This window comes from Myxocyprinus asiaticus, chromosome 32 (assembly GCF_019703515.2).
Source record: "Myxocyprinus asiaticus isolate MX2 ecotype Aquarium Trade chromosome 32, UBuf_Myxa_2, whole genome shotgun sequence".
In the NCBI taxonomy this organism is placed as follows: domain Eukaryota; kingdom Metazoa; phylum Chordata; class Actinopteri; order Cypriniformes; family Catostomidae; genus Myxocyprinus; species Myxocyprinus asiaticus.
In genome coordinates this window covers 19,266,405-19,331,478 of record NC_059375.1, presented here as the reverse complement: position 1 = coordinate 19,331,478, position 65,074 = coordinate 19,266,405, and the positions used below count along the sequence as shown (strand labels likewise).

Here is a 65,074-nt window from a genome sequence, read left to right as displayed (position 1 = left end):
AATAATCATGAAAGGTTGTTTAGATAAAATGCATATTTTTATTATTATTATTATTATTATTATTATTATATATATATTTTTAAAGGTTAGGTGAGGGATTATAGTGATATATGGGGGTAATAGTTATGGCAAAATTTTTCAACTCAGTAAAATGATTTTTTGAGTTACAAATTAAGATAATTCTTAAAATAACAAATGTACAAAATAATTAACCAGTTCCTGTTAATGTCAATGACATTTTTGACATTTTAACTCAAGTTTTCTATAAAGAAATAATCTCCATTGTGATTAGATCAGTCAGTATGAGCACACTTTGAATTTTTTTTCATGGCAAATCCATTCCGTCACTTGAGAATAATATTGTGTTTTATAGGAGCCTTTATCCCCTGCAGCAGGTGAGCTTTTTACCCCAAATACTACCCTTTAACTTATTGGACAGTTATTAAAAAAAAAAAAAAAATTACAAAACTTTGATTTAATCACCTTGAATAAAACTAAAATTTACATTCAAGTATTTTTTGTTTGAAAACTTTGACAATTTCAGTGATTCTCAAGGAGAAAAAAAAAATTGCAACATTTGAAAGGTTATTAAATGTTAAATCAAATGACCTGAAACTCAACCTTTAAACAAACATGTGTTTGGGAAAGTAGCCCTACTGTGGTAGTTTTGTTGCTGTTTAGTGTTTTGGGAGAAAATAAAATCCAAAGTGCCTTTAGACCCCTTTTATACTGTGAAATGTAGCATGGCATATGCTTGGATATTGAACAATATGACATACATGACGTACTGTACAGCATGTAAAGGAAAATGTCACCATCATCACTCCATAACAAATTGGCATGTGACAAATACAAATCTTACAAGGAAAACGAAACCTAAGCATGTTAATGGATAAGCACAGCCCCTTTTCTAATAGCTGTTATCACAAAACCGAAACTTATCCCTCTGTGGTTTGGTTTCATTTTTGAGACAACAAATCTTCATGTTGCGCAAAACGTCTCCATCTGTCACACTTTAACATCTGCTCAAATATCTCTCAACACATCCTGGACTCTTAAAATGAGGTAAGAGTTTCCCAGAAAAGCCTGTTCTTTTACAACCAATATGCTTATGTGGCTACTGTTTAGGCTATAAAAAACCGAACCTGTCTAAAATCGGTGTATAAAATGTCATATTTACATTTTTTAACTAAACTAGCCTATTTACACATACAAATTTGTAATATGTAATATAAGTGATTTGCAAGTTCTCAAATGTGTAGGTGTAATTTGCATATCAAATTTAGATTCACAAACCAATATCTGCAGAATAGCTGCACAATAAAAATAAACACTTTAATTCTAGTGTTGTACTGGTAATGCTATGTAAAAATAATTTTGCATTCTACACATACTGTGTATACTGTGTATGTGTGATACAAAACAATTAGTATCTCTTTTCCCTATGTCTCTAGTAACGAAAACATGGAAGCTAAGCTTGGGCAGCTGGAATGTCTTTTTACATGGGGGGTAGAGAAATTAGACATACGAGATCTGAACAGCTTACCAGACAAACTCTTTGATAGGATCCAATTTTGCCCACAAAAGTACCATGCCACATATTTCAACATTCTGGCTTTTATCAGCCACTTGAAAGGCGAAACAGAGAGTGCACTGGACTACCTGCAAAAAGCAGAGTCAGCATTGAGGGAAGACAAGAGAAAGAAAACAGACTTCCTGGTGACATTCTCCAGCTTTGCTTGGATACACTATCACTTACGGAAGCTTGATGGTGTGGAAGATTACTTGGAAAAAGTGAAAAGTATATGCAAGGACATACCAGGTTCATCCGATTACTCCTGCAGCTTGCCTGTAGTACATGGTGAGAAAGCATGGAGCTTTCTGAGGCTTGGGGTGTCATTTTACGAGCAAGCAAAAGAGAGTTTCTCCAAGGCTCTTGAGGCAGAACCGGACAACATGTCATTTAATGTGGGCTACGCAATAGTGCTATACAGGCTAGAGGGAATGAATAAAGACAGGAAAGTCAGAGCAGAAGAAAGTGGAACAGTTGCACAGCTTAGAAAGGCTCTTAGTTTGGAACCCACAAACACTGAGATAATGGTGCTTTTGGCTCTGAAACTCCAGAATTCAAGGCGACAGGAAGCCCAAAACCTTATAAAGGAGGCTCTCAGACTGTCTCCTGATGTGCCGCAAGTCACCAGATATGTGGCAAAATTCTTCAGAGCAGAGGGCTCCATTAAAGAATCACTCTCTGTCCTAGAGAGGGCAGTAGAGATGTCTCCAAACTCCTCTTTTCTGCATCATCAAATTGGTCTGTGCCATAAACAGTTGCTCATTCAAATGTTTGAGGAAAGGAGGCCTGGGAGACGCATTCCTGCTGCTCAAAAAGCTGCTAAGGCAGCTGAGTGTATCAAGCACTTCTCAAAGGCTGTAGAGCTGAAACCTACCAATATTTATGCCCAAGTGAATTTAGCAGAGGCCTATGGAGAGAACCGGCAATTTGGAGAGGCAGAGAAGATCTTCACCACCCTGATAAATGACAAATCTCTCAGTGAGTCTGATAAGCAGCACTGCCACACATGCTATGGTTTGTTCTTGTTTTACAAGAAAAAGGATGAAGACAAAGCAGTCTTTCAGTTCAAGGTAGCATACAAGATTCATGTAGACAGCTACGACAGGAAACAAGCTGGCAAGAAGCTCAAACAGATTGCAGAGCGGAACCTCAACACCAAGCATAAAGTTATAGAAGCATCGGAAATTCTGGCCTTTGTGTCTTCTGAAGACAAGCAGGACACACAAGCAAGGGATGATCTCCGTAGAGCCCAGCAGCACTCCTCAGATACTGATGAGCTATCAGAAACCTTTGCTAAGGGACTGAGGCTAAAAAACTAACCAAACTCTTACTTGCACATATGTTTGGCAAAAGACTTGCTATTATTAATGTTCACTTACTCATAATAAACATGACTTTGTTTAGGCATGCCTACTGTAGAGACAGGCTCTTTATCTTCATTTTAGTGAAATGCATTTTTGTTTTCTACTTATAATCATGGTGGCTCATATTGTTTACTTGAACAAACTGCTTTAAAAAACCTCCTGAATTGGGTAATTCCTGGGATTCTATAATATTTCAGTCCCCCAGACTTTATAAAGTGGTGGTTTACTAAAATTAAATGTTGAAAGCTTTTCATAAGATGTTGATATGTCCATTATAATGAATTAAACAAATTATTGCATTAAAACAATCTTTATAATAAAAGAATGTCTTCTTTCTATCTTAAACCTATCATTTTGTCATGTCCCTGAGAAGCATCACTGAATTTGTGCCTAGAAAAAAATACAAATAATAAAAATGTCCATACTGTCTACAATTTTTGTAATTTATGTAAAGATTTATTTGTGTTCCTTTGCTGAGAAAGATATTTTGCCAAAAAATTATTTTTTATTATTATTATAAAAACCAGGCCATAACGTTTTTGTCCATCAGTCTGATCTCAACCCTGTCACACCAACCGTTCTTTAAGCTCATAAAAATTTTGGTTCTGCCCATATGTGACATCATTCAGCTTTCTTCAAAAGTGTGGTGCAGAAATAGGTAAGAAGTATCATAATCTGTATTCATATTTTGAAGTGTATTACAACAAGATGGGTATTGTCAAGCTCAACATCTCAACCCCATCACATGAAATTAAGATATTAAATCAGTACTTTTTAAAATGATATTTTAATCCATAAATAAATAAATATATATATATATATATATATATATATATATATATATATATATATATATATAAAATGTATTAATATCATGCATACTTAGTGGACTTCCGTCCTACACCACACGAGGAAGTGTCCATTTTGAGAAGAAAAACACAACTCCGCCACAGTCACATTTCTTCACTGTCAACCTGTGATAGGGTTGAGATATTCACTACATTTATGAATATTGTGACAAAAATATGGAATAGTCAACGTATTATATATTACAAATTCTATATAATTACTTTAATGAAACATGGTGTTAATAATATGAGGACTCAAGAAGCCTAGTGGAGTTGTGACAGGGTTGAGACCAGTGGCGTATCCAGGACATTTTTACTGGGGTGGCCAAGATGTGGCACAGACCTAGTGTAGGGTGGCGATACCGGGAGAACCTTTATGAGTGGCACATGATCAAAATGTGTAAATATCGCATTGCTTTGCTTCAACATCTACACATGTAGAATAAATGAATTCTTAAACTCATGTTAGCATTCACTGAATTGTTTGTATTCAATATCAGACTGTTGTTTTGACATTTGACAGTTTTCTATTCCTGTTCTATTTCAACCTATTACAGTTTCTGGGAATCTCTGGTTATTTTAACATAACATCCATTTTTAAATCAGTAATTGTTTAGGAAAAGTCAGTCACATTTTTAAGAGCTATTCTCATTGTAGAGAATTAATCTGCATATAACATCAGGTATAGTGTATAATCATATAAAGATACAAGTACAGGTGATAACTGATTGAGGCGCAATTCAATCAATCATTCATTCATTTATTAGCTATAACTGCACTGTCCAGCAGAAATATTGTTAAATTGGGTACAAATCAGTGTGTGAAATTGGCTACGAGGACTTATAGGTGTCTGTCTGGAAACCCCAAAATTGCAGATTGAGCTCTGAATACAGTAAAAAACAAAACTCTATTTACAGTGTCTACTCAGGTTTATTTTCCACATGTTCTGATAGCTTCAATTACTTTGAATATTACCAAATAAAATAGTTAGTCAAATCATTTGCGGCATTTAAGTGCAATTTGCCCTGCCTCTGCATATTTAAAATGTCAAATAAGGTATAAAAACTTTGAAGATTTTATTGGTCTGACTGACCAATAATACACATAAAGAGCTCATAAATAACTAATGTAAAGATTTAAAGTACAGTCACAGCACAAACCCTTCCATTTCACACACAGGTTAGCCATATATATAACTTTAGCTATTGAACATATACATCTGTAAAACGCTTTACACACCTCCGTCATTAAATCAGAAAACATGGCATTTCATATTTCATGTCAATATAAAGATAACATGCTAAATGTGGTGTAGGGTCTAGCTTACTCTTTAACCTAGCTACTGTAACAATGAAAAAATATTTTCACATTCACATGGAAATTCAGGATAAATTAAACGTTAGATTAGATGAACATACCTCTCAAATAATAGCTTTCTTTTTGACCACAAATCGACGTCATCAACTCATTGGAAGTTGGAGGTAGATGCTAGCTCATGTCAGCTTCGTGCTTCTGACCGACCATTATACTCCAGACCTGGCGCCCGCTGCCCGCGACCTGCGGCACCTGCCTGGCCACCCACGGCCTGCCCCTCCCCCCACTGATCAAAGATCAGCTTACACAGCTCCAGTCCCACCACTACTATAATGGTCAGAAATATAAAACTGACCCTGGGTCAGTGTGGCTCTAAATCAACAAATGACCTGAGATGTCATCTTTGATTGACAGGTGTTTCTATTGGTTCTTCGTTCTTGTGTTGATGAACATGATGAACTACCAATCAGTTCTGGGGTGGCCACAGGGTGGCCAATGAGATTTCAGGGGTGGCCCAGGCCACCACAGGCCACCCCCTAAAATCGCCACTGGTTGAGACAAGAATGATAATATTTGATAGTTAAAATGGGAACACAAATAAAAATCAATATATTGTTTGCTTAGCACAGCCTGACATGTTAAGGACTAGCACAAAAAGGTTGGGGTTTTAGTTAAATATTTGAATTTAATACATTTTTAACAAAAAAATAATGAGGCCACAGACACACAATTTGACCTTTTGTCGCTTAATCACATTAAAAATAAGTCATTAAATTGATATGAGGGACATATGAGCAGTAGGTAGATGTTTATTTTATAACAAGTATTGTGTAGAATCATATTCAAACCACTTCCATTATGTCTGTGATGGGGTTGAGGAAAAAAGGTGTCCAAATCAGAAAAAAAATAGGAAATAATAAAAGGGCTTTCATGGCATAGGTGGGAAGATATGATTTGTTGGAGGTTTAATATGTGCCTCATGTTGTGGAGTATTCAGACAGCTGGTCAAATGTACTGTAGTTGAAATATTACCGATTCCCAGGAACGACCCAATTATGTTTGTTTAAATAAAATATAAATAATATGATTTTCTCTTATACTTTCATATCATCAATCTTATATTGTCATTGACTTAAATGTGAAGTGTCATTACTGCTCCACTAGCATCACCAAATTGAATTGCAAAAATAATCCCTGCATTTCAAACAGCAAAAATTATGCTTTGGCACATGATTGTCATGCTGTAAGATTACTTCAAAAAGAATTTCCAATAATAAAAAAATGACTTAAAAATTGAGTCCATTATCCACTCCCCCCATCTTCCATTGGTCAAGCAAACAGACCGTCCCACTTAAAACTCATGCTATTGTTTGAGCCAATGCTGCTATGTAGGGCTGATCTGGATTCTTAGGCAAATATGTGCCATATGTTTACACTTTTTGTGAAAATGGAACTAAAAATGACTTACTAATACTAATAAGTTGGAGTATTTTAAGTATTTCAGCATAGAAAAAAGGACACACTTCACTTTTAAATGACATAAATTAATATACTGATCAATCACTTAAATGTCAGAAATGAAAAATTCCTTGTTACCTAAGGAAAATCAGCTGATGCAAAAGAGGCATACCTACCTTAATTTAACTTGCAAACATTACACACCAGCTTAGGTTACACCACCCCCCCCCCCCCCCCCCCTCTCTCTCTCTCGGCCAGGGTTTAGTTTCAGTTTTCATTCTAAGTTTGACCCTCCCATCTCTGGGACAGGACAATAAAACAGTGTCTGGACCATCCTCTGCATCATACAGCTTCTGAAACTGTACAGACAACCAAGATGAGGTAAGATGCATTTACTATTTATAATGATTTTAATGTTAGCAAAACCATCAACTAGTCAGACATTTCCAACATAAATATTCTGTTATCTAAAGATATGGTGATTATCATATTTAAAAAAACATAAGGATAAATAACTGAATGTAAAGAAGAGCTCACTGTCATGAAAGAGTTAACCATTATAAACAAGAGTAAATGCAGTATTGCATTACATTATTTATTTTATCTCTTTTATTCCATCCTGTTGGTTACATTCAGTGTTGGATTAATGCTAGTTTTCATTTATGAAAAAACTGTGCTGATTATAAGTAATTCAATTCATTTATCTCAACCTGTTTTTTTTTTTTGTTGTTGTTGTTGTTGTTGTTTTTTTTTTACCAGTGTGAATCAGGACAGTTCTTTAAGAGAAAATCTTCTCCAGCTGGAATGCCACTTTACCTGGGCTTTGATAAAAGATGATTTAGATCTAACTGATGTTCTCAATAGGCTGGAAGAACAGATTAAGTTAGATCTGGGAAAGAATGAGGGACTTGCACGAACTTACAGTGCTTTGGCATATGTAAAATTCCTTTTGGGGTTTCATGAAGAGGCACTTTGCAACCTAATGAAATCTGTGAAGCTCAACATGGAATGCCATGGGGAGGAATTCCACAAGACTCTCATTGTCACCTATGGAAACCTTGCCTGGTTAAACTACCACATGAAGAACTATACAGAGTGTGAAAGTTACCTGAAGAAACTTCACAAGATAAATGAACTGATTCCATCTGAATCTCCATCTGTTCCAGAGGTGCTTGGTGAGAAGGGATGGACCTTTCTTAAATTTTCTTGCAAGTACTACGACAGAGCCAAAGAATGTTTCAGGAAGGCCTTAGAACTGGAACCAGAAGAAGGTGAGTGGAACACTGGTTATGCCATCGCTCTGTATCGCACTGAATACGAAATCTTCAATTTAGAGGATTCCCTCACAATCAAGCAACTAAGACGGGCCATTGATAAAAATCCAGATGATGATGTTCTTAAGGTTCTCCTAGGGATACGACTGGTTGTTTTCAAGAAGTACGATGAGGCTGAAAGCTTGGTAAAGATGGCTTTAGAAAGATCTCCAGAACACCCGCATGTCATGCGATATGTGGGGAAATTCTTCAGGAATAAAGGATGTGTTGATAGGTCTATTACTCTGTTGAAGAGAGCACTTGAAAATGTACCAAATTCATGTTTCATACATCATCAGTTAGCTCTCAGCTATAAGCTTAAGAAAATTCAACTGCTGCAGGAAGGAAGCCACCATGCCAAGATGTCTAAGGTTCAACAGATTCGTGATCAATGTATCTACCATTTGGAAAAGGCTACCAGCCTAAACTCCTCATTCATTTCTGCAATGAGTGATCTGGCACTGCAGTATGGAGAACGGCGCGACATGTCACGGGCTGAGGAGCTATTTGAGATCACATTTAAAACAGCCAAAGAGAAAAATGACAATCTCCATGTGATCAACTTTTACTATGCTGAATTCCAGCTGCATTGCCTCAGATGTGAGGCTTTGGCTATCAAGCACTACATGGAATGTCTGAAGATGAGCCCAAAATCAGTTGAAGGGAAGAAAAGTGCCTACAATTTGAAAAAGATTACTGAGAAACATATCCATAGAAACACAGTGGATGGAAACACTCATGGTATACTAGGTTTCCTTCACAGAGAAAAAGGAGAGAAACGTCAAGCCATTGAGTGCTATGAGAAAGCTCTGAGTTATGCAGACAATGATGAGTACCTCAGTAACCTTTGTGCTCTCAGGCTGTCTTTGCAGTAAAATCACAACATTAGGCCTTTTATGTTTATTGATGTATCAGCATTGTAATATACTGTATGTTACTGATTGTGCTTCACCTACTTGCAAAGACTGCATCTATTCTACATGGCTGTAAAATGCACATTGTGTTAGATAGAAGATTGATAATATAAAATTGTATTGCCTGTATACAATATATGCCTGTTTTAAGATTAACCTATCATAGACATAACATCTTGTTGAATAAAGCTAAAAAATATTCCTCAATATAAAAATCAGAGAGTATAATAATTTCCCCGTTGTGTCTGGAAGTTACTATGGTATAATAATAATAATAATAATAATAATAAATCTGTTACTCAAGCTTTTATCTATATGCAGGGGCGCAACTACACATTTGTTGAGGGGTATGCAACATCAGTGTTGGAGTTAGTTAATAACTGATTCAGGTGTTGTTTAATAATTTCTGAGGTAATTTACTTATTTGTCTTGCTGTCAAATAGCAAATTAGAGCAGCAACATTAGTTATGGTTAGTAAGAGAGGAGCCCATATAGGTTGGACATGGTGGAGGGTCAGTTAACAACTGTTTTAACAAGCATTTATCTCTAAATGTGAAGCAATTGTACACCTATTCCCAATGGCAACTTTTTGCATAACCGTGACAGAAAAGACAATTGAAAATGAACTGATATTTATATTACCTGGCCATCTATAGCTCCTGGCAACTGTAAAGTTTAATCCTTTCTTCAAGATTTTAAGTTATAAAGGGAAAATTAGTCCACTAATCCCTATTTATTCACTTGGGCATTGTTTTCTTCATTTTAATGCACTGTTTTTCATTTTCCATCTTCCTTTTTTTGTTCTGCACCACAGAACGCATTCCCCCTTTGACCATTTTTGGCATGTTACTTTCAGAGCAACGGTAGCTATGAAGGTACCTCTTGATAAAATTTTCAAAAGAAAAATATATAACTGCACACTCTCTTCCAAGTTTATTTTATTACCAACGTTTTGGCACAAGCCTTTATTAAGGTACAATTTCCTCACAATGGAGAGCAGTATAAACAGAGTCAGTCATTACACACAGGTGAAAGCAGTGACATCACAATGGATGTTTAGTAATTAGCTAACAAGCCTGTCTCAACCAATTAAGACAATTTAGATATCAGGCTGATTTATATGTCACAAGAAACATTACTTAAGCACATTTAAAAACATGAGATACAATTAAATCCTAAAAAGCCACCACATCATTTCATAAGAGAGCCCTATACACAAACACAAAATATATATGTGTGTAACAGTAGCCAGCTGGAAGGTAGCTGTGCAGTGTGTAAACCTCACTCCCCCGGCCTCAAGAGGTGCACTAGCGACTAATGTTAGATGTTGTAGCCTTTAGCCTCCTTGTTAGCGCACCTGCCTCCCACACCTGAGATGCCAGTTCAAATCCCATTCGGAACATGTCAAGCAGGACCGGTTGCAGTGGTGCCATGACCCAGATGGGAGTGAGGTTTAGGGGGGTGAGTGTAACAGTAGCCAGCTCTTAGGTAGCTGTGCAGTGTATAAACCTCACTCCCCTGGCCTCAAGAGGCGCACTAGTGACTAATGCTAGATGCTGTAGCCTTTAGCCTCCTTGTTAGCGCACCTGCTTCCCACACCAGTGATAGAGGTTCAAATCCTGATCGGAGCAGGTTGAGCAGGACCGGTTGCAGTGGTGCCGTGACCCAAATGGGAGTGAGGCTCAGGGGGGTGAGTGTAACGGTAGCCAGCTGGTAGGTAGCTGTGCAGTGTGTAAACCTCACTCCCCTGGCCTCAATAGGCGCTCTAACGACTGACACTAAACACTGTAGCTTTTAGCCTCCTTATTAGCGCACTTGCCTCCCACACCGGAGACACCGGTTCAAATCCCGTTTGGAGCAGGTCAAGTAGGACCAGTTACATATAAATATATATACGTATACACTCAGAGATATATACAAACACACAACCATCTATTGTTTTATAGAACACCCAACCTTCAGTTCAAGATGTGTACAAAATAGATTTAATTTCCTCATTTATAAAAAACAACTCAATTCAAAATCAACATTTAAACCATGTGGCACCAAAGTTTTTAATCTGTGTATCCAAAAGGCTTCTTGTTTCAACAAGAGTTGATTCAGATCCCCACCTCTTCTTGTTAGTGACACCTTCTTAATACCTATATAACGTAATGATGCAACTGGATGATTATGTTCTATAAAATGTACTGCTAATGGGTAATTTATATTTTTACATCTTATACTACTAAGATGTTCTGCAATTCATGTTTTTAATTCCCTGCTTGTTTTTCCCACATGATTTACCACAATGACATGTTATTAAGTAAATCACAGCTTTTGTTTTGCAGCTTATTGTACCTTTTATCGGAATAGATTTTCAGATGTAACGATATGTGTAGTTACATTGGTTACATGCACCACAGCGACGGTTGCCTTCTGGGATAGGTGTCAAACATGCTTTGTAATTTCACAGGTGGAGAAGGGATCATGTCAGACTTAAGCAGTCTCTTAAATTACATCCTCTTTTGAACACTGTAAAGTCTCTTATCCGATTGTAAAATATTTCTTGATTTGCTCAGAACATTTAGTATATTTTGTGGTTAACACAACCAAGAACTTTTTTGGGCATTTCTCTTTTTTCTTGAATAGGTCTAAACGGGATTGTTTTTCAATTTTTTTCTTCTGCAGGTTGTAATTGTTTGGCATTATAGCCTCTGCAATAAAAACGTTTCTTCATATCATTCAAATAATATAATTCAAATTCCTATTAAAATCTACTACATATTCTTTTTATCTGACAAAATTGACTATATGGAAGACTATACTTTAAAGGTAACGGATGGTAAGAATCAGCTCTCAGTAACGTGTTACGGGCTATAGGTTTCCTAAAAAGGTCTGTATGAAGCCAATTTCCATAAATCCAGAAAACTGATTTGTTTCTGATCAACATCCATGGTAAAATTCAAATATTCAGAGCATTTATTTAAGTATTGGTGGAAAGAATCAAGTTGTTCAACACTTCCCTTAAAAAGACAGAAGCAATCATCCAAATATCTCTTCCAAATGAACATATTAGCACTAAAGTTATGCTGTGAACAGATGAACTTTTCTTTAAAAAGACCCATATATAAGTTTGCAGAAGAGGGTGTAAATGCACTCCCCATGGCCACACCCCTTGGATAAAGAAATCATTCTGAAAAATAAAATAATTGTGAGACAGTACAATTTCAGTTAAGGTGTAAATACACTCACAAATCGTTAAAAATCAAATATTTTATTAAATGCTGTGTTTGCCAAAGGTTTGATTGGGTAGGCAAGACTCACGTTTGGGTGGGCTCAGCCCACCCCTGCCCATGCCTACATCCGGCCGCGCTTGTAGGGTATTATTATAGGAGATTTACAATGTATGATTTTGGCGCCCCTATGCGTTGCATATGCTGCATACCCCGTTTTTGTGCCCCATGCCTATATGCACACACACAGACGACGTCTTTTGGGAAGGCGGATAGTTTACAAATAAATAAATAAATTTAATAAATAAATAAATAATCCCTGTAATGTTCATGATTGGTAACTTTCGGTACTTTCGGTTTCGATTCTGCTGCGTAGCATAACGATAGTTCCTTTTACGCTCCACCTCAAAAAACAACAACAACGTCGCACTGTTTCTTTGCCACGCTGAAAATGAGGTATTTTGTCATATTTATTGTTGCTGTATATATATTATCTGCTCTTTTTTTTTTTTTTTCAATGCTTGCGTTTTAGGCAAGGCAGACAGTCACCATAAGCTTTAATGCGTCACATGACAACCACAAACAATATTGTTGGATAAATTACTTTATACATTTTAATCTTGAGAGTGTATTGAGAGTGACTGTAATATGGGGTAAGTTGTAATACCACCAGAGTAACCAATTAGAAAGGAGACACGGGTGAAATCACGACTGTGATTGATTACATTTAATGGCCGAAACACATTCAGTCAACGCAGCGAATGGAACAGAACAGCACTGTTGAACAGCATATTCTAGAACACTTAACATGTGACCAAAGTGAAAAGTCTGACTCTGTCTGATAATGATTAAATATATTGATTAAATATACAGTATCTTCTCATTCAATGCAGCTATACAGAGGAGAAACCTCTCAAGACTGAACTGGACCAGCTAGAATGTCATTTCACATGGGATTTGAAAAAAGCAGACACAGATATCACTGATCATTTGAATAAATTGGAGCACAACCGTGACTTAAATCTGGGGGACAAGGCAGGGACCGCACGCACACACAACTCTTTGGCATATGTCAGGTATCTTTTGGGTTCTCATGAAGAAGCACTAACAAACCTGCAGAGATCTGTTGAGCTCACTAAAGAATATTACGGGGACAACTGCGACAAGAAACTCATTGTCACATATGGAAATTTTGCCTGGCTACACTATCACATGAAGCAGTATGCTGAATGCAAAAGTTACCTGGAAAAATTGAGGGAGATCAAAGAAAAAAGTCCACCTGACTCCAGTTCTATCCCTCATCATGAGTTGCTTGGTGAGAAGGCCTGGGCCCTTTTCAAGTTTTCACGCAAGTATTATGCAAGAGCAAAGGAGTGTTTCAGGAAAGCATTAGAGCTGGAGCCTGAGGAGGGTGAGTGGAATGCTGGTTATGCCATTGTACTGTACCGAACAGAAACTAAGTGCAAGAGTCCAAAGGATTCATCAGCAATTCAACAACTCAGACGAGCAATAGAAACAAACCCAGATAACGATGAGCTCAAGCTTCTTTTAGCTCTGAAATATGCTGAGTTTAAGCTGTTTGATGAGGCTGAGGACTTGGTGGAGAAGGCTCTCGAGATGTCTCCTGATAGTCCATGTGTAATCAGGTATGTTGGGAAATACATGCGAAACCACGGGTCTTTAGATAGGTCCATCGGCCTGTTGAAAAGAGCATTAGAGATTGCACCGAATTCAGCATTCATACACCATCAGTTAGGTCTCTGCTACAAATTAAAAAAAGAAGGATTAGCCTCGTATCATGAGAGTCAAAGATTTTGTCGTTTAAGCATCTCCCATCTTGAGAAGGCTATCACTCTGAAGAGTGGCTTCATTATTGCAATGGCACAACTGGGTCTTCTCTATGGTGAGGACAGACAAATCAAACGGGCTGATGAAGTGTTTCAAACAGCCTTTTCCATTTCTGATGAGAAAAATGATGGACTACAATTAGTTCATTTGTATTATGGGGAGTTCCAGCTGTACAGAAAAAATTGTCTGCCATTGGCCATTGAACACTACAAGAAATGCTTGAAAATGGCACCTGATACACAACGTGGAAAGAAAAGTGCTAAGAATCTGAGAAAGATTGCTAGCAGGTTTGTATCGAATGCAGAAGCTTTAGACATACTAGAATTTATTGAGCAGGTAAAAGGTGGGAGACATTCTACTGCAAAGGACTGCGAGCATGTTCTGGAATCCACACATAATGAGGAATAGTGCAAAATGTGTATTTTTTTCAGATGCACAAGAAGTACTTTATTGAACATATATTGCAGTTGCTATTGTGTTTGTGATTTGATTGTCTAAGTGTAGTTTAGGTGGAGGGCAAATGGAGCTCACTACAACACTTTTTCCTTTATATGGCAACATTGTAGATTTGAGCAAAATAAATCAGCACTGCCCTCTTCTGACTGAAAAAAATACTTCAATAGAGATTTCATTGAACCTATTTCATAGTACATATCCTTTAATTTAGCATACTGACATTTTTGTCTCCATCAAAAGTCATGATGCAACTTTTTCAATTAAACAATATTGCAAACTTACAGTCAATATTTTGTTGCAAATTTGTAATAGGGATATACAGCATGGACACAATAACGTGTATGAGAGTAGGTGTAAGTCAGTGTGTGTGTGTGTGTGTGTGTGTGTGTGTGGTCATAGGTGTATTATGGACTGGGCCAATTGGGCCAGTGCCCAGGGGCCCTTGACTAATATACTTATATACGCTTGAATATGTGGGCCCCACAGCTTATAAAAGGACCCCTCAATAGGGCCCTGAGACTATGAGGGCCCCTAGCCCTCTTATAGGACCCTTTTGCCTTCTTGTTTGTAATACAATTTTTGATTCACTCTTTAACCCTATAATGACGCACGTATCATATCTGAAAGTAGAAGACCTTGTAATATAATTTCAAAAATGGCTACCTATATATTGTGATGCACTCGTCTTTTTGATGTGAAATCTTTGCTGATTTTGATAAGATAAAATTAACAATAACGTTTATATTGTTACTGATATTTCAAAATGAGTATTTATTTAATCAAAGCAACGTGTGCTTGCTCACATTTTCATTATTTTATAGAAAAAAAACATTTTAAGTAGGTTTAAAAAAAAAAATCATTTCTGACTACTATTTCATATTTCAAATGGGCTTTATAGGGTTGAGCTTTTTGCTTTGTTTGAAAAGTGCTGTCGAACAAAAACATTTATTACAAAACATAACTGGGCTTAGGTGGTTGGGGAAAAGTAGAAATTGATTCTTTTATTTTGTGTGATATAAATGTCTGATTAAACTAGATATGTAAAGTTTGTTGATACACTGTACTATAATGCTGGTTTGACAAAACCTTGTATGAAAGTTTAAAATAATTTTAAATGCTTCAGGTTCAAATGCTGAAATGTTTACAGGTGTTACAGTAAGAGAAAGAAAGAAAGAAGAGAGCATCTTACCTCAGATTAAAGGGCTTGTGTGTACAATTTGACAACTGAAGTTTGAAATCACGAACATTCAAAAACCAGCTTTTAGCTTATTTGAACATTCTTCAATGTAATGTAGTCTAGGGGATTTGGGCTTAAATGATGACTTCACAGGGCTTTTTTGATAGGAGAATAATAATGGTAGCCAAGCTGTAGGGTCGTTCCAAAAGGAATTTACAATAAAATGACCACTATTTTTGAGCCCCACACCTCTTAGCCCTTCAAAGCTCTCACAATAGAGGATAAAGTCTTTGAAGGAAATAGGGTGTAGGGATGATCACTTCTGAATGGAACCCACCATAATTCAGATGAGTTAGAAAAGATATGGCAGCGTGAGCCAGAACTGCCTAAACTCTTTGCCAATGCATAGATGCTGTAGGTGCCTATTTGTTAAATTCTTCAATATTTAAAGTGTTTGATGAAGTTAAAATATTATTGCTCCTTTAAATATATGCACATGTACAAATTTAATACACATTTTGTCACATTCTTGTTTTTTGTATGCATAATTTGTAGTATTTAAAAGTATTTACATTGAGTTTGCATTATGTATAAAAAACTTTAAAATAGTACTCTTTTTAAGAACAGTTCAGCGACTGTTTTGGTTGAGCGGTTTCTTTACCACATCCGTACTGTGTGTTTGAATAAATCTGATTGTAAATGAAAGAACGGGTATTTAAAGGGAATTAAATCAATGAAAATTTATTTTGCGTGGATCTCAACTAGATAATTGGACCGGTGGGACCCTAAAAGAAAATTGGCCCTGGCTAGTCATAATCTGCCCCTGTGTTTGGTGTGTACAGTATGTGTAGTGATAGGAAGTTTGCCTAGTCTGCACATTAAACCTTTCTACAGTTCTTCAAACAACTCATAAACTAATACAATCTGTTGTATTTTTACAGAGCATGGTGTACCTCTTTTACAAAATACAGTTTTGATGAGAAAAAAAAAAAGAGATCGGTGATGATTATATTCTTATTTTGATGTAAAAAAAATTATAAAAACCATTAAGATATATTTTCCTTAATAACTGATTTAGTAATTAATGTATCATACAATGTTAAAAAAACGTGTATGAGAGTAGGTGTAAGTCAGTGTGTGTGTGTGTTAAAAAAGCAGACACAAAGATCACTGATTATTTGAATAGACTTGAGCACAACGTGACTTAAATCTGGGGGACAAGGCAGGGACCGCACGCACACACAACTCTTTGGCATATGTCAGGTATCTTTTGGGTTCTCATGAAGAAGCACTAACTAACATGCAGAGATCTGTGGAGCTCACTAAAGAATATTACAGGGACAACTGTGACAAGAAACTCATTGTCACATATGGAAATTTTGCCTGGCTACACTATCACATGAATTAGTATGCTGAATGCAAAAGTTACCTGGAAAAATTGAGGGAGATCAAAGAAAAAAGTCCACCTGACTCCAATTCTATCCCTCATCATGAGGTGTTTGGTGAGAAGGCCTGGGCCCTGTTAAAGTTTTCACGCAAGTATTATGGCAGAACAAAGGAGTGTTTCAGGAAAGCATTAGAGCTGGAGTCTGAGGAGGGTGAGTGGAGTGCTGGTTATGCCATTGTACTGTACCGAACAGAAATTGAGTGCGCTAGTCAAGAGGATTCATCAGCAATTCAACATCTGAGACGAGCAATAGAAACAAACCCAGATAACGACGAGCTCAAGCTTCTTTTAGCTATTAAACTTGATGTGTTTGAGCTGTTTGATGAGGCTGAGGACTTGGTGGAGAAGGCTCTCGAGATGTCTCTTGATAGTCCACGTGTAATCAGGTATGTTGGGAAATACATGCATAACTACTGATCTTTAGATTGGTCCATTGGCCTGTTGAAAAGAGCATTGGAAATTGCACCGAATTCAGCTTTCATACATCATCAGTTAGGTCTCTGCTACAGTTTGAAATAAGAACAATTCAAGGATCAGCCTGAGCGTCAGAGATTTCATAATTTAAGCATCTCCTTTCTTGAGTGGAGGAGAAAAAAAAAAAAGAGTGGCTTCGCAATGCAATGGCACACCTGGGACTTCTCTATGCTGAGAATGGATAAATTGATAAGGCTTCTAAAGTGTTTCAAACAGCCTTGTCCACTAGTAATGAGACAACTAAGGATCTACAAGCACTTTACTTGTATTATGGGGAGTTCCAGCAGTGTGGAAAAAAATTTACGACACTGGCCATCCAATACTACAAGAAATGTTTAAGTTTGAAATCTGATACACTAGATGGACAGAAAAGCATTGAGAGGCTGAAGAAGATTGCTGACCGGTGTTTATCGAATAACACAAACAATGCAGAAGCTTTAGGGATACTAGGATTTATTGAGCAGGTAACGGGTGGGAGACATTCAACTGCAGAGGACTGTGAGCATGTTCTAGAATCTTTACACTTAGAGGAATAGTATAATGTATATTATTGGAAATACACTTACTAAACACTTTATTAGGAAATTCCTTGTTGATGAGAGAGGTCAAAGGAGAATGGCTAGAGTGGTTCAAACTGACAGAAAGGCTACGGTAACTCAGGTAACCGCTCTGTACAATTGTAGTGAGCAGAATAGCATCTCAGAATGCACAACACGTCGAACCTTGAGGCAGATGGGCTACAACAGCAGAAGGCAACATCGGGTACTTCTGTCAGCCAAGAACAGAAAGCTGACACTGCAGTAAGCACAGGCTCACCAACTGGCCCTTCACCACACTGGACAGTTGAAGACTGAAAAAACATAGCCTGGTCTGATGAATCTCGATTTCTGCTGAGGCACACAGATGTAGGAACAGAATTTGGTGCCAACAGCACGAATTCATGGAACCAACCTTGGTTGTGTCAACAGTCCAGGCTGGTGGCAGCTGTGTAATGTGTGGGGAGTGTTTTCTTGGCAAACACTGGGCCAGTTAATACCAATCAATCATCGTTTGAATGCCACAGTCTATTTGAGTATTGTTGTTGACCATGTGCATCCCTTCAACGCCACAATTTATCCATCTTCTAATGGCTACTTCCAGCATGATAATGCATCGTGTCACAAAGCAAAAGTCATCTAAAACTGGTTTCATGAACATGACAAAGAGTTCAATGTTCTTTAGTAGCCTTCCCAGTCACCGAATCTGAATCCATTAGAACACCTTTGGGATGTGGTAGAACGGGAGCATGGATGTGCAGCTGACAAATCTGCAGAAATTGCATGATGCAAACATGTCAACATGGACCAGAATCTCAAAAGATTGTTTCCAACATCTTGTGGAATCCATGCCATGAAGAATTGAGGCTGTTTTGAGAGCAAAGGGAGCCCCTACCCCGTATTAATACCGTGTTCCTAATAAAGTTATCAGTGAGTGTATTGCATTTGTTATTGTAGTTGTGGTTTGAATTTCGAAGCTTATACTAAGGGCAAATTGAACTTAATGTAGTAGCCTAATTGTTCCATCATATGGCAACTTGGGCTTAGAATTCTGTGAATCAACACTGATCTCTTCTGACTTGAAAAATATACTTTTCTCAATATTTCAGTGAACATATTACAGTATATACCCTGAAATGTCCTGAAATTCTTTTCCCAATGAGAGGATAACTAAATGGGTTTTCTTACAGTGAATGTAAGCACTATGTAATGTTCTGACTGAATCTACGTTGCAGCCATATCACCCTGTAGCTCAAGACAGGTTGCCTATTGAAGCTAAGCAGGGTTGAACCTGGTCAGTACCTGGAAGGGAGACCCCCTCCTGGGGAAAACTAAGGTTGCTGCTGGAAGAGGTATTAGGGAGGCCAGCAGGGGGTGCTCACCCTGTGGTCTGTGTGGGTCCTAATGCCCCAGTGTAGTGATGGAAACACTATACTGTAAAAAAGTCACTGTCCTTTGGATGAGATGTAAAACTGAGGTTCTGACTCTCTGTGGTCATTAAAAATGCCAGGGCACTTCTTGTAAAAAGTAGGGGGTGTAACCCTGGTGACCTGGCTAAATTCCCTCCTTCCCCCATCCCATGGCCTCCTAATAATCCCCATCCACTAATTGGCTCTATATCTCTACTCTCTCCTCTCCACCAGTAGCTGGTGTGTGGTGAGTGTTCTGGTGCACTATGGCTGGTGTTGCATCATCCAGGTGGATACTGAAAACTGGTGGTGGTTGAGGAGAGTTCACTGTGTAAAGTGCTTTGAGTGTAGTGTCAGAAAAGCGCTATATAAGTGTAATGTTCATTCATACATCTTTGCTATAAAATGCACAATAAAACAACATTCACACACTGCTTGAGAATCTTTAATGATAGACACTGTGAACCTCATCTGAACCTCACCTCAATTTCATATGTTTGATATTAGTCCTTTCTAAGGGAGGGTATCATTTTTGGTTACAGTTCATCATCATCATCATCATGATTTAACTCTCATAATATGTAAAAAATAAAATAAATATATAAATAAAACTAAATAAAAATAAAAATATGGTGGGGGTACATCCTTTATGGTGTTGGGGTCAAATTGACCCTAATTGGTTTCAGTGCAATTAACCAAAATTCACACTATGAAAAACCTTTATTGTGTCCTGTCAGAGACTAAAAATGATATGAGAATATGAGAAAACTATGTTTAACCCTCACTATGTTTAAATTAAGTACAGCACTTTACGCTAAAGACAAATTGACACACAGTTTAAATACAGTCAAAAACAGCATTGAACCAAGTTAAAACAGTAAACCTTTAAATGTATGAATTGTTACAGATTACAAAAAAGAAAAAGAAATATGAGAACATATGATATATAGACTGTTTTTATAGAGGAAAAAAATAACTGCAGAACTCAAAATACAGGCTCATTTATTTACCATCAATTAAAAGGCTTGTATACAAAAAAGGTAAACATCATTGTTGTATACAAATTTTATACAGACTTTCCACTACAATTCAGTGTGTTTACAATTTGCATGCATATTCATGACCCTGTAAGAGGTGTCAAATATCAATGAGAACAAAATAGGTTAACCAGTATTTCAGACAACTATGCAAATGAGAGCAAATTTTTACCATATGTGTCTGATAAAGTCTGTTGCATTACAGACAAAAAGTGTGTAAAAGCTCCTTTTTACCTTCACAAGGTAGTGAGAAACCAACATAACAACATTTATCAAAAAAATGTCTGTGTAGCTGCCTTTGAGCATGAAATCAAATTGACCCGCAAACGTCATAATCATAATATAAATCATGCACACACATTCCACAACACATCAGTGTGTCCACACTTTGCAAGCATGTTCATGACCCTAAAGGAGGAAAACTCACAAAATTTCTAGGAGAACAACATACAGTAGGTTAACCAGTATTTTAGACAACTCAAAAATGTAAATGGGCCAAACTGACCCATAACATAATATTTTAATCAGCTTATTATAATCATGCATCTGGTCAAATGGTCACAGAAACTAAAAAGCTTAGCTATTACTAACTGTAAAATAAATAATATGGTTTGGTATTAAGCTATGCATTCAAACAGGAATATGAAAACGGCCTGATGTAAAGGTAAATCTTAAAATCACTCCTAGCTCTTCTAATAAATTAACTTGATAAAATGGATTAAATTTGTTTAAAAGTTTCCCACAGATTAGTGACAAAAACAAACAAACAATAAATAAACAAATCTTCCTCTTGTCCCTGAACGTTGGGACCAAAAGTTGAGAAAGTTGTTTAAAATTTGTTGTTTACCATGTCTAAAATTCACCTGTTGAGATAGATATTGGCTTTTACATGAATCCTTAAGTAACATTTGATTGATATTTGAGCTGGAAAATTGCCTAAATTGTCATTTGAAATGGTACTTCTTTTCTAGATGGATGAACTCCTTGTTATGTTTTACCAGCGCTTTTCCTGTCGGTTGAGTTTTCTCTATGTAAAAAGTGCTTTATGAATAGTTACCTCATGTCCCTTCACAGTGTCTTTGCATGCACAACGTGATGGTTAGCAGGGTTTCTGAATTTCTGTGATCATGACATGAGTTGAAAGATTGACTAAATTTATAAAGAAAAATTTGGTCAGTGATTCACAAGTTTGGTCAGTGATTCACCTGACACCTTTTCATCATTTCAGTCTGTGAACTAACATAGATTTGTATGTCTGGGTTGTTGTGATAGATTTGGCAGACAAAGTGAGAAAGACTTACCCAAACCATAGCGACAAACATAAACCTCAAACAAACCGCAATATTTTGAAAGTGGCACAGAGCCATAGTTTTTTCCCCACTCTAACCTACAAATGCCTTACTTGTCTCATTAAACTGGGATAAGAGAAAATATCACATCAAACGAGTTACACAATGGACGTTTAAGAAGGGTAAACAGAGAAGGGTTACAGCAAGACAAATGTGCACAAGAGTGGGATAAACAAACAGCATAGTCCCTCCATTCCAAAAGTTAACATATTGCATACAGTATATTCCTGTTTCTCTTCAGACACATATACAGAAGAAATACAGAAAGGGTTAGTCAGCATGCTCAGAAATACAGTCAACCTCCTTTGTCTGTTTTTCAGCTTTATGAACTCTCCAAATCATTTGTCTGGGTAAAATAACCTGACTTGTCTTGGAAACTGCTTGTGCATTTCAACTTTGTTGAAACTGACAGTTGATGATTTTCAGCTGTAAGATATCATCCATAGGTCATCAAATACTACAAGAAAAGACGGCACCTGATACACAAGATGGAAAGAAAAGCACTATGAATTTATGGAAGATTGCTGACAGCCATGCACTTATATAATAGCTAAGAAAATAGTAGAATTTATTCAGCAGGCAACAAGTTGGAAACATTCCACTGCGGATGACTAAACGGACGCATTTTGGAACCTAAAAGCAATGAGAAATAGTATAAATGTGTATATTTAAAATATACATTTTAAATATGTGCCTATAATATTAAAAGTATTTTTAAATAATTAAAAGATAAATTCACCATTTTAAGGTACTATTTAATGCTAGAGAAAATTTTCGAAGAGAATTTATAAGAATTCTATTACAATACAATTCTTTGTAGAATTCTATGAATCAGCCCTCTTTTGACCTGAAAATTACTTCAACAGAGATTTCAGCAAGGTCTAAATAATGGATTTCTTGACAGTTGAAGTTTTTAAACAATGAATACCCAATACCAGGATTTTTGAGGCAGGACAGCGGGTCATTTACCAGGTTACAGATGTTTTCCAAGTAAGCCTTTATGCTGTTGGTCAAAATAAACAGTATTGTTTCAGTTCAGGTGTATTTGCAAAGTAAAAGTGTCACGACCCAAGTTTGGGACCAACATAAGTAAAAAGTAAAAAAAACCAAAAAAACGTTGCAACGGCCAGGTTAAAAAGGTGAGGTTTTATTTACAGCAAAAATAAAGAAAACAACAGTAAATATATACTTACTAAACTTATACAAGGACAGATGAGCAGACAAACTTCAACTATCAGTTAGTTAGCAAAACCTCCTAACTCCCGTTAAAAAAGAAAAACACAGAACTCTTTCAGGTCAGCTTTACCTATTCTGTCTTTTGTAAACTGTTTTCTGGGGCAGCAACTGCCATTAAGTATAGCCAGCATCTCTTAAATTTGCACTCAGTAACTTTTGTCTTTGTTTCATCTTTGACTTACACTGACACCTAGTGGCTTGGATGCAGCATCATTTAAAATCAATAGTTTTCAGTTTCAGATGCCACTGTAGAAATGTAGCATTCACAGTCAGCCATGATTACTTTAATCAATGAGTGAAAGTGTCAAATAACAGGACGGTTACTGAGATTAAGTGAGCAGTTTTCGGCCGGTCATGTGATTCTAACATGGCAGCCCCCATGTGCGGACCCTCTCCATGTAGACTAAAACAGCTTTTATAAGTTTACTGATGAGAATGGAGTCTTTATTTTAATGTGAGTGGTCATGATTCCTACATATATTGCAAAATTGCAATTCATGTTTTAGGAGTTAATCTTTTTTAATGAGGAAAAAATTACTGAATGCACCTTTAAATAGGCAGGACTTCAGGTGTATTAGAGTCTAGTGTAGTTAGAGTCTTCGCCCCATCAAATTGGCAGCCTCACACAGGAGAAGCAAAAGAGCAGTGGCATTAACAAAAAGCTTTCATCATTACATCACTGAATGAAAAGTGAAAGTTCTGCGCTGGTTGTACTGAGCTTGTGAGTAAAAAGAAAGATGTCTGAGATGAGGTGAGTGTGGTTTCTAAATTTAAATCCTAAGATTTGCCTCATTTAGTTATTTAAAAATAAATGACAGACAAGGGGTTACTAAGGCTGGAAATGGTTGAAATCAGGTTGGGGTGACTTGAGGAAGGCAAATACACTGCCTGGCCAAAACATTTTTCATACTCTAATATTTTGTTGGACTGGCTTTAGCTTTGATTACAGCATGCATTCATCGTGGCATTGTTTCGACAACCTTATGCAATGTCACAACATTTATTTCCATCCAGAGTTGCATTCATTTTTGGCCGAGATCTTGTATTGATGACGGGAGAGTCGAACCACTCTGTAAAGTCTTCTCCAGCACATCCCGAAGACTTTCAATGGGGTTAAGGTCAGGACTCTGTGGTGGACAATTCTTGGGTGAAAATGATTAGTTTCAAAGCAGCTTTACAGAAAATCATGCTTTAACAGAAAATGAAACTGTAATATCTATAAAGTCTTAAGAGTGATCATTGTGTAGTTTGATAAAATACGATTGTGAATTGTTTTTAAAAATAAGTAATTAAATAATATTTGTATTAAGAACCCCTGTGAACAAGCCGAATGCGACTGTGGCAAGGTACAAAAAACTCCTTATATGTATATACCAATTCAGTTTCTGTTTTATTTGACAATAAAATTTAAATGAATCACAACTCATTTGTCAAGGATAACACAAAGTTAAAAAAACTCATTTCCATTATGGTCCTTGTTGATATTATGCAACATTGATGACATTGATAGTCAATGGCCTTTACATAGTCTACTATATCTACATGTATAAAAAAAAAATTACAAATGCAATACAATACCACATAATGTAACTATACATGTACACAATTTTTAAGAAAACTTTCAACTTCAAACTTCAACTTTCTCTCTACAACTAATATTTGTTATAATAAACTCGAGTTAGCGATTTTGATTTTTTATTTTTATCCTTTAATTTAAGATTAAGATTCATTTATGATAGAAGCGATAATATAATATAGATAGTGTCAGAATAAACATCAAACGCATGTCATCGTTGTCAATTGAGGTTTGGCCAATAACGGATAAGCTATGTCATCATCAGTCTGATTTGGGTTAGACTTTGAGTAGACTTTGCTTAAAAAACAACAACAACAAAAACCAAAAAACAACAACAACAGAAGAGTGCCTTTGTAACCAGGGATTGAGGTGCTTCTTGGTCATGATGGCGTCCTTAAGAAAGTACTGTGAGAAAGAGACATTTCAAATGGCCTTTCATTCTTGGCTTTGCTTAGTGTTTGCTTTAGTAAAAGCTTATTGAAGCTTTTCCACTCTGGTGCATTTTTGGGATGCCGCCTTCTATTTTTTTACACTCAAATTTAAAAGCTCACCATTTACACATACTGTGGACTAATTGCCAGAAATGTAAATATTATTGTATATGTTTACAATCTTCTGATGAATTGTAAGCATGTAATTTTGGTTTTGTTCACACAATCTCCCTCCAAAAAATCTTATTTTATTCCACATTTTATTTTCCTCTATCACCTTCCATAACAAAATGCAGATCTGAAATATATGTACATTCAGTCTAATTTCACTGTCATATAGCCAGATAATGATGTCCTCAGAGTACTTCTGGGACTGAAACTATTGTTATGTTCCAAGACAATGATGAAAGAGTCTGAGAAATTGGTGGAGGAGGCTTTGAATGGGTCTCCAGAACATCCACATGTCATGAGATATGTTGGTATATTCTTCAGGGATCAAGGGTCTATAGACAGGTCGGTTGCACTGCTGAAGAAAGCACTTGAAAGCTCACCCAATTCATGCTTTACACACCATCAGTTAGCATTGTGCTTCAAGAACAAGAAAATGAATTTACAGAGAGAAAGACGTGACACTGAGGTTGTAGATGAGGCTCGTGATAAAAGCATCTACCATTTGGAAAAAGCAACCTCCATAAAAGCTTCCTTTATTATTGCAATGAGTGAGCTGGCACTTCAATATGCAGAGAGAGGTGATCTGTACATGGCAGAGGGACTTTTTGAAACAACATTTAAGACGGCTACAGAGACAAATGACCATCTGCATGTAGTCCATTTCCACTATGCTCAGTTCCAGCAGTATAGTATCAGGCGTGAGGATTTAGCAATCCAGCACTACAAGGAGTGTTTGGCAATAGGTCCTCATACTGGTGAGGGGACTAGAAGTGCTCAAAAACTGATGAAGATTGCCCAAAAACATATAAAGGATGACCCAAATGATTGGAAGGCCAATGAGATAGTGGGATTAATTTACCAAGTAAAGGGTGAGATGTGGCAGGACAACGAGTGTCATGCAAAAGCTTCAAGCAATGAAGAGGATGATGAATACCTCAAAAATCTTGATGAGCTTATGTCTTTTCAGTAAATAGTAACCTCCTACAGGGATTCAAAATTATTTAGTGAGAATAAAATATATGTAACCAGGGACAATAGTTATTATTTCTTAAATGTTACTTGTTTTCCACCTTTTACTCATATGTTTGAGTTTTTTAATTGTTAAATTTACAGAATATCGTGTTGTTGAGTTTTTTCCCTATGGGTTTTGGCTGTTGTTGTCTGGTCTATCAAGACAGTGTCTTTCAAAAGATTGCATTCAAATCTTTGGAAAGTGAATGTGAAAATGCTGACAAATTGTGTAGTAAAGTAGTATGTAGTCAGCATTTATATACATGTGACCTGCTGGTTCATTGGAATACCATTTTAATGCAAGAGTAATGTATAGGGAATGCATTGTAGGGATGTTAGATTTTTAAGTGCAATTATGGCTGGTGTTAGCATGAGCTGTTTTGCTTTTACTATATTGTCAGTGAGATTAGATGATTTCCTTGTATTTCTTTGACAAATAAAACAATCTGAGGGAAGAAAAACTGCGGAAATCATGTACAGGGAAATATTTTTGTGTGCTTCGTGTGCTTACAAAATAAGCACTTGTGGTATAAGTTTGAACAATAACTAATCTCACTTAAACTTGCAAATAAAAATATTACAATCCATCTAATTGAGCAGTGGCAGTCCTGACTCACAAGGTACCCTAGGCGAGACCAGACATAAGCAGCTATGGTAATTGTATTAAAGCTATTAAAGAAAGAAAATGTTTTAATAATGTAACTATCAAATGATAGGCCTATTATTTCTACTGTAAACTATGCTGAATTTATCTGGTACAAAATCTTTAACAAATAGGGAGGCAACATTAAAATGAACAATTAAATTTATACTAAATTAAACAGAATTTAATGCATACTAAATACAACTAATACAAATATTTAGTCGAAAGCATAGTGTTAAAGCGCAGCAATAACCTAAATATTTTCCTTCAAAAAAGAAGACGCAGTGACTTCAACACATGGGCTCAAGTGAATTGGTGGATCAGTTATTTGAACTGGTTCACTTACATGAACAGAACAAACCAATTCACTTGCATATTTTGGACTTCCCAAGAGAGCAAACAGATTAAAGATTTTTTGATTTATAGTGAATAAGAACTTAAATTTTGGTCTTTCATCATATCGCTTCAGAATACAAGAATTAACAACATGATCACACGGGAAGTCTGCATGTTGCTTCCAAATGTTCTTGTACCCTGGCATCGGCCACATCATGATGAGTTACTGACAAGGGGCATCTCCCGTCAGACAGTTTCGCATCAGTTAAAACATGTTTACCTTCACTTGTGGCATGACCGGAAGTGCGCTGCATTAGCAGCATGGGAAACATGGGCTCTTGTCCTGTGTTGAAACCAGAAAGCAAGAGGGCATGCAAAATGATTGATGAGTATGATTCGGAGGATGCATTTTCAAAACAACTCTTTTTTTGCACCCATTTCTGGGCATTTCTCCTGAAACCAGAGCTCCCACATGCCCATACGTTCAAAAACAGTTTTGCTTCGGCCACTGGGGGCAGTGCTTTGAATTTCAGCAAGCATAGACCAACCGCCAGGGTTGGGAGGGTTACTTTTGAAATGTATTCCACTACAGATTACAGAATACATGCTGTAAAACGTAATTTGTAATGTATTTCGTTAGATTACTCAAGGTCAGTAACGTATTATAAATACTTTGGATTACTTCTTCAGCACTGGTAGATTTTTTTACTTGTTTTGACTATAAAGCATCTATCTAATTTATCTTGTTTTAAGGATTTTTAGATATTTTTACAGGAAAACAATACAAAAATTATTATCAAGTATATTATTTTTGCCCTAATATCAAAGTTCTTACTAGAAAAAAAGAAATGATGATCCAACGTGAATTTTCTTGATAAAAATAATATGATTGTGTCTGGTAACGTGCTTGTAAAATGGCTAGAAATAGCATTTTAGCTCAACGTAAAGCTGACAATTTACACAAGGTTTATTTCTATTTCTTCTGCTCCAAACTTACTTCAGACTTACTTCTCTGTCTGCTCGTATGAATGTAACACATCATAAGAAAGTGTTTCACCGCTGTTCAAATGCACTTTGGATCGCATCATTTATATGGATAAATGTTTTCCAACTGTATAGATTAAATATTAAATGAAACAAATGACAATAAAATGCAAAGTAATCTCTTCAGTAATCAAAATACTTTTTGAATGTAACTGTATTCTAATTACCAATGATTTAAATTGTAACTGAAGTGTAATACAGTTAATTTTATTTTGTATTTTAAATACGTATTCCTGTTACATGTATTTCGTTACTCCCCAACCCTGCCAACTGCACATGTTTACTGGAGCATGGTGCTCACCACATGTCAGTGGACATGTACCGCAAGTTTAGCTAAAGAAAAGTCAACCGTTTCCGAATACACTGTGAGATCATTCTGGGATTAAACCACTCAAGTTGTATGGATTACTTGTATGCTGCCTGTATGTCCTTTTTGGAGCTTGAAAGTTTAACTTACATTATATGGACAAAATCATAGCAAATTATCTTTGTTTGTGTTTTGCTGAAGGAAAAAAGTCATATGAATTTGAGACGGCATGAGGGTGAGTAAATGATGAGAGAATTATAATATTTGGGTGAACTATCCCTTTAAGTCTGAAGTTAAAATCTGACAAATTCAAACTAGGATTCTGAAATCCATGGTCATTTAACCGATAAAATTGGATTCTATAGTTAGTATGTTTCTTTAATAGAGCCCCACAAAATTGCTGACAAGATTTAAAAACATATACCTACGCATGAGAAAGGAGCCTAAATGCATTGGCAACAGTGGCGTAACTTGGCTCTTATGCCCCCCAGTGCAAAAAACCTGTCGGGCCCACTCCTTGGGGAGCCTGGGTCATTTATCATCACCCGTCAGGCCTGCAGTCATTTTTATGCTTCCTTTTGGTCGACTGTTGCGGGCCCCTTCTCACCCTGGGCCCTAATGCGGCTGCCCACCCTGTCGTCCCTGTAGTTATGCCCCTGATTGGCAAGTATCTCAGTGATGTATGAAGCCTATAACTGCATTAATTAAAAAATAAATAATAGGCTAATAATGCCATTCTAAGTCTCTACCATGTAGTGTATAGTAGTTCTTATGCCATTTAAATTAAATTGATTTAAATAATGAAACAAGTTCACACATCATCACAGAGGCATCATTTTGTAATACTGTAGACTAGAAAAATGATTTTAAGTCCTAAAACAACAAAGCTCTCTATACAGGTGTATGTACTTTAATATAATGCATGTGTAAACAGAAAATGAGGCAATATGTTTCTTTGGTGTAGTTGTAGTGAGCATGCTGTCCTTTCTGGAACATTTAAAGGTTTCAATTGGACATTACCAACATTTATAAGAACTAATAAAACAGACAAAGTTTGAACTAATAAAATCTCTCTTTTTTTGCTTTCACAATGGTTTTTAATTGGTACTGGTACTACTCATGGACATAAGATGCTTTTACATATATATGGTCATATTGTTTTTGAGCAATTTCATACAACAACCCATTTGCAGGGCAGGGGTGGATTTGCTTCCCTTTCATCACTGAATACCAACCCAGGCTGCTCAGAGGTCTAGGGATCAACACTGCCCTCTTCTGACTTAAAACATAACCTACTCCAACTGGAGCTTGAGCTAAAATGACCTAAATTCTGTAATTCTGTGGTCCACAGGAAAACAGACACATTTACAAAAGGAAAACACACTCCTTGCTGATACATGAGGTATGAGAAACGTGGAGAAAATTCTTAAAATTTAAATCTTGATGCATTGTGCACCAGCTTGTAGCCTCTCCTTTTTAATGCTTGCCATTCTAGATAAGAATGAAATGCTTTTAACAGCGAGACAGTAAAAAGGCACATTTTTACACACAAATTTTTTTTGTTGTTGCAGTTAATTAAACAATATTGCTAACAATATATGTTGCTAACATTTTTTACAACTGATTAAAAAAATAGACATATGAAACAATACAAATGACTATCCCAACACTATGAAGTGGCTGGGATAATTATCATCAAGTCTTTATTTTTTTGGAGTATAATAGTCCACTTGTTTGCCTTCACATGGCTCCAGTTTTGGGTCTTTGTTCAGGCTGTTCTTGTGTTTTCTCTGGCAATGGCGAATGATAGCGACTGAGAACAGCAGGAGAGAGCTGGAGATCATGGCAAAGCTGCTCAGTAAGAATGTCGCTGTGTAAGTCCCTGTGGTGTCTACCAACCAACCTAAGAAACAAAATCACAGAGTTGATAACATTTTGTCATTCAGACGTAGTTTCTGCAGTGTAGAATACCAGTTTTTCAGGGTGGTGAAATTGGATCAGTTTGATTGGTTAATTTGTCTCTGTATATTAATTGTTCATATCTCTTTCCTGTGAAACCACACAATGGTCTTCTTCTATAATGCACATGCCATATAAAAGTGATAACTGTGGTTAATGTTTTTTATTAAAAGGATATTCTGGGCTATTTTCAACCCAATGTCTATGTACTGTGGCATGCTGTGAATAACAATACAGACAATATTTTTGACTTGTCTCTCATTGTGTGTAAATAAACAGCATTGCACTTGTAATGAAAGCTATATATATATATATATTTATACAGTTGATTAAAAAAATAAATATATAAGTCACAGAATTTTGTGGTTCTCACCTCCAATGGGTGGGCTGACCAGATAGGGAACAGCATGAAGGAAGTACACAATCCCGAGAGCTGAAGAAAGGTAAGTTGTCCCTACAACATCTGATGTCACCACAGGAATAAGGGCAACATATGCTCCATCAAAGTACCCGTAGAGCACAGAAAAGGGGACCAGCAAGACAAATGTGTGTAAAAGTGGGATAAACAGACAACATAGTCCCTCCATTCCCACTGCAAACATGTAGCATATATTCCTATACTTCTTCAGACATCTAGAAGAGATACAGAAAGGGTTAGTCAGCATAATAAGAAACACTATCAATATTCTTTGTCTGTTTTCTTAAAACCTGAGCAGTTTTAGCCATTTGACCTCTCAAAATCGTTAATCTTTGGACAAAAAACCATTACAAGTACAACATTTTTTCCAATTCTAATTCTAAACTGACAGCTGTTTATAACAATATCTGCGCTTACATGATGAAATCCTTTTCTTAATCACTACATTTTTACCAGTAAAAATATATATAAACATTCTTAGACCAAAATGCATTTAAAAGCAACGAAATGACAATACGTTAACCCTTGTTTTCAGAGAAATTTCAAAACAATTAGTGATATTCGTGCTTAAAAACAAGAAAAACCAATTTGCTATTTACCTATTTTGTTAGATTTCTCTGAAAACAAGACCTATAGGAATATTCCGGGTTCAATACAAGCTAAGCTCAATCGACAGCATTTGTGGCATAATGTTTATCACAAAAAAAATAAATAAATAAATAAAATAAAAAACATGTTAACTCATCCCACTGTAAGTAGTTTACCGTTACAATAAGGCACTTACAATGGAAGTGAATGGTGCCAAGATTTGGAGGGTTTAATGGCAGAAATGTAAAGCTTATAATTTTAAAGCTTATCATTGCTCTGTTTAAACTGTTTAGGGCTTAGGGTGTTACGTCGTCAGGGCAATGAAGTTGTAAAATTGGACGTAACTTTACACAGAAAAGGTTAATAAGCAATTTTATCACACTAAAATCATGTTAAAATGCTTATTGTTTAGGTCTTGTGGCTATACTTTTGAAACAGTGAGTATTTTAAGGTGTATGGACTGGCCCCATAAACTTCCATTGTCAAACTTAATTTAGTGTTAATCAACAATGCCACAAATGCTGTCAATTGAGCTTAACTTTTATTGAACCCGGAATATTGCTTTTAATATCTTATTTCATTGACTTCACAAGTAAATGTATCTTGTTTTAAGGATGTTTATAGATGTTTTTACGGCAAAACGTGACAAAAATTAGAAGACAAAAAAAAAAAAGCAGTGTAGAAAGTAATGGATAATTATCCATAAAGAAAGTAAGCAAAGAACACGTGGTTCCATCAAGAAATGACCTACTCCTGTTTTTGACTGTAATGTAACACTCTCAGTGCACAAAACAACATACCTCCTGTCAGTAAGCCAGCCAAATGTAATGTTCCCAATGATGTCAATGACTCCTAATATGGACATTAGGAAGGCAGCATGGTGATGACTGACACCAACATCCAGTGCGTACGGTACTAGATACACAAATGGCAGGCTGCAGCCACTAGCCAAGAGCAAGAAGGAGCAAGCCAGCACCAGGAAATCAGGCATAAGCAGGAAGCGGTATTCCTGCATGGACTGAAGGCAGCGTTGTTTAGTATCCACTTTTAATTTATCACTTGCAGTCTTCCCCGTATGGATACCGCTCACCACTGGCAGTTTAACTTCATACCCACACTCTGAGTCCACTGGAAGAGGGCAGGCCTCCTCTTCCTTTAGAATGATGGGCCGTAACAGAGCTCCACATACACACAGGTTAGACACGAAACCACCCAGAATGAGGAGGGCCCCCCGCCATGAGTAGTGCTCGATTAGCAGCTGCACTACCGGGGCCAGGATGAAGGTCCCAATGCCACTGCCAGACATGGCAATGCCATAGGCCAAAGCCTTTCTCTCACAGAAATACACCCCAACCATGGTGATAGCTGGAGTATAACAAAGAGCGAAGCCAATCCCTGAAAAAAGAGGTATACTTATTCTGAGTGCTAATTTTAAATACAGCTGTAAACATAACATCTGTTAAACGTACTGACTGACCTAAAAATGTGGAAACATCTAAATTAACTGGTTCAAGTCAAAAATATAATTTAATATGACTGAATTGTAGCAATAGCTCCTTAAAGGGATAGTTCATCCCAAAATGAAAATTCTTTTTTCTCAACCTCATGTTGTTCCAAACCAATTTGACTTCTTTTCTCCATGGAACACAAAAGGTTAGCCAGAATGTTAGTCTCAGTCTCACTTAATTGCATCTTTTTTCCATACAATGTATGTGAACGGTGATTGAAGGCTCTGATACACTTAGAGCTAGAAAGAAGGTTAAAAAGCTGAGCACCCATATAATGTTTGCGAACATTTAGACACTGACCATGCCGCTGGCAGAGGTGTTTAGAGGAGTATTTAAATATAAGATGCACACTGTCCAGACTCCATCCATATAAAAGCAATGTGACATTAAAATGTGTTGTCTATGGCCCCATTTACACCATGCATTCTTGGAATCTTGTCACCCGAACAATGAATAATATCCTATGAATTATTCCATTGGAATACACTTGGAATATCTCATCTCTATCCTCAAATACTCCCCGTTTGTTCATTTGGCTTCACTCGCGCTTTTCAGACGAGAAGTATATTTAGCAATTACAAAGCACCGAACACGAGATGAATATCATAAAATTTGCTTCGGTGACCCAAAATGTTTATCTGGCGGCGGCTAAAAAAATTTCAATGAAGGAAAAACCCTGACTGTCAAAGTGATGGAAAACATTTGAATTATTCATCAATGTTTTTAAAATTCACTAAAAGATGAAGAATTTTCAGTTACCACAACTACTGATGTAATATGTAAGCATATAGTGTTTTCCACTTTGCGCAGGTAACTTTGATCAGATCTCTATTCGATCACAGTGGAGACGTATTTCACCACAAGTTGTAAATGCAATCCAGCTAAAGAATATCAAAGTTTTAACCACTTGATGATGATTTAAAGTAATATACATATGCTGTAGATAATATGTAATTTGTTATGTTTACATTCTGCATTCATGGTGCTAAATTCTAACGCTAACATGCTATACGTGGTCATAATATGCACCGTAACCATCTGTTATTGTATTTTATGTTGAATTTTGTGATGTAAGATCATCTGAAGAAGGTGTTGGTGTCAAAGAATGTGGAGTATCGGGTCACACCCACCACTGAGGTGGACCGAAGACAGTAACAGCAATTTTAAGAGCCATTACAAAGTTTTTCTGAAAGTTTGTGCTTGCAAGCTGTTTTGAACCACCACAACTAATACAAAAACACCTTTTTTGGCCAGATTTGGCAAATATCTAAATCAAAATATCTTTGTTTGTATTCTGCAGAAGTAACAAAGTCATAAGTGTGAGTAAATGATGAGAGAATTATCATTTTTGGGTGAACTAATCTTTAAGAATATTGGCAGATTGAGACTGTCAGTCCCTAACATTCTTCCTAATAATAACATTCTGCCAACTCTCCTTTTATGTTCCACAAAAGAAAGAAAGTCATGCAGTCCATGAGGCAAAGTAAATTATGGTAGAAACTGCAGGCCGGCATTGCTTGCATACACCAAGTGGAGTAAATGGGTCTCTAGGTAAGTGTTTTACTCTTAGAAGTCTTACCAGTTAACACTCCCAGGGAAAGGTAAAGATATTCCAGACTGGTGGCGAAGGAGCTGAGAACTAGTCCAATGGAGGCCAGGAATCCTCCTAGTATTACAGCTATGCGACATGACAACCGATTCCCGATCAGGCTTCCAAGTGGAGCTGCAAAATAACATGTACATAAACATGCATGTTGAGCAAGGCATACGGAACAGTACGCTACAAAAAGAATATTAACAAGATCAGAGCTTAATAGCAGTCTAAAAGTCAATTTAAAGTAATTAGTACATCTTTGATGGACAAGTCTGCTAATAACAGTTTCTTACGTCTTTTGTTTACTAGTCAGCAGGTACAGCCTAAAGATGGCCTTTCCTTAGCAATGTCATTCTTAACATTGCGTTTACTGTCAACAGCAGACAGCACTGGGTGTAATGAAAGCAAACAGGCCTGTTTTGGATCAGGCTTGTGACACTGGCATGTCCTCTCAAGATGTTCGCTGTGTGTTGCTGACTTCAAGAGAAAGTTTTGAGCCTCCCACAGGCTACACGTCTTCCTAGTGTCTTATGCAACATTATTGTCTCAGATGGAAAAAAAAACTCTGCCTCTGCTCATGTAAAACATGTGTGACCAGTGTAGAAATCAGCTAGTAGAGATAAATTTAGTGTCAAAAAGAATCAGCGTCTTTTTTTTAAGTAAGAGCCAGTAAAGCAACAGTAGGTCAAACTTTCTGATGCTGAAATTGGTCTGTGCTTACTAAAATTCGAATCACTGCCCCCAGTGGCTGAAGCTGGAAGCCTTGTTAAAAGTATGGACATGTCTGACCTCCAGTTTCCAGGTGAAATGTCCACAGAGTTGTATTTTTTTTTGTAAATAATGTAATGCAGTCAACAGGAATGCATATTTTATTAATTACTTACATTATTTATTAATTACTTACTCCCTAACCCAAACCACAACCCTAAACCAAACCAACAGAGGAGTAAAAATATCATTTTAGAGCAAAAATGCTACCTCCCACCATTGTTTATGTGAAAGTGATTACTTCCTGGATTCCATCTGAATAGAACCCGTGTCTCAGAAATTGCTTGTGCAACACACTATCTATCAGTAGTGCTAGAGAGAAAGCCAAGGTGATCACATTTTAATCGATACAGTAACGTCTATTGGGGGATTGTGCTTGTCAGTTGTTCGACAGAATGTGGTAGATTTCAGGATACAGGTATATTCGGAAGTAACATGTCGATTTTGTGATCATGTTGTATCACACTGTCTGAAGTCATAAAAGATGGGTTTGTTTAACTGTGAGTTCATTTACATGCAGAATTTTAAACGTGTTTTCCGGTTATTATTCTTAATGTTGGATCATGTAAATGCATTAAACAGTGCTATTTTATCGGGGAAAGCTCATAAATGGTTTAAGCTAGATTTTTACATATTACCCCGAATTCGCTGAGCATGTTAATGCCTTTACCAGCACTCTGGCAGGATATTCGATGTGCGCATGTCTGTTTATAATTTGATGTCAAAACCAGAGGAAAACCCCACAATTTCAAAATCTTGTTAACATGCAGTGATTTTTGATAGTTCTCAGTGTTTTGTTGTACATGTAAATGCACTCTTTATGAGAATGCAGTATGATCATTACCTACCACAAAGCATGGTTGTGCAGTCCACTAACGAATGAATCCATGCCGTCCCAGAGTAATCTCTTGCAAAGTTCATTTGAAATTCAATGAAAAATATGGAGATGCATCTGGAAAAGAGCAGAGACATCACAATTCTGATTATACCAAAGATACAGAACACAAACATAGTACACACATTGCATGGCTTTTAAGGAACATACTTTGATCATTCAGAATAACAACATGCTTTAAAGTCCAATGCTGAGGTTGCAGATTTCAAGAGGCACTATGGACCGAGTGCCATTCACAGGCGGTAATAATGAATAGCTGTGCAGATCGTGACTGTTTGGATATGTAAGGCTGGGACAGGGCTAATGAGGCACAAGACTGTGCAGTGCCTGCTCTGCACCTGAACAAACACAACTAGATCACCAGGCAGGTCAGCCGGGTCAGAGCACTCAGTGTGGGCAACCAGCAACTCTCACGTCTTCCGTCACTGGTCAAAGACAGACGTGTCTGGCGGTCAGCGATCAAAGAAGGAGATGTCCTTCAGTCAACCGTTCCACAATCAGTGTGAAAACACTGAATATTCTGCTCATGATAGTTTGTCAAGACTTCAAAGGGAACAATCTCACTCTAGGTCTGGAATAACAACATGCAAATACAGGGTGATAAGAACTTTTGAAGGGGATACAGGGTTAGTTTACCCAAAAAGGAAAATTCTCTTAATTCTGTCATTATTTACTCAACCTCATGTTGTTCCAAAGAGTTTTGAAGAGTGTTGAAGCAGCTCTTTTTTCATACAATGAAAGTGAATGGTGCCTTAGGCAGTCAACAGTGATTACAAGGAAAATCAACATGCTGCTTCCCTGAATCGACCTCATACTACTGAATTACTGACAATTACTGACAAGAGCCATCCCCAATCAGACATTTTTGCAATAATTCAAATATGTTCACCTTTTCCTGTGGTGATCCAGGAAGTAGTCACATTCACACAAACAATGGTAATTCAGTGGAGTTCAAAGCATTGCTTGATGCTGGCGTTGACGCCCTGATGCGAATCGTGAACGTGGCTTCACGATTGCTGTAGCAAAGCGGATAGCTACACTCTACCAGCAGATTAATATTGTGGAGGATGAGAGTTTACGAGATTTTATACCCACTGCATGAAATTGCAAACTATGCGGAGACTAGTTGTTTCAATTAGTCAACCTCTCATTTAGACTTTAGGAAATGTTTAATGTTACTTGAATTGGTGCTATTTTAGTGCATTTCTATTTTTATATGGTGAAAGGCTTTGTTTGGAAAATGCTACAAATTGTTTTGTTTTCTTTCCTAAGATGGAAATAAATACATTTTGACAGGAAAATAAGTATATTTATTGTCAAATTTCAGCACTTTCAAAATCTGTGATTTAATCACGATTAACTATAAAAGAATTATGCGGTTAATCGCAATTAAAAATTTTAATCAACTGACAGCACTATTAAAAACACACTTTTGATGCTACCCTATGGACACCTAGGGTAGTGGTTTCGAATTTCAGTAAGCAGAGACCGATTTCAGCATCAGAACTTTCGCCCTCCTGTTGCCAAGTGTGATCAGACTTCGGTCAGTCCTTAAAATTCTGCCTAAAGGCGTGGTCACATTTAACTTTGCACGGCATAATTCCGTGAGCGAAGAAGGCGTGGGCAGATATTGAGTGTTTGAAACCAGAAAAAAGGAACTGCCAAACACTCTTTTTAATGCTACAATTTCTACTCTGGGAGAGTTGAGTTAAAAAGAAACACACCGTTAAATTTGTTTTTTTTCCCATTGTGAATATTCAATATAGCAGTGTATGAAGCACCGCCCACACAGAGGCCACTGCCAAACCAAGCAACTTCCTATTGGTCAATGCGGCGAATTCTCATGTCAAAGTTCACCAAACTTGAACTCCATGTGAAATCCGTGAGGGGAATTTTTTGCCACTGGAAGTCCATTGTGCGGAATTAACTTTCGCACAGATTACCATTGAGAATTTGCCCGTGAAATTTTGTTTTGCGAAGGTAAATGTGACCGCGCCTTCAGGCCACGTCCACACTAAAACATTTTCATTTGAAAGCATATTCATTTTACTTCATTTAAACCCCTCATCCACACTAGAATGCCATTTTCCTCCACTAAAAATGGAGTGTTTCAGTTTTCCATTACTGCATACTAGAGGCCTGACGCAACAGAGTGCGGTGCGAGACAAGTTTTGATTGCTGAGTGCAGGTGGGAAGACACTGATGTGTGCGCAGGAAGGCGGGAGAAAGAAATTAATAGCAGGACTCCCGCAAAATATAAATATCTAAACATAAAATAAAAATTACTCAGTTATTTTATATTTTTAAGGTACAGAATATCATTCGTGTTATTCATCTATTGTGCAAGAGCAACAAAAATAAACAATTTACAGGTGCAGGGTTGGTGGCTCATTCATACAAATTATTCCTCATGCTCCATTGTTGTGGAAAGCACCCCTCTGAGGCAAAATGTCTGAGCAAGAAGGCCCCTTAGTGCTACTTATGTAAACGCTTTATTAAAGAAAGGTACAAACAAAACTTTTAAACCAACCACAGGTAAATCAGATATTTGGCAATGTGTTAACAAAACGTGTTTCTCTCTCTCTTTCCATTTATTTACGCGTGGGAATTAGATAAAAAAAAGCCAATGACACCGGAGCGGGCAGGAGTGGGACAGATTCTTACGGGAGCAGGACTGAAAAAAGCGCATAGACCTCTACCTGTGGGCTTTTGCGGGCGGGAGCGGGACAAAACTTGAAAGTTGTGGATGGGAGTGAACAAAATGTGACACATTTTTTGAGGGAGAGGGACAAAATGTGACATAGTCTCGAGGGAGCGGGTCTGAAAAATCCATCCCGCGCAGACATCTACTGCATATTTTGAGAAATAATGACATTAGGAAAAGGAAAATGGATTAGTATCGACGTGTCCTCACATTTCCTTTGGAGTTCCACAGAAGAAAGAAAGTCATAGGGGTATGGAACAACCTGAGGATGTATAAATGATGACAGAATTTTCATTTTTTGGATTGTATCCCTATCATGCTGTTGATTCAGCTTAACTTGTTTGAACCTGGAATATTCCTTTAAGGAGAGAAAAGAGAATATCCACAAGATAAAGAAGAGTTTAAAAAGGCACATTTTCTGAAGACCACTGGCTGCCCTTTAAGCTCTAAAAGAGGTTTCATCATCTGCTACTCTTCAGGTTGATTATTACCACTTATCTCTACAAGACTTAAGAAATGGTTGAAAGAGTCCTTGTTTCAGAGGTGAGAGGTCACATGACAGAGCTGTTGTGTTCAGCAGCAGCAGCTTCGCAGACCTGTTCAGCAGGTTCTCACGTTTTGCACCTTGCTTGACAGGGAATGTACCCATAAATCCATATCTAAATCTCATGATGACATACAGTTGATGTCAGAAGCTTACATACACCTTAGCCAAATACATTTAAACACAGTTTTTCACAATTCCTGGCATTTAATCATAGAAAACATTCCCTGTCTTAAGTCAGTTAGGATCACTACTTTATTTTATAGTAGAGAGCATGATTTATTTCAGATTTTATTTTTTCATCACATTCCCAGTGGGTCAGAAGTTTACAAACACTTTGTTAGTATTTAGTAGCATTGCCTTAAAATTGTTTGTACTTGGGTCAGAACATTTTGAGTAGCCTTCCACAAGCTTCTCACAATAAGCTGCTGGAATTTTGGCCCATTCCTCCAGACAGAACTCGTGTAACTGAGTCAGGTTTGTAGGCCTCCTTGCTCGCACACGCTTTTTCAGTTCTGCCCACAAATTTTCTATCGATTGAGGTCAGGGCTTTGTGATGGCCACTCCAATACCTTGACTTTGTTTTACAGTATGATGGCTGCGTGGTCCCATGGTGTTTATACTTGCATACTATTTTTTGTACAGATGAACGTGGTACCTTCAGGCGTTTGGAAATTGCTCCCAAGGATGAACCAGACTTGTGGAGGTCCACATTTTTTTTCTGAGGTCTTGGCTGATTTCTTTGATTTTCCCATGATGTCAAGCAAAGAGGCACTGAGTTTGAAGGTAGGCCTTAAAATACATCCACAGGTATACCTCCAATTCAGTACACCTCCTATCAGAAGCTAATTGTCTAAAGGCTTGACATCATTTTCTGGAATTTTCCAAGTTGCTTAAAGGCACAGTTAAATTAGTGAATTTAAACTTCTGACCCACTGGAATTGTGATTATAGTCAATTAAATGTGAAACAACCTGTCTGTAAACAATTGTTGGAAAAATGACTTGTGTCATGCACAAAGTACATGTCCTAAACGACTTGCCAAAACTATTGCTAATATTGAATCTGTGGAGTGATTAAAAAATGTGTTTTACTGATTTCAACCTAAGTGTATGTAAACTTCTGACTTCAACTGTAATTATAGTGCTTAAATTTGTATGAAAAGCCAGTCAGTTTGGCACATTCACCACCTCGGGGAGGGTGAGAATATTGCTTTATGGTGATAAAGCCAAAGCAGTGTAACAGGAAGACCTTACATATGACAAAATATTAAATACATAGAAAAATATTTTAATCTATAATAGTTATAAATAGAAATATGTAGTAGTAACAAACGTCACCTGCAATTTGTACCTTAAGGAGCTATTTCTATCTGATCTAACCCTTAAAATTGGTTGATCCAGTGTTGTTAATTAATATTTTTTAACTTGAATCAAACCAGTACATGTAGATGTCACCACATGAAGCACATTTTTAGGTTAATATTTTGTTTTCAGTTCAGTCAAACCAGTAAATACTTTATTCTTTTTGTTTAAAGAAAACTCTTTCTATAGGTAGTAATTACTGGCAAATAGTTGTAAAACAACACAGTGTTATCTGTGTCCATGATGGCTTTATGTGTGAGGGTCTATAAGTTGTTTACCAGTCTGTCAAATGTAACCTGATCTGAAAGGCTGTCGCAGAAACACCAGATAGCTCTTGTCACTTTGTGAACCAATGACTCATTCTAAGTAATTCTGTTTGTGGAATGAACTAAACATAGCATTCAGTTGTACCTCATGCTCTGTACTTATCTTTAACAGTTTGTACTATTTATCAGGTTAAACCCATATGAGGAATGAATCCTAACACTTTAAGGATAGCATGTATAAGTAATTGCCAAATAATAGAACAAAATATTATTCAGCTATTGATTAGTGACCTGTCAACAACCTAACAGAGGTTGGTAGAGTAGCCAAAAACTGTAAAAGTACAATTACTTCAAAAAAAAATTTAATTACTCAAGTAGAAGTAAAAGTACTAACATAAATAATTACTTGAGTAAGAGTAAGAAAGTATCCAATTAAAAGAGTACTCAAGTAGTGAGTAACTCGTTACTTTCACAAATGACATAATGGACTTTAACTCCCCTGTATTCCATTACATAATACACATTGAACACGTACTACAGAATTATTATTATTATTGTAATTCATAGAAATTCTGTCATCATTCACCATCATGCTGCTCCAAATCGGTATGATTTTCTTTCTTCCATGCAACACAATAAGGAGATATTATACAGAATGTTAGCCTGAGTCACCATTTACTTTCAGGGAATGAGTTTTTTTCTCCGTATTTTGAAAGTGAATGGTAACTGAGACTGTCAGTCCCTATCATTCTGTCTAACATCTTTTGTGTTCCACAGAATACAGAAGGTCACACGGGTTTGGAACAACATGATGGTAGGGAAATGATGACAGAATATTAAATTATGGCTGAGCTATCACTTATAGTTACACAAGAATAGTTCACCCAAAAATAAAAATTCTCTCATCACTTGCTCGCATTTAAGAATGTGCCAGTGATCTGTTTCTCATCCACACCTATGACATCGCTTTTGAAGATATTGATTTAACCACTGAAGTCTTATGGATTACTTTTATGCTGACTTATGTGATTTTTTTTTAGCTTTAAAATGTTGGCACCCATTCACTTGCATTATATGGACCAAAAGAGCTGAGAAATTCTTCTAAAAAATCTTCATTTGTATTCAGCAGATGAAAGAAAATCATACACATCTGGGATGGAATGAGAGTGAGTAAATGATGAGAATTTTCATTTTTGGGTGAACTATCCCTTTAAGGGCTCTTGTCAGATCTGGATGAATTTGTCAATAAGAAGAGAGGTTTGGAAACCATTCTAGTAATTATTACAGTGAAAATGTGAGCACGAGTGGGAGAGAGAGAGACGCCAGTTTACTGCTTCATTCACTCCTGCAATGTTTTTGCATGCTGAATGTATTAAATTACTTTTTGACAAATCATTACTTGATTAAAATAACATAATAACATATAGAGAGGCAAAACATACAGATACATTTTAAAATATACTCTTTATTTATATTTAAACAGAATTTTGCCATTAAGCTGAATAATTCTTTATTTACTAAATAATTCACTGAGGTTATATTATTTTAACTCAGGAGACTGCACACAACAGAAATTATAATTCTGTGGATGATTTAAATATGTGGTTATAACATGTACGTTATGATAACTTTGGTGCTGTTAATGGTCGGAAGAGAAACGCTACCCAGCTTGTATTGGAGTTTAAAGATACTGAAGTATAACAAATAAATATAATAATGTATATTTGATAAAAATGTGTTTACTCTTTATATTAACATATATATAAAAAATGACAAACAGAATGAAGATTTAATGTATTAATATATTATTTAATAAGAATAACAAGTAAGGCCCAAGTATTTTTAAAAGTTCATATGTGACGTTGTTTCTGTGACAGCCCCAGAGCTCCAACACTCGGTGTATACGTCAGCGTCCGAATTAACTCACTCATTTCGTTCACTCACTGCTGAGATATAGTGCACTAACTGCCATTTACTATATAGGAAATAGTGAAAGAGTGAACAGTTTCGGATACAGCCACTCTCTTTGCCATTCGATCACCTCACACCCACACATCTCTCATGTGCGCCTCGTGCCCCTTGCTGTGCACGTGCAGAAATGCTGTCTGTTTACGCTCCAGTTGTCAATCACGTGAATGGCAGAGCACAAGGCATGTACACTTAACTTGGATGTTTTCATAGATTTATACAGTTAATCAGCCCGTAGCTGCCATAGTTGCCAGTAAATGCGTAAATACTGCTCATGACATGCGGGACTCGGAACAAAGCGCACTGATATATCGCTGCACTGATTTAAAAATGTACACTTAAAAACGGATGTCTTAAGAGCCAAGTTACATTATCACCCTAATTTGACCATCACGTTACACAGAAAAGTCCATGTTAGCATTAGAGCCAGAACTTACCTCGACGTGCTGCCTTAAATTGAAGCTGAGATTTTTATCTTGAAATATCCACTTGTTTTGGTGTTAAATGAAGGCATTGCATGACAAAACTATTCTTTTTTCACTGTGCGGAGCGAAGAAAGTGTTTTTGTCACTTTGATAGAAGAGCATGATGCTGCAGCAGTGATGGACTCGGCTTGAGTGACAGTCTGTGACAGTGCACGCAGCTGTGTGAACTTCTGCTGTCGTAAAAGTCCCATTCAGTAATCTCTCAATAAATTACACTTTAATTCAAATTAAACCCAGTACTGCAACGACAGGAACGCTGCCCATTGTAACGAAGTAAAAGTAATTTTTTTCATTTGAAATTTACTTGAATGAGAGTAAAAAGTACCCACTTTTAAACCTACTCTAAAAGTAATTTTTTTTTCCAAAAAGTTACTCGAGTAAATGTAGCATGTTACTACCCACCTCTGCAACCTAAGGTTTTTGTTCACAGCTGAAAACAGAATCACTAATATCAGCTTAAATAACAGCCCTTGCAATTGTCTTCTTGGTATAAACAACCACATAACCTAAAAAAACAAAACAAATGCAAAGTTTACCTTGTGACAGCTCGAGTGCAAACAGTGACCACAAAGCAGCCAGCCACAATCATCCATCCCCACCCTCCGTCTGGAGGAAGGACCCCTCCTTTCTTCTTTTCCTGAGCCATGGAGTCTGTCCTTCCCACTGCTAATATTTCCCCTCCAAATCTCCAAAAGCCCTGCAGCCAGTCCTAAACACTCGTTACACGTCTCTGTCGCCACACTCAATGCTCATGAAATTCCTTCTGCAGATGTGAGGCCCGGTCAGTGACTCTGCTGAGCACAAGATCACACACGCACAGACACACACAGCAAAACAACCAGGAATAAGTAACAAGTTCAGCTAAAATGATTAAAAGGCAAGATGTATGATGCATGTCTTCTGTAAGTGCCCACAGATGCTGTGACAACATCCAGAGTTTAGTGTTCTAGTGTGGACAGCCTCCTTTTTGGCCCTACAAAGCAAGTGAGCCATGCAAATTATTCACAGTGAAAAGTTAAATGACTTGTGATGCATGACCGCTTCATGGGAAATGTTCTAAATGACGAACTGCCAAAGTAACTCGGGACATTTCAGTCTCCCACCCTGACCTGTCCAAGGTCTTTCGACCTAGTTGAAGTGTTGAGCCAATTCTTTCAAAGGATTTTGCCAGAGAAACATTTTTACTGGAATGCTGTTTCTGAATATCACCCAGTTTTTGTATCCTACAACAGTACACATTGACAGTACTGACAACAGTAATTGACAATACACTCACTGAGAACTTTATTATGAACACTACAGTCCTAATAAAGTTCCCGACGTGGTCTTCTGATGTTGTAGCCCATCCACCTCAAGGTTCGACATATTGTGCATTCTGAGATGCTATTCTGTTCACTACAATTGTACAGAGTGGTTATCTGAGTTACCGTAGCCTTTCTGTCTGCTCGAACCAGTATGACCATTCTCCGTTGACCTCTCTCGTCAACAAGGTATTTTCTTCAGTAGAACTGCCGCTCACTGGATGTTTTTTGTTTTTGGCACCATTCTGAGTAAACTCTAGAGATTGTTGTGCATGAAAATCCCAGGAGATCAGCAGTTACAGAAATACTCAAACAAGCCCATCTGGCACCAATAATCATGCCACGGTCGAAATCACTGAGATCACATTTTTTTCCTCATTCTGATGGTTAATGTGAACATTAACTGAAGCTCCTGACCCGCATCTGAATGATTTTATGCACTGCACCACACCACATGATTGGCTGATTAGATAATTGCATGAATAAGTAGGTGTACAGGTGTTCCTAATAAAGGTATCAATGAGTGTATAATACTTATTGAATCTGTGATTCAATTCTGCAGTCAGTCCCCTTATATATCTATGATAATGTGATCTGTCTTTGCATTTGCTGAAAACAACAGCTGCAGTAAGCTATCTGAGGTTACTTTTCTTGCTGACTAGGTGTGGAATAACTAAATTCGTGAAGCCCTAATAACAATAGAATTTGACAAGTGCAATACGCAATGTATCTGTACACAATGTACACTGTCAGTTTTGTTCCTTATTATGCAACTGAACCAACTGCAAATTGCTTCCCTGCAGCATGATTTTAAAAAAAAAAAATGTATTTCTTTTTTAATGAAGCAAATCACCAGTTGATTTCAAGGAATGGTTTCACCTCCTCTCCCTCAATGTAAAGTATGCCTTGTCAAATGCATGTATAATTAGTCTCAAATCTGATCTTTAACATGCAAGCCCAGTCACATGCAAGGACTTGCAAAGAATTGCTTTGGTGCATTTAATGTGCATGGTTCCCTTCAGAAGTATGATTTTAATAAAGAGAGATATTGCCACAACCTTTTTTTTGTTAAGAGGGCATTTCTGATGTTTCTTTTCAGTTATTCCCTTTTATTAATTAACTCATTCATTTTTATATTATGTGGCCTATTACTATTTAATTGTGCATCTGTGCGCAATATTACGATTATTTGCAATTCATTTGCCTAAAAAATATGTTCCACCCAAGACACTGTTATTGTAATGAGAGTTTTTTTCATGTAATCGAAAATAATCATACAACAGTTTGACCTCAAGTGGCCGTTCAGACCTAACACGCATGACAGCCGACTTCAGAGTGCAGACGTTAATAATAATATTAATAATAATAATACAACTGGGGAAAGTTTCATGGCGTGTTGTTTTTTCTTTGAATATGTTTTGAATATGAATATGTATCCTAATCACGATTGGAACGCGTCGTTCACTTGTTGAAACTCACACCAGATGTTTGTTAAACTTCTCAAAGCGGCAAACTCGTCTGAAGCACTTACCATTTCAGACATTTACCGCAGACACCGTCCAAACATTCCCCATTCAAGTCTATTTTCCCGACCCTGGAAACACATGAACAAGTCCAGTTCTGCACATTGGATTAATTCAGTAAGTGCGATATGCTCATCATCATCATCATCATCATCATCTTCACCATCGTGCGGCTTTCTGCAGGGAACAAGTCTGCAGCTGCTGGAACATCCTGGCCGCTGCACTTCAACGTGTTCCAGCGTGCGAGCAGTGAACTTACCTACCTCTGTCTCCACTCCCCCTGACACGTGAAAAGAAAATTATGCAAGTATGCATGGCAGGGTATCGTGACGATTTCTCTTTGGGTACTGGTGGGAGCTGACTCACCTCAAAAGTTGTGGAAGAACAACATCTCTGCTCTGTTTACAAACGTGCATGTCTGACTAGGTTTAGTTTTGGGAAATGTGGCAGACTTTGGTGTAAAGTTTGATTTTTTAAATTGATTTTAGGCTATTTGTTGGGTACAAAAGTGAAGGACAAAGAACATTCTTAGTTGAGAGTGAGCCCTAACAGTGTGTTTCTTTAACTTCAGACACTTCCATGTCCGAGGGGTTGATTTTTTATTAAACATACTGTAGATATGATTGTTTTAGCCTTGTCCCAGACCTAGACTTTTAATATTAAACTATGAAACCCCATTTCAAATGACAAATGATTCCATGTTTAAACTTAACAAAGACTGAAAACATAAACCTATTTACTGTGAAAATGTTTTTCAAAAATCATCTAATGGAAATATTAATTCTGTTAAGAGTCTTGGTCTTGCCGTCATTTCCACCACACTAAACAGTTTTGCCACTAATAAAGTCTTTTCAAAAGTTTGCGTGCTTGTAGGTCATTTTTATTCAAACTAACAGATTTAAACTTTTTTCTTCTATTTGTTATATGAAGGTCATTTTAAAGATGTCTTTGAAACTTTTACCATCCCTTCATTATTTATTTTTGGTACTTTTAAAATGCTTTTTAATGTATAGTTTTTATTGTTTTGGACTTGTCACGAGACTTTCAATATTGAACTATGAAAATTTTTTTCAAACAAACAACTACATGTTTAAAACTCTTAGAATAATAAAAAAAAAGTTAAATAAACAAACTATTTTCAGTCTTAATTGTTTGAAAATTAATTCTATACATTTTTCTAAAATTACAACTGTCCCACAGTTGTGCCGTCATTTCCACCAAACGAAACAATTTTGCCCCTAATAAAGTCTTTTCAAAAATTTGCGTGCTCTAAAAAATTTAAACTTTTTTTATATATATAAATATGAAGGTCATATTGGTGCTTTTAAAATGCCTTTCATTTATAGGCTTTATTATTTTAGTCTTGTCCCTGGACTTTCAATATTGAACTCTGAAGATTTGTTATAAAAATACAAACTATAACATGTTTAAAACTGACAATCCAAACAAAAAGTTAAATAAACAAACTATTTCGGGGTCTGGGTAGCTCAGTGAGTAAAGACGGTGACTATCACCCCTGGAGTCGTGAGTTTGAATCCAGGGCGTGCTGAGTGAGGGAGTGGGAGTGAGCTAGGGAGGGTAGAGTCACGTTGGGGTAATCTCCTCGTGGTCGCTATAATGTGGTTCACTCTCGGTGTGGTGAGTTGTGCGTGGATGCCGTGGAGAATAGCGTGAAGCCACCACACGTGCTACGTCTCTGCTGTAACACGCTCAACAAGCCACGTAATAAGATGTGTGGATTGACGGTCTCAGACACGGAGGCAACTTAGATTCGTCCTCCGCCACCCAGATTGAGGCGAGTCACTACGCCACCACAAGGACTTAGAGCACATTGGGAATTGGGCATTCCAAATTGGGGAGAAAATAATAAATAAATAAATAAACTATTTCAATCTTTATTGTGTGAAAACAAATTATATAATAGTAAAAAAAATTGTACTCTCCCACAGTTGTGGCGTCATTTCCACAACACAAAACAATTTAGCTGCTAATAAGTAATTTCAAAAGTTAGTGTGCTTGTTAAAGTAGAAAAAAAGTGTCAGTGCACAACAGCATAATTGAGATGAAAAGTGGTTTGATAAAAACAATGAAAAATCAAGCAGAATACTTTTTAATGAGCATGCACATACACTGTTGGACATTGTAGAAAAGAAAAGAAAAAAAAAATGAGTGAGAGTGTAAAACATTTTCTAGAGGTTCACAGTGCTGTAAGTGCCGAAGTTAAAGAAACACCCAACAATAAACTATTTTCATTAATTAACACATTTATTAGGTATTTACAAATTAGTTTATTGACAAATGAAGTTAGCTTTAGTTCAATAAAACTGACACCAACAATCTTGTGACATGAATTTCAGAGCCAGTAATGCAAACTGTTTATTAGGAGGCATAAATAAATCAGGGGCCCCTCTGCGATCAACACCAAATGTTATATTATAAGAAATACACTTAATTGCATGTTGATACTGTTTGTAATTCATATGTAAATTTGCCTGAACACTAAGAATGGAACTAAAAACAATGGACTTTTCATTATGGAATTATACATACTCTTTCAGATCACATCCACGAGACAAATTTGTCAGAAGACTGAGGTCATTAATGCGGATTATTAGCATGGAATTTCACATATAATTAACTGATTTAGAAACATACAATTTAGCTCTTGAAAAAGCTGACAGTTAACTTGTAATGATGATTTAGCATTAATAGTTTAGAGCATGCTTTAGAGCAAGTTTAGAAAAATGGCTTTCAAATAGAATAGAATACAATGTTTGTATGAAAGAAAAGACAGGTTCTAACAGGTTTCGTAGAATTTGACAATTAGTGTGAGGAATGAAAATGCGCTGACACACGATCCAGGCATTACGCTGGTTTACATGAACAGAACCTGAAACAAAAGGTATTTGGACTACATTAGATGGAGTGAACCATCTAAGGGCCAAAGGAATAGACACACTTTTTCAGTCGCTTGCATGCTTTGCATTGGCTCAGTTAAAATACAATGTACCGACACATGCATTTAGTCTGCTGTGGCATGTCTAATAAAAAAAAGCAACACAAACAAAACACTCCTCAAATACAAGGTTATGATTAATGGATACAGCGGCATCTGGATGTAGCATTAGCAACAACAAAGAGGACACAGAGATAAAGCCTTGTCTCTATCAGTTAAAGGCACCCCATTACACTTGGAAGGTACTTTTGTGGCTCAGAGAGATGTTGGGGTGCCATTGTGCATCATCTAGACACCCAAAGTCAAAATGGCACCCCACTGCATAAGGCAATTCTAAGGATTGAGCAGAGGAAGTAACGCATAAATCAAAGAGATGAAAGAGGCAAACAACATCTAGTGTATGTTCAATTTTTGTATCCAGTAAGTGGCATCAAGACATAGAGGCATTGTGCATAATTTGCTGTTGCAGATGTTAAAGGGGTAGTTCAACCAAAAATGAAAATTCTGTCATCATTTACAGTCTGCCTAATATCTCCTTTTGTTATCCACAACAGAATTAAAGTCATACGCATTTGGAACAACTTTAGGTGGACTAAAGTTGTTCCAAATGCGTATTACTTTATTACTGTTGTGGATAACAAAAGGAGAAGTTAGGCAGACTGTTGACCTCAATCACCATTGAGATTAAAATTCTGCCTCTATTTTTTGTATTCCACGAAAGTTAGTCAAACGAGATTTTCCTTTTTGGATAAACTAACCCTTTAATAGCATCTAGAAGACACTTTATTGTCAGCACAGGTCTATTGTTGAGTTACAGTAGCTGGTGAATACTTAATAGTTTCAGTACGCACATTACAGTATCACTGTTAATACTTCCAACACAAAATAAGTAAAGCCTCCAATAAAAATTGCATTCTGATAGTATTCTACATGGAAATTAGAGGTAGACCGATATATCGGTTTTACCGATTAATCAGTGAAGACAGTTGCTTTTTGGAACTATCGGTTATCTGCAAAAATCTAAGCCAATAGATGCTGATAGTTTTTTCATCGTTTCGTATTTTCAAAATAAGTGTCCCTGGAGTGTTTTGGGCTTGTTTATATACAGGTGCATCTCAATAAATTAGAATGTCGTGGAAAAGTTCATTTATTTCAGTAATTCAACTCAAATTGTGAAACTCGTGTTTTAAATAAATTCAATGCACACAGACTGAAGTAGTTTAAGTCTTTGGTTCTTTTAATTGTGATGATTTTGGCTCACATTTAACAAAAACCCACCAATTCACTATCTCAAAAAATTAGAATATTTTGACATGCCAATCAGCTAATCAACTCAAAACACCTGCAAAGGTTTCCTGAGCCTTCAAAATGGTCTCTCAGTTTGGTTCACTAGGCTACACAATCATGGGGAAGACTGCTGATCTGACAGTTGTCCAGAAGACAATCATTGACACCCTTCACAAGGAGGGTAAGCCACAAACATTCATTGCCAAAGAAGCTGGCTGTTCACAGAGTGCTGTATCCAAGCATGTTAACAGAAAGTTGAGTGGAAGGAAAAAGTGTTGAAGAAAAAGATGCACAACCAACCGAGAGAACCGCAGCCTTATGATTGTCCAGCAAAATCGATTCAAGAATTTGGGTGAACTTCACAAGGAATGGACTGAGGCTGGGGTCAAGGCATCAAGAGCCACCACACACAGACATGTCAAGGAATTTGGCTACAGTTGTCGTATTCCTCTTGTTAAGGCACTCCTGAACCACAGACAACGTCAGAGGCGTCTTACCTGGGCTAAGGGGAAGAAGAACTGGACTGTTGCCCAGTGTTCCAAAGTCCTCTTTTCAGATGAGAGCAAGTTTTGTATTTCATTTGGAAACCAAGGTCCTAGAGTCTGGAGGAAGGGTGGAGAAGCTCATAGCCCAAGTTGCTTGAAGTCCAGTGTTAAGTTTCCACAGTCTGTGATGATTTGGGGTGCAATGTCATCTGCTGGTGTTGGTCCAGTGTGTTTTTTGAAAAGCAAAGTCACTGCACCCGTTTACCAAGACATTTTGGAGCACTTCATGCTTCCTTCTGCTGACCAGCTTTTTAAAGATGCTGATTTCATTTTCCAGCAGGATTTGGCACCTGCCCACACTGCCAAAACCACCAAAAGTTGGTTAAATGACCATGGTGTTGGTGTGCTTGACTGGCCAGCAAACTCACCAGACCTGAACCCCATAGAGAATCTATAGGGTATTGTCAAGAGGAAAATGAGAAACAAGAGACCAAAAAATGCAGATGAGCTGAAGGCCACTGTCAAAGAAACCTGGGCTTCCATACCACCACAGCAGTGCCACAAACTGATCACCTCCATGCCATGCCGAATTGAGGCAGTAATTAAAGCAAAAGGAGCCCCTACCAAGTATTGAGTACATATACAGTAAATGAACATACTTTCCAGAAGGCCAACAATTCACTAAAAATGTTTTTTTATTGGTCTTATGATGTATTCTAATTTCTTGAGATAGTGAATTGGTGGGTTTTTGTTAAATGTCAGCCAAAATCATCACAATTAAAAGAACCAAAGACTTAAACTACTTCAGTCTGTGTGCATTGAATTTATTTAAAACACGAGTTTCACAATTTGAGTTGAATTACTGAAATAAATGAACTTTTCCACGACATTCTAATTTATTGAGATGCACCTGTATAAAAGTCCCATGTTATGCATCAAATCTGAATTTTTTCTGATTATTATTGGGATTTTGGTTGAACAATAATCCACATCTGGAATTGCATTCATTTTGGACTCTTTTTTTGTGCCCACCAAAAGAATACGATGTGACATTCTATAAATCTATTTTAAAAACTATTGGCCTAATGAATTGGTTATCAGCCTTTCCCACCACCTTCGTTATTGGTATCTGCAAAATCCACTATCGGTCGACCTCTACTGGAAATATTACTTCTGTTAAGAATCTTGGTCTTGCTTTCATTCCTAATGATCAAAAAATAACACTACAAAATCTAAGTGCAATGAAGCTTGCAAACTGAAGAACTGCGTACTTTCTCAGTGCTGTTAAAAATAAAGGAATTAACATCTTTTGAATTCATAGTATTGGGGCCAAATGATGATATATGTAATTGCTGACATGATGTGGCTCAAAGGGTCCTCAAAAGCAATACATTTATTTCTTGGAAGTGCTTTTGTTTTCTGATCTGACATATTTAGACAGATTATGTTGACTGGAGTAGCTTTTTTAGAATTCCTAATTCCAATTTTAGGAACGCTTGTTTCGCGCAGCTCTAGTTCTGAACAAGAATATGGAGCCTTCAGTCAGTCCCAACTTAATGTCACTGAGGTACATTTTAACCCCATATCTGTCCAGTATTAAAAGAAAGAGTTACAAAAAGTTGTTTAAGCATAAAGTGGATCTCTCATGTTGATATGTGACAAAAATGTGATAAGGCAAAATATTTTCAGTTATAGACAATGCCATGTATAAGCTGAAAATGTTTGAAGGATGAAGGCATTTGAAAGACTAGTTAGCAGTCTCGCATGAAACTTGAGATCATTGCATGACATGAATATGATTCAGTTACGGTTTGTGCAAATGTTCAAAAACAAAACGACTAAATATCTACTACAGTGTATATACAAAGGATAAGGGGAATTGGTAACAGGTCAGAGAAATCTCAGCATTAGGGATTGTTAAACCCAAAAATCACAGAGCAGAACCTTATGTAGTGAACTATGAGAATTCTGTATCTGATGAACATATATACTGTTCTCCAGTCAACACTGACAATTTGGTCCCAACACAATCAGTTTCAGCTCAGGTGCATAAGTTCTCTGTTCATTAGACATGCCAGTCAAGAGGTAAAGATATATTAGAAACCACAGCTACTCTTGTCATCAACAATCAACTAATCAAACAAGGTCCAGCAAAGATAAAATAGGTCTTCCTGTCATTTCCAGTTCTGAACGTTTTAAAATGAAAAAAATAAAAAAATAAAAAAATAAAATGAAAAACTACTTAAAGCTAATGTGAGTCATTTTTGTAATTCTGTGTTAAAATACTTTGTCCTATCCCAGCTGAATGCGCGTAGACAGGCAAGCCATTCATAGGTTTATACCCCCGAATAGTGTAAACACTGTGGCTCTGTTGCGCCATCCAAACATTTGTTTGTTCGACCAATATCAAAGGGGAGTGTTCTAGGAAACCTTTTTGAAAACATTCTTTTTTCTATTCCATTTGGTGACACTAGTGGCGCATAAATTACACACTTCACCTTTAAATTCAGTTGGCATTTGAAAAGGATTTCTGATGAATTCAGACTTACACTTGAGAGTCCAAAATTACTGTACGCTTAATAATAACAACACTTGTAACACAGACATAATGAACACTTTTCTGCGACTAGAAGAGGGCGAGCAAAGTACTTCATAAATGGCTCGTTATATATGTGGTGTTTACTTAATAAATCTGATCACACAATTTGCAGCTCAAAAACCTTTAAAAAGGTCAACCAAATTTGTTTAGAAGGGGAAGTTTGTAGCAAAACATGCATTTTCGTCTTTATATAGCAGACTGTACCACAAATAGAGATAAAACTAACCTCTATACCATTACGATTATTTGCATAAAGCTAACAAATAGGGAGTGGGGAAGGACACAGACATTATAATTAGTATCCTTAATCATCATCCCCTCAAATCATCAGTACACAGGTCTTGGCAAAGGAGACACTATGCTGGATTTATAACAGTGGTGGCGAGGCAGTTAGTATGAGGTGCAGCTCATCACACACTGAAAACTGTGCTCCGTTTCTGTGCCACCTCCTCTTAGTCACGAGCATGGACATGGGTCAGCAATAGAAGGGTGAAGGTGTTGATGATTTGAAGGGAAATGGAAACTCGGTCACATTATTAATGGCTTTTCCTTATTAGGGGATGTGGCTTTCCTGAAATCTTACAGCAGCTTCTGGTTTGAAGGCTGGGATATCTTCAGTGTCTTAGAAGTCTTCAGTCATCTTTAGTAGCTCAAGGAAGGCACCAACAGCTCCAAAATAACCCTGGAGTGGAGCAGCAGAGCATAAATTGTGTGCAATTACATGCACAAAAATATAATAACTGATAACTATCAACAAGCTTCCCGTTCAAACAAATCAACGCAACAAAACCATGTTTGTGACATTTTTAATTCTGTTTTTTCTTTGGTTTTGATGTCAAATCGTTTAACAGACATGCACAAAAGACATAAACACATTGCACTGTAAACCATAAAGCTCAAAATAATTAAATGTTTTGAGTAGGGAATGAGGTGTATTTAGAAATGTCTCTTTCTTTTGAGTTCACAAAACTGTCACCTTTTAAGTAACCTAAATCGTTTCATTGTATTGAGTTTAATGAACTTGTCTTTTTAAATTTAAAGGAACTTAAACTTTACTCTTTGAGCAATTGCTTTGCTAATCTTAGCATAGTGTTTCCAATTAGCATGCATTCAGCATGTTAGCATTCACTGAACTAGCTATTTCTAGCTAGTACTAGCTAGTTAGGTTTCCTCTACTTGAAGTATTTAGTTGAGCTGACATGGTAATTTTAAGTTCAGACAAAGAGTTTGATTTAAAGTTAAGTGTCATTAAAACGTTTCAGTTAGCTTTCTCAATATTTCAAGTTAAGAGCAATTAACATGCATGTGTAGTACAGAATAAAAATCTGAAAGTTCTATTAACTTAAACTTGGGGGCTTATTAACTTATAACATTTTAAACTGATTGCCTTAAATTGTTTGAGCTCTGCTAACTTATTAGAGTTAACAGTGTGGAAAAGCTGCCAGAATGTTGGTATAGGGGTTTATATGGGATAATGGGAAAAAAATATGTGTAGAACGTTTTTGCTTAAACAGTTTATGATCTTTTCCCCATAAAAGAACAAGGTTTAAGTTGTTTACATGACATTAGACATTGTTGGGTTATTAAGCATAACTGAAGTAAGATCATGCATGTAAACACTTTCAATAACATGCTCAGATCTGGTAAGATGGAATTTGTAGAGGACTAACAGTCAATCAATAAGGGTTTTTCAAAGAATTACGCTGATAGCTGGAGCAGTGGTTCTCAACTGGTTTTATTTCAGGATCCTTATTACACATGTGACGTTAAGTAGTGACCCAACACAGTACCAAACATAACACATATTTAATGTAATCTGGGTCATACTATCTTTTACCTTGTGCACTTTGTTCATGTTTTTTGATGATGATTGCATGTCATGACACTTGTCCATATTGGCATCTGCCTAATATGGCTAGCTTCTACCAAGTGACGGATACATTTACATCAAAATACCATAGAGTTTGATTGGATGCACAACCTTTAATGTTATCAGAGGATATGAGAAGCATTTTCTCCTCCATAAAAGTTGATGAAAAAATTATTATGCTATTAAAATTTGAACAATTTTATGGTTACTTGCATTTAATTATCTTGCACTTATTTTTCCCCACTGTCTGCTATCTAGATAAAGACATAGACTTTGATGATATTACATGATTTTATTAATTCCTTTATACAGTAGTAACTCAAAATTCACAATATTTGAAAACAAAAGATCTACATTATCTATTGACAAGTCTGTGGGTAGATTTCAAAACAAATACAAGGGGGACCTAACGCTTCTGTTAATCAGAAAGCGGGTGGTTATTGGCTGATGTTTGCTGATTAACTGGCCTATTGAAAATTCTTAGATGGACAAACATAAGAGCAAGTGGCTCTAACATTGAGCAGAAACAGAAAGAGGTACAAAAAGAAAAAAAAGACTTACTTCATGTTCTAAGAAAAGGGCTTTTAGTTGTCCGTCAGACCAGAAGTCCATGGCATAGGCTAGCAGCTTAGTGGATACTGTGTTGATTCGAAGGAAATTCCCAACAAAAACCACTCTATCAATTTTCTAAAAGCAATGAAATAAAAGATACAGTGAAAATGTTTGTTGCAGTCCGAATTTGTGGAATACATTATGATTTATCAATTTTTCACATGTTCTTGTATGCCACAGCATCTTTGGAAAAAAACTAAACAAAACAAGTTTGCTTTATAATCGTTTAATTAAATTTGGGAACCTTGGCCAACCAAAACATTTAATAAACAAGTATAGGAAAACCCCTCACTTTTTCTCAGACTGAACATATGACCATCACGCCAGCTATTTATAATAAGAAAACATGCCAGGTTAAACAAGTTTAGTAATTCAATTCTGTGCCAGAGTCCATGTTGCGGCTTTTCAGTATGCTGTGATAGCCCTGTACAATGCTGCTTGATCTCCATGCCACAAGGCAACACTGTAAAGAAGCCCAGAGCACACCGAGTTCATCCCTATCTTTGTCACCATGGACTTTATGGTTTGTATATTGTTTGTTCAAGAGGGTTGTAGGGACTGAAAAAAACTTGTGCAAGTTTCAATGTAATTTTAAACTAGTAATGTGGCTGTAAATATGGATTAAAAAATTACAGCTTGTGAAAAATGACCTTTTGTAAAGAGTTATGCATGAATTGTCAAACCTCGTTCACTGCACACATGCGAGCAATGGAGCCAATGTTGTTTGTGATGGTAACAAGAGTTGCCCTGGCCAGGTCCTCTTTACTTATACTGTCACGTTTCTCCTTGCTCATCATATGACAAAAACTAAAGGATTCAAATTAAAGGAGAAAAAAAAGAAAGAAAAAAAAATGTAATTGGTTTTCTTCATCACAAACATTTTTTTATTTTTTTTTTTACATACGAATACTAGTAAATCTGTCTGTACCTGGATGCAACGGCAGATCCCTGGAGACCAAAGCGTTCATAATCGCCACCATAAATGTCCTTCACTAGTTTGTCCACGTTTGTGCTGTCTCCTTTAGCTGCCATCTCTAAGGCCTCCTCAAATGTCTCACAACCAGTCAGCAAGCAGCACAGGCCTAGAAATGTACCACCTCCTAGACTGAAGCACAACCGATGGAACAAATCAATGTCACTGTGTTTAAAGAATGTTGCAGTGCTTCAGAATTATTACATTTTATTTATAATGTGTTCATTATTACTTGGCAGTGCAATATTGCAGATATTATAGGCATTTGTATGACAAATTACTTAAATTCCTCATTTGTAAGTCGCTTCAGATAAAAGTGTCTGCTAAATGACTATATGTAAATGATTGAAAGAATCTCTTAAACAGAGTTACCATTTTTTACTTTCATGACTTTAAAGTTAAAGGGCCAGTTGAACAGTTACAAAAGATACAAGTGTTATTGCAATATTATGAATATATGAATATTAACTATTTACATTCCAAGTTATTGGCAATGTTATGCAGTTTGCGTACTATTTATCACACACATGTACCCAAACTTTTTGGATGGATGTGAGCACACAGGCTTGTTTGCTGTCAACTAGGCTACAATTTCTTGTTTACATTCATGTTTTAGGCATGTAATAAGCTATACTGTTTAACAATCCTTTAAATGTAACCCTAATCTTCTGATGGGGACTTTTTTGACCCCTTTTGAACTTTGCTTCTTTAAAAAACATGGTTCCTTTCATCTAAATGTGATGAGGCTTGGTGGCTTTTCCTACGTTTACCATCTATACACACACACACACACACACACAAAAACTTGATCCTGTTGGTGTAGTGGTGTGGGGAAAAAAAATTAACATTAACAGTGTTCGGGGTCAAATTTGACCCCCATTGGAAATTAATGGGTGAGACGATAAAACTCTGCATTATTTTTTATTTATTTGTCAAATAAAACCAATAAATCAGCCACAATGCAGAACACACACACACACACACACAGAAATGAAGGGGTGATACTATAACACATACACACATACACACACACACACACACACACGTTGGTACTCCTATCATTACAAGGACTCTCCATAGACGTAATGAGTTTTATACTGTACAAACTATGTATTCTGTCCCCCAACCCTAACCCTACCCCTAAACCTAACCCTCATAGAAACCTTTTGGCATTTTTACATTTTCAAAAAAAACATTTAGTATGTTTGTTAAGCTGTTTGAATTACAGGGACACTAGGGATGTCCTCATAAACCACATTTATAGCATAATACCCTCGTAATTACTAGTTAGTAACCTAAAAAAACTCCCCATAAACCACAAAAACCAACTCTCTCTCACACACACACACACACACAAACTTCATGCAGAAATTAAAGCATGAGACCAATACACATCCACAATGAAGAACACACACACACACACACACACACACACAAATGAAAGGGTGAGACATTACACATCCACAATGAAGTTGACCGCACGCACACAAACAAACACACACACACACACACGCACTTTGACAAAAATTATGAATTTTTAATGTCTTTGATAATGTCTAAACATACTGTATTTCTAAATGCATAACTAGTCATAAGACCTGAAAACAAAAATCAGTTTGCAACAATCTGGCAAATGAGTAGCTCTGTAGCCATCTGCTGGTTATATGTTGTAATTTCATGTCTAAATTTTTTCTTCTTCTCTCCAACAGATGGTAGTAATCTGCCCCCAATGCATGACTATATGTCCCTGAATAAAATTGTGGCATGTTGTTAAAGTGTAGTGAATTTAAAGGTGCAGTATGTAAGATTCAGAAACCCTTGTTATTAATGACACCTGTGGCCGTTTAGTGAACTGCAGCCAGCTACCTGTTGCTCGTGCACGCGCTCGTGCACACACTCCATAGGGACGCGAGCATCGGCCAAAACAATGATGTAACGTACAAAGAAACTGAACGTGATCCACCGGCATCATACTGACAGATGAGGTAGCATAATTAAAATTACACAGTTATGATTGTTTTACTACAAACTTTGAGACTAAACTAAAACTACTTATCAGTTAACATAGCATACTGTTACACACATACAGCTACATACTACCGAACTATACCAGACAGTTTACTGTTGCACTGTTACTGTTGCACTATTGTATGTTTTATATGTCATATGTTGTACTACGATCAAGAAATCAGCGTATTTGCTTAAATTTATCCTGTATACCTGACTTTTAGTATAAAGAGAAGATCGTTTAAATTATTTGAAAGTTACGAAGCAAGGTAGCTTGCAATTCGTCAGCGTTAGCAGGCAAGATCAAGTTAGCTAAAATTACACAGATCAATCCTTATGGCACTATAATTCACATGCTTTGCAGTTATGTAAGCTTACCTGTCCAATAAAAAGAACACCAATTCAGGGACGGTTTTGATCCCCAAAACCAAACAATGGTCCAGGAATCAAATGCCCTGCCGATGTTCACTCTAGTTTTCACTCGACTGCGATCACGTTCCCGCTTAGCCAGACGGGATGCAGTAGATAAATGTTTTGTTTTTTGTTTTGTTTTTTTGGCTTGCTAGAGTTTGTGTAGGAGTTGGTGTTGTGCTGGGAGCCAGACGTTTGCTGGATTCCATCTATAAGATAACGTTACCTAGTGTTGCAGACTGTCTGTTGATGCTGTTGAATAGCGGAAGAGAGGCTACTGTCTGAGGCAAGGCTCTCAGGAGCGCGCATAAACGTCACATCCTTTGGATTTTCCCGGCATAAGTGACCCGCTCTCTTCACATGAAAATCAGTCTACAGGCTTTAATAGGCAACCTAGGAAGTCCGGGAAGGGCTCATTTTTTAAGTTGCGTTACAAGCCGTTCACACATTGGCAAAAAAAGGTGAATATTACATGAAAAATTTTAAATACTGCACCTTTAACATTAAATGTTATTATTTTATATAAAAATACATGGTGCTGTTTGGTAATTTAGAGGTAAATAAGGTTAAAATAAATACCACAAACCCCCCCAAAAACTTCACAACTTTAAAGTTAGTGATACAACACCTGTTTTAAAAAACATTCATGATTTTGGTACAAATTACACAGTGTGTAGGGGTCAAAACTGACCCCTAACACACAGCATTTAAACCCTTAACGAACAGAAAACAAGGGTTGAATTCTCTCATTCTTTCGGTTTTGGGTGAGAACAGACCAAAATGTAACTCATTTTTCACTATAAATCATGACATCAGCAGTCTTCTTGGCGATCATGATTTCAAGCTCGATTACACTCCATCTAGCACTCTGTGTATGCGTCAAGCGCTAGGAAGTGTAATCGAGCTTGAAATCATAGTGAAAAAGGAGTTATATTTTAGTCTGTTCTCACCCAAAACTGACTGGATCAACTCAGAAGACATGGATTAAACCACTGGAGTCAACTGGATTACTTTTATGCTGCCTTTATGTGCTTTTTGGAGCTTCAAAGATTTGGCTACCACTTACTTTCATATTGTGGACCTACAGAATCTTTGTTTGTGTTCTGCAGAAGAAATGAAGTCATTCACATCTGGGATGGCATGAGGGTGAGTAAATGATGAGAGAATTTTCATTTTTGGGTGAACAATCCATTAAAAAAAATGACAGGATAACATTAAAGATCAAACCCAAATGCAGAAAGTCAAAACTGATTTGTGGCCCGGATTTAAAGATACACTTTAACACTTGAAGGGCCATATGAAAGTATTTCGCAGGCCGAATTTGCCTCACAGGCCAGTACTTTAGGAATTCTGGTAAAACATTTTACTGGGTAACTCTGTTTGCTTAACTAAAAGCAAAAGATGAAGACGGTATTTACCTGGTGCCAGTGACCCGCTTGTAATTGTCCTTGGAATAGACTGCCAAGATGCTAACTCCAGAGCCAATGTTTACCAGCAACATGGGGAAGGGGTTCTCCAGGCTACATGGCCTCTTGACACAGTTTTCAGGGTCAGAAGGGTTTTGGAAAAAATAACAATTAGGATGCCCATTGAACCCGATGGAGTCAACGTACAGCAGACCTTGAATAAGACAGTCCAGTTCATCCAGCTTCTGCAGCTCCAGACCAGCCACCTAGGAGAGGAAGAAAATACACGATCACAACTGTGAGAGACTGGTGAGTCATATCAAACCTTATCCTGATAAAAGGAATAAGATAAGTGATAGTAAGATAGCGAATCATTATGTCAGCAAAACACTAGCATGCTACTGATCAACAAATGTTTTCACAAAACAACATTTAATCTACATTTAATTTTAAATCCCAATGTACAGGTTTTCACAACTTTTGACCAATGAATTTCCATGAACTTTCCAGTCATTTGCGATTACTAAATAGAGATTTTTTTTTTTAAATATTATTTTGATTCAAACCCATTGGCTACCAATTCGTTCAGACCATGTTAACCATTTCAAACAATTAATAAAAAATAAAAAAAATACAAAAAATATTTGCACAAAAATTAGACAACTCTAGATAAGCTCTACACAAGAGCAATATCTGGCCAATGAAATAATTTAGAGCAGAGCTAAATACAATAATTGTATATTAATTTATGGGATTTTCCATGACTTCTAAAGATCTTATTAATTTCAATAACATTTTCAGGCCTGGAAATCACAATTTTAAAATTCCATGATATTTCCAGGATTTCCATGCCTGATTATTTAATGTTGCCTTTCCTCAGTGGACCACATACTGTTCTGAAGTCTTCCTCAAATTTGTATGCGCCTCCACCCGTGGCACACAGTGTGGTGTGCAGGCTGGAGAAGTTCTTGTCTCGGCCCATTTGGATGAAGCGGTGCATGTCTTGTGTTGGGAAGCGGATGAAATGCAGGTTGCCTTTGCGGCCGCACATGGTGAGGTTCTTCAACTCCAAGTGCACATCACGGATACCTGTGTTGCCATAGGCCACGTTGGAGGTCAGGTAGCGACGAATACTCTTCAGGCTCTCGACTTCCTCCTGTTCTTCTTCAGCTGTGATGTCCTTGGGTTCAAAGTAAACCAGCTTTACTAGAGTTCCTCCAATATCCATCCCAAACCATGGAAAAGCTGTAAAATACATAAATTTTTAGAAATGGTAATTTGTACTATTATTTCAGAACCTGTGAATGAGTGTGAGTGAGATAACACTTTACAAAAACAAAACTAAATAATGCATTTGGTGTTGCAATCTTTATCAATTTAATCCCTAAGTGAATTTGTACATTCTTACAAGCCGTCACCAGACACTGAGGGCAATAAATACATGACTGATTATTTGTCTGATTGCAGATAACTATGAGAGCTGTGGTATGTCTGTCTTTTCACAGCAGCTTGTGAGGCATTTTGTTGGTATGACAAAAACAGCAGTTTTGAAGAGATTTCCTGGAGATTCAGAGAGACAGGCTGTCTTCAGATTAAAGTTAAACATTAACTGCGGAAATGTAATCTCTAGCATAAATATCTCCTAGTAAAAATGTTTAGCACAACTAGCTTTTTTGTCTTTCCTTAATCACATAACATCAGTAAGGGTATTTCTCATAGAAATCTTAGATCAGTGAATAGCTTTGAAGTGTTTGAGAGAAAGCAGTTTCTTAGGCTATTGATTAGCCTTTGCTTAGACCAATGATGATAATGTTACTATGGTCCATGTAGGTGAAAGGTGTGTGTACTCCTTGCCATGAGGCTCAGAGAGCAAAGTACTCCACAGCCACCAAGAAGAGAGTGGCAATAAGGCAGTTAATGGACAAAAAATTAAGTTACAGCAGATTAGGTCTGCATTCGGGCTAAAAACAAGCCAGTGTGTTTTAAAGCAATGCAATATACAATTTGCAAATCGGAAAACAACTGATATAATCCACCTGTAACTAACTGTTTTAGATTCCAGGTAAGAATACAAGGGGCATGCTGCAATGTGCAATTACTGCAACTACTTGCTTAAGAGGGTGGACCAAAAACTGTTGTAGAGCAATTAATTTCAACAATAAAACAGAAAACGTAATAAAAGCCTAAATCATTTCAAGTTTGTTTACACCATAACATTGACTACTAACTAACCTGTACTGTCTTTTTTTATTATTATTTAAAATGATTACATAAGAGGTTACCTGACTTTTTTACAATTAGCTTCATACTTTCAGGTAAGACAGGCAGGATCTGAAACTGAGCCACGCAGCGATCAAATAAAATATATCATTCAAATCTTAACTGTAGTGTGTGCGTCGCCGTCAGAAGAATACGTGTGTTTTATATCACTTGGGTGGTGTGTTATTGACTTTTTATGTTCATTCTACAAGAACTCTACAGTCTGTTCGTTCATACTGAGCGATTGTCCCACCCCTTTATGTGTTCCATCACGCTCATTGGTTGAGAACGCTTGTCCTTTAGATATGGCGTGTTTTGACCACACCCCCTACGTCTGATCTGACCAATGAAATCCGCACAACGAACATCACATTGATTTCACAACACTAAATAGCCTGTCTTTCAAAACATATAAACCTCTTAATACAGGCAATTTTGGAACGTGAACACAGACTTGAAGTGTTTGACCGTCTTCTTTCACAAAGAGGCATATTTGCTTCTTTAAAATTGAGAAGAGTGGTTAAATAAAACCAGAAATAATGACACAATTTAGGGGGTTCGCTACTTCCGGGACATGGCACTTAAAATCTCGCCTTTTTCGTTGTTGGTAGAAATATTAAAAATTACTTAATGAGAGAGAGAGAGAAAAAACAACAGTTCGTGCCTCACAACAAACTTTATACTAAAAAGCATTAAAAAAAAAATTAAATGTTAACGTACAGCGGTATAACCTTAAATTTGTGATGTTGATGCGTCCATTTTTAAATATCCGGCTATGGTTCTTCAGTGTTTTTATCCAACATATGAAGGACTCTCAAAGAAAAATTAAGCGTTTTACGCTGGTATAATTATCTACCTAAATTATGGTCCTTTTTATACAAACCACACGTCAAAAATACAATTTCACGCAATATTGTGTTAACTGTCATTGTTCTCTGAATTACACTCTGAAAGCTCGACTTACGCGGTCTGTTCTTCTTTCCTGAATCCACTCGTCTTCTGAATCTGCAGCGTTTCGCAGTTGAACCAGTGTTGTGTACATGATCCTGATGAAGATGGTGGGATTTTTCAATACCATTATGGCTACTGTTACAACCACTGTCAGTACCACCCAGACCACCTCCGTTAGAACCGCAAGAAATACAGTCCCCGTTACCGGACGGTGGACTGTGAAATCCGTTCACTAAACCGTTAGTATAATGCGTCGTTCCGTTGTCATCGGATGTTTTAACATTTTCCATCATTTACGCAGTAAATGTGAACGCTCGGAAGACAGACTAAATGCGTATAACGACTCCGTTTTCTTCTCGACGTCTCGAAGGCGTTTCTAAAATTTACAAACGTTGTTTTCCGAATTCTACATAAATGCTGATGTGTTGTGATGAGATGAAGACAATGGGTAGGTCTTCAACATCTTATTCGAGGTCACTGTCGGTCATTTCTCCTTCACATGCTGTGTGCCTGTTTCCGAGTCAAACAGCCGGTAGATGCGACGTCACTAAAGAAAATGTCCCCACTCCCTTTGCTGAAACGTCATTTTTAAGAGCAGCCTACTTAAATACTGCACCACTAACCATTACTGCATCCTACAGGTCTGTAAAGCTCACAGTGCGGTCGTTTTTATGTTGCCTTCATTAATATTACTCCATCTGACAGTCTTGTTCAAATGCCTCTGGAAACTTGCATCCAATTTGTACTCAGGAGGCCTTTTTATTATGGCAAAGCTATACAAACAGGAATAACAAGACACAGAAATAGAGAAAATATATATTTATGGCAGATGTGAAATAAAGCTGCATGAGCATGATTAAGTTGTCTGCGGGTCAAAATTGCCCCAA

At 36.9% G+C, this 65,074-nt stretch overlaps 5 protein-coding genes and 1 pseudogene across 9 annotated transcripts; 4 read left to right on the top strand and 2 right to left on the bottom strand.

Moving 5' to 3' along the window:
• Positions 1-931: 931 nt before the first annotated feature.
• Positions 932-8,995, top strand: LOC127423338 (interferon-induced protein with tetratricopeptide repeats 5-like). Of its 3 annotated transcripts, none has more exons than XM_051667548.1 (3): positions 934-1,065; positions 6,816-6,938; positions 7,317-8,995. In XM_051667548.1, the coding sequence occupies exons 2-3, from the start codon at positions 6,934-6,936 to the stop codon at positions 8,743-8,745; spliced, it is 1,434 nt and encodes a 477-aa protein (XP_051523508.1). In that variant the 5' UTR covers positions 934-1,065; positions 6,816-6,933; the 3' UTR covers positions 8,746-8,995. The 3 variants fall into 3 exon arrangements, with proteins under 3 accessions (XP_051523506.1, XP_051523508.1, XP_051523507.1); XM_051667547.1 differs by lacking the exon at positions 934-1,065 and adding an exon at positions 2,890-3,595; XM_051667546.1 differs by lacking the exons at positions 6,816-6,938; positions 7,317-8,995 and adding an exon at positions 1,455-3,727 and having other exon boundaries at positions 932-1,065.
• Positions 8,996-12,232: 3,237 nt separating this feature from the next.
• On the top strand, positions 12,233-16,475 carry LOC127423256 (interferon-induced protein with tetratricopeptide repeats 1-like). The gene is made up of 2 exons (XM_051667411.1): positions 12,233-12,455; positions 12,893-16,475. The coding sequence occupies exons 1-2, from the start codon at positions 12,451-12,453 to the stop codon at positions 14,253-14,255; spliced, it is 1,368 nt and encodes a 455-aa protein (XP_051523371.1). The 5' UTR covers positions 12,233-12,450; the 3' UTR covers positions 14,256-16,475.
• Positions 15,844-19,577, top strand: LOC127422878 (interferon-induced protein with tetratricopeptide repeats 1-like; annotated as a pseudogene).
• A 4,810-nt stretch (positions 19,578-24,387) lies between these two features.
• Positions 24,388-28,672, top strand: LOC127423257 (interferon-induced protein with tetratricopeptide repeats 5-like). The gene has a single exon (XM_051667412.1). The coding sequence runs from the start codon at positions 25,376-25,378 to the stop codon at positions 26,114-26,116; it is 741 nt and encodes a 246-aa protein (XP_051523372.1). The 5' UTR covers positions 24,388-25,375; the 3' UTR covers positions 26,117-28,672.
• Positions 28,673-28,728: 56 nt separating this feature from the next.
• LOC127423255 (monocarboxylate transporter 12-B-like) lies at positions 28,729-47,273 on the bottom strand. 2 transcript variants are annotated; one of them, XM_051667408.1, is made up of 7 exons: positions 46,380-47,273; positions 44,084-44,341; positions 36,171-36,274; positions 34,540-34,683; positions 32,253-32,847; positions 30,820-31,079; positions 28,729-30,390 (listed from the first exon to the last, which is right to left on the bottom strand). In XM_051667408.1, exons 2-7 carry the CDS (start codon positions 44,191-44,193, stop codon positions 30,191-30,193), a joined length of 1,413 nt encoding a protein of 470 aa, XP_051523368.1. In that variant the 5' UTR covers positions 44,194-44,341; positions 46,380-47,273; the 3' UTR covers positions 28,729-30,190. The 2 variants fall into 2 exon arrangements, with proteins under 2 accessions (XP_051523368.1, XP_051523370.1); XM_051667410.1 differs by having other exon boundaries at positions 44,084-44,338.
• Positions 47,274-48,465: 1,192 nt separating this feature from the next.
• On the bottom strand, positions 48,466-64,722 carry LOC127423124 (pantothenate kinase 3-like). Of its 2 annotated transcripts, XM_051667197.1 has the most exons (7): positions 64,201-64,722; positions 61,870-62,222; positions 60,990-61,243; positions 57,109-57,285; positions 56,864-56,987; positions 56,130-56,255; positions 48,466-54,380 (listed from the first exon to the last, which is right to left on the bottom strand). In XM_051667197.1, the coding sequence occupies exons 1-7, from the start codon at positions 64,478-64,480 to the stop codon at positions 54,321-54,323; spliced, it is 1,374 nt and encodes a 457-aa protein (XP_051523157.1). In that variant the 5' UTR covers positions 64,481-64,722; the 3' UTR covers positions 48,466-54,320. The 2 variants fall into 2 exon arrangements, with proteins under 2 accessions (XP_051523157.1, XP_051523158.1); XM_051667198.1 differs by lacking the exons at positions 60,990-61,243; positions 61,870-62,222; positions 64,201-64,722 and adding an exon at positions 60,638-60,685.
• Between the last annotated feature and the right edge of the window lie 352 nt (positions 64,723-65,074).

Excerpts from the sequence above, each read along its gene's own strand:
- LOC127423255 (XM_051667408.1), bottom strand. The coding sequence starts at position 44,193 with ATGGCTCAGGAAAAGAAGAAAGGAGGGGTCCTTCCTCCAGACGGAGGG. Across the intron at positions 34,684-36,170 it reads CTGCACAACCATGCTTTGTG|CTCCACTTGGAAGCCTGATC; the intron begins GTAGGTAATGAT and ends GTTATTTTGCAG. Across the intron at positions 32,848-34,539 it reads TTCCCTGGGAGTGTTAACTG|GGATTGGCTTCGCTCTTTGT; the intron begins GTAAGACTTCTA and ends CTCTTTTTTCAG.
- LOC127423257 (XM_051667412.1), top strand. The coding sequence starts at position 25,376 with ATGATGAAAGAGTCTGAGAAATTGGTGGAGGAGGCTTTGAATGGGTCT.
- LOC127423124 (XM_051667197.1), bottom strand. The coding sequence starts at position 64,480 with ATGATGGAAAATGTTAAAACATCCGATGACAACGGAACGACGCATTAT. Across the intron at positions 56,988-57,108 it reads GGATCTGCCGTTGCATCCAG|TTTTTGTCATATGATGAGCA; the intron begins GTACAGACAGAT and ends TGAATCCTTTAG. Across the intron at positions 54,381-56,129 it reads CCCTTTTCTTAGAACATGAA|GGTTATTTTGGAGCTGTTGG; the intron begins GTAAGTCTTTTT and ends GCTCCACTCCAG.